Source organism: Lacerta agilis, chromosome Z, assembly GCF_009819535.1.
Source record: "Lacerta agilis isolate rLacAgi1 chromosome Z, rLacAgi1.pri, whole genome shotgun sequence".
Lineage (NCBI taxonomy): Eukaryota > Metazoa > Chordata > Lepidosauria > Squamata > Lacertidae > Lacerta > Lacerta agilis.
Genome location: NC_046331.1, coordinates 381772 through 445084, shown reverse-complemented (window position 1 = coordinate 445084; position 63313 = coordinate 381772). Strand labels below are relative to the sequence as shown.

Here is a 63313-nt window from a genome sequence, read left to right as displayed (position 1 = left end):
CCGGCTGCTCTGGGCGGATTCCAACAAATCTTAAAACGCATTAAAATATCACAGACCAAATACTTCCCTAAACAGGGCTGCCTTCAGGTATTTTCCGAATGTCAGGTCGTCGTTTATCTCCTTGACCTCTGATGGGAGGGCGCCACCACCGAGAAGGCCCTCTGCCCGGTTCCCTATCACTTCCCTATTATTCTCATTAAACGGGGCTGCCTTCAGATGTCTCCTAAAAGTCGGGTCGTTGTTTTTCTCTTGGACATCTGGTGGGAAGGAGTTCCACAGGGCGGGAGCCACCACCGAGAAGGCCCTCTGCCCGGTTCCCTGCAGCTTTGCTTCTCGCAGCGAGGGAACCGCCGGAAGGCCCTCGGCGCTGGATCTCAGTGTCCGGGCAGATCTCTTGGACACCTGGGAGTTGTTTTTCTCTTGGACATCTGGTCAGAGGGCGCCACCACCGAGAAGGCCCTCCGCCCGGTTCCCTGCAGCTTTGCTTCTCGCAGCGAGGGAACCGCCACAAGGCCCTCGGCGCTGGATCTCAGTGTCCGGGCATATCTCTTGGACACCTGGGAGTTGTTGTTTTCTCTTGGACATCTGGTGGGAGGGCATTCCACAGGGCGGGAGCCACCACCGAGAAGGCCCTCTGCCCGGTTCCTTGTAACTCGGCTTCTCGCAGCGAGGGAACCGCCAGAAGGCCCTCGGGAGATGGACCCCGGTGTCCGGGCTGAATGGTGGGGGTGGAGACGTTCCTTCAGGTCTACTGGGCCGTTTAGGGCTTTCAAGGCCAGCACCGACACTTTGAATTGTGCTCGGAAACTCACTGGGAGATCTTTCAATGTACGGTCCCGGCGGCCGCTCCCAGTCGCCGCATTCTGGATTAGTTGCCGTTTCCGGGTCACCTTCAAAGGTAGCCCCACGTCGAGCGCATGGCAGTAGTGCAAGCGGGAGATAACCAGAGACAGTATGCGGGCAGGGAGGGTCTCATCCTGCGTCCCAGATGAACCAAAACGACTCCCAGGCTGCGCACCCGATCCTTCGGGGGGCACAGTCGCCCCGGTTCAGGACCGGGGAGTCCCGCACACCCGCCGGCCCCCTGTCTCCCCAAAATAAGTCCTTCCGTCTTGTCCGGATTCGGCCTCCACCTGTTTGTCGCTATACCGGCCAAATTCAAGCCGGGGACGGCTCCGGAGGTGCCCAGCTGTGGAGCCGGCGAGGCGCGTGTTGCTATGCGCGTCTTAGCAACAAACGAGATGTTATTCAGCGGCCCATAATGAAATTATCGCGGGGGAAACAATGGGCCCCCACTCGAGCTCCTCCGCCGAGATGAGAAAGAGGTGTTCCTTATTGTCTGTGCAAATATGTCGCGGCAAAGGAAGCCGGCACTTTCCACCTCCCCCCACGTAATGGGGCATAATACATATTGACAGACGACCGTGTCTTCGTTAACAGCCAGAAACTCATTAAGATGGGCTTGGGTGCGTTCGGAGATGGGAAACCCTGTGAATGGGGTCCGGGGGCTTTCGAAAGGGCAAGGGGGAGACCGACCGCAGCTTCCCGAATGGAAAATGAATCGTGCCCGTCTCGGTTTGAGAAGCATTAGAAGAAGAAGAATTTATTGCTTGTGCCCAGCCCATCCGAACCCACCTTCAAAGATAGCCGCACGTCACAGAGTCGCTTTCTCCTTGTGCCCTCCATCTTTCCCAACATCAGGGTCTTTTCCATTGAGTCTTCTCTTCTCACGAGGTGGCCATCTCGTCCTCTGCCGTCCCCTTCTCCTTGTGCCCTCCATCTTTCCCACCATCAGGGAGTCTTCTCTTCTCATGAGGTGGCCATCTCGTCCTCTGTCGTCCCCTTCTCCTTGTGCCCTCCATCTTTCCCAACATCAGGGTCTTCTCCAGGGAGTCTTCTCTTCTCATGAGGTGGCCATCTCGTCCTCTGTCGCTCCCTTCTCCTTGCGCCCTCCATCTTTCCCAACATCAGGGTCTTTTCCATTGAGTCTTCTCTTCTCACGAGGTGGCCATCTCGTCCTCTGTCGTCCCCTTCTCCTTGTGCCCTCCATCTTTCCCAACATCAGGGAGTCTTCTCTTCTCATGAGGTGGCCATCTCATCCTCTGTCGTCCCCTTCTCCTTGTGCCCTCCATCTTTCCCAACATCAGGGTCTTTTCCATTGAGTCTTCTCTTCTCACGAGGTGGCCATCTCGTCCTCTGTCGTCCCCTTCTCCTTGTGCCCTCCATCTTTCCCAACATCAGGGAGTCTTCTCTTCTCATGAGGTGGCCATCTCATCCTCTGTCGTCCCCTTCTCCTTGTGCCCTCCATCTTTCCCAACATCAGGGTCTTTTCCATTGAGTCTTCTCTTCTCACGAGGTGGCCATCTCGTCCTCTGTCGTCCCCTTCTCCTTGTGCCCTCCATCTTTCCCAACATCAGGGTCTTCTCCAGGGAGTCTTCTCTACTCATGGACCAGAGCATGCCAGGCCCTCCTGTCTTCACCTGCCTCCCGCAGTTTGGTCAGACTCATGTTAGTACCTTCGAGAACACTGTCCAACCATCTCATCCTCTGTCGTCCCCTTCTCCTTGTGCCCTCCATCTTTCCCAACATCAGGGTCTTTTCCATTGAGTCTTCTCTTCTCACGAGGTGGCCATCTCATCCTCTGTCGTCCCCTTCTCCTTGCGCCCTCCATCTTTCCCAACATCAGGGTCTTTTCCATTGAGTCTTCTCTTCTCACGAGGTGGCCATCTCATCCTCTGTCGTCCCCTTCTCCTTGTGCCCTCCATCTTTCCCAACATCAGGGTCTTTCCCAGGGAGTCTTCTCTTCTCATGAGGTGGCCAAAGTACTGGAGCCTCAACTTCAGGATCTGTCCTTCCAGTGAGCACTCAGGGCTGATTTCTTTGAGAATGGAAAGGTTTGATCTTCTTGCAGTCCATGGGACTCTCAAGAGTCTCCTCCAGCACCATAATTCAAAAGCATCCATTCTTCGGCGATCAGCCTTCTTGATGGCCCAGCTCTCACTTCCGTACATCACTACTGGGAAAACCAGAGCTTGAACTAGACGGACCTTTGTCGGCAAGGTGACGTCTCTGCTTTTGAAGATGTTGTCTAGGTTTGTCATTGCTTTTCTCCTGAGAAGCAGGCGTCTTCTAATTTCGTGACTGCTGTCCCCATCTGCAGTGATCATGGAACCCAAGAAAGTGAAATCTCTCCCTGCCTCCATTTCTTCCCCTTCTATTTGCCAGGAGGTGATGGGACCAGTGGCCATGATCTTAGTTTTTTTTATGTTGAGCTTCAGACCCTATTTTGCGCTCTCTTCTTTCACCCTCATTCAAAGGTTCTTGAATTCCTCCTCACTTTCTGCCATCAAGGTTGTATCATCAGCATATCAGAGGTTGTTGATATTTTTTTCCGGCAATCTTAATTCCGGTTTGGGATTCATCCGGTCCAGCCTTTCGCATGATGAATTCTGCATAGAAGTGAAATAAGCAGGGAGACAATATACAGCCTTGTCGTACTCCTTTCCTAATTTTGAACCAATCAGTTATTCCATATCCAGTTCTAACTGTAGCTTCTTGTCCCACATAGAGATTTCTCAGGAGACGGATGAGGTGATCCGGCACTCCCACTCCTTTAAGCACTTTCCAAGGTAGTCCCACGTAGAGTCCAAGCGAGAGATAACCACTCTGGCGAGACAGTCCGCGGGCAAGGAGGGTTTCATCCTGTGCACCAAATAGAGATGCACTGGATACAGAATTGACCTGTGCCCCCATGGACAGTGGTGAGTCCAAAATGACTCCCAAGCTGCGTACCTGGTCCTTCGTGGGGCACAGGTAGCCCTCATTTTTTCACAGAATTACAAGCCTGGTAGATGAAGGGAACGCTGTGGATATAGCCTATCTTGATTTCAGCAAGGCCTTGGACAAGGTGCCCCATGATATTCTTGTAAAGAAGCTGGTAAAATGCGGGCTAGAAAATGCTACCGTTCCATGGATTTGTAACTGGCTGACTGACCGAACCCAAAGGGTGCTCATGAATGGCTCCTCTTCCTCCTGGAGAGAAGTGACTAGCGGGGTGCCACAGGGTTCTGTCTTGGGCCCAGTCTTCTTCAACATCTTCATCCATGACTTGGATGATGGGCTTGAGGGAATCCTGATCAAGTTTGCAGATGACACCAAATTGGGAGGGGCGGCTAATACCCCAGAGGACAGGATCACAATTCAAAATGACCTTCACAGATTAGAGAACTGGGCAAAAGCAAACAAGATGAATTTTAACAAGGAGAAATGTCAAGTACTACACTTGGGCAAAAAAAATGAAAGGCACAAATACAGGGTGGGTGACACCTGGCTTGAGAGCAGGACATGTGAAAAGGATCGAGGAGTCTTGGTAGACCACAAACTTGACATGAGTCAACAGTGTGATGCAGCGGCTAAAAAAGCCAATGCAATTCTGGGCTGCATCAATAGGAGTATAGCGTCTAGATCAAGGGAGGTAATAGTACCACTATATTCTGCTCTGGTCAGACCTCACCTGGAATACTGTGTACAGTTCTGGGCACCACAGTTCATGAAGGATACTGACAAGCTGGAACGTGTCTAGAGGAGGGAAACCAAAATGGTCCAAGGCCTGGAAACGATGCCTTAGGAGGAACGGCTTAGGGAGCTGGGTATGTTTAGCCTGGAGAAGAGAAGCTTAAGGGGGGATATGATAGCCATGTTCAAATATATCAAAGGATGTCATCTAGAGGAGGGAGAAAGGTTGTTTTCTGCTGCTCCAGAGAAGCGGACACGGGGCAATGGATTCAAACTCCAAGAAAGAAGATTCCACCTAAACATTAGGAAGAACTTCCTGACAGTGGCCCATGATATTCTTGTAAAGAATCTGGTAAAATGTGGGCTGGACAATGCTACCATTCAGTGGATTTGTAACTGGCTGACTGACCAAAGGGTGCTCATGAACGGCTCCTCTTCATCCTGGAGAGAAGGGACTAGTGGGGTGCCACAGGGTTCGGTCTTGGGCCCAGTCTTCTTCAAAATCTTCATGCATGAGTTGGATGATGGGCTTGAGGGCATCCTGATCAAGTTTGCAGATGACACCACATTGGGAGGAGATGTGGAGACTCTCCTTCAGGTATACCGGACCGAGGCCATTTCGGGCTTTTCAAGGTCAGCACCGACACTTTGAATTGTGCTCGGAAATGTCCCAGGAGACAATGTAGGTCTTTCTGTACCGGCGTTATGTGGTCTCGGCGGCCGCTCCCGGTCCCCGGTCCGGCTGCCGCATTCTGGATGAGTTGCCGTTTCCAAGGTCCGATCGAGAGGTAACCAGAGCATGCGCCGCTCCGGCGAGACAGTCCGCCGGCAGGGAGGGTCTCATCCTACGTCCCAGATGGAGCTGTCCTGGATACAGAACTGACCGGCGCCTCCATAGACTGCGGCGAGTCCAAAATGACTCCCGGGCTGCGCAACTGGTCCTTCGGGGGCGCATGTACCCCGTTCAGGACTGCCAGGGCTGAGGGACAGTGCTGAAAACGTTTGCCGACCCCTGCACTCGTGCGTCGGGAGCGTCGGAGGGCCCGATCCTGCAGCCTCCAGGAGCTACGATCCCCGACCCAGCTCCCGTACTGATACATCTCTCTCTTCTCCTTTAGGATTGTGAGTGGATCTCCACCGTCGGATCTTGCCCTCCGCAATCCCAGGAGGTGGAGAACGATGTGTGCAAGCTGGCTGTTTCTTCCTCGACTTTCTTTCTTTTCTTTTTTTTAAATAAATGTTATTAACTTTCATTCAATTTATTTATTGTATTAGCCCTATGGCCATAGCACATCGTAAAAGACCAGGCAGTATTAATTTTATTGCATCGATACAGAAGAAGAAGAAGAAAAAACCATTGTCAGGAAAGGTATGGGTGAAGGTCGATTTTTTAAAGGGGAAAAATAAATAGCTGACCACGAAACTCCGAAACCGGGGGGGGGGGGGGGGGAACGGTGTAAGAAAATTGGAAGAAATGTATAATTATTTGAAAGGATGTGATTAATCAATATTTGAAATTGGAATCAGAAGAGTTTTCGGCTACAGTAACCAGAAGTTCAGTGAAGAGAGGATATAAGGAGTTGGGAGTTGTGTAATGTTTGTTTTATTAGGAATAAGATTTTAGGTATATGATGATTAGGATTTGTGAGATTAAGATTAGTTGTGAGAAGGAAGATTTTACAAGGTTATAAAGTTACTAAAGAAGATTAGAAATGAACGCAGAAGAAAGGACGTGAGGAAGTCCCAAAATAATGTTTATAAAGAGGATAAGCATATATAAATAAGTGTGTGTAAGTTTTCTTCTTTTGTATTGCATTGGTTTTTGTAGTGTTTGTTGTATGTGTGGTTTTATGGTTAAAATTTAATAAATTCTTATAAAAAAAACCATTGGAATAGAAACATGAACTAAAGAAAAATAAAATTTGAAAATGACAGATGGAGTTCTTCCTTAAGTAAAACCTCGAGAGAAATACAATCCAATATACCTAAATATACAATATACAAATAATACAATCCAATATGCCTAAATTAAAAATAATAAAAAACCAACATAATAACATCCGATTCAATATTCATATCAATCGATTCCTACTAACCTTTAGCAATACTTCTTTCTTCCGTTCTTCTGTCCATTCTGATCTATTTCTGTTATATATTCCCTCCTCCTCCCTCATGGCTTCCCTTTGTCGTCATCCCAGGAAATCGATCTATCCTTTTTTGATACTCTGATATTCTTTTACAGGTGGGTAGCCGTGTTGGTCTGCCATAATCAAAACAAAATAAAAAAAATTCTGATCTTCTTTATCATCCATCTATTCATCCATCTTTCCTTCTAGATGCTATACTCCTATTGATGCAGCCCAGAATGCATCAATGTTTGCTGAAATCAAGATAGGCTACATCCGCAGCGTTCCCTTCATCTACCAGGCTTGTCATTCTTTCAAAAAAATGAGGGGTACCTGTGCCCCACAAAGGACCAGGTACGCAGTTTTTATTTGTGTATTTCTTTGATGTTCTTAGCTGTATTAATTTCGTATTGAGAAATGTTTTCCCCCCCTGACTATCAGTCGAATAAGGGATATGCTAATGCTAATGATATATTGTTTGATTAAATCCTAATCCAACTTGTTTTAACAAGTTCCACAATTTAGCAGAGTGACATTCCCCTTTGAAACCTACGCAGCGGAAGCATGCTGGGCCCATAACCCTTCGTGGGAATCTTCAAGGATGCAGGAGAGGAGAGATTGTTTAATAAAATCCTATTCCAACTTGCGTTCACAAGTTCCACAATTTAGCAGAGTAACATTCCCCTTTTTAAACTTATGCAGCGGAAGTGTCCTGGGCCCATAACCCTTCGTGGGAATGTTCAGGGATGCAGGAGAGGAGATATTGTTTGATTATATCCCTTGCCCACACTCTCCTTTTTTACGGCAAGGTTCAGCCTTGCTGGCATCCTCTCGATACGGACAAGCAGAAGAAGCTTTCCTTTGGGGAACCGTAAAAATCACCCATCTCCTACTACCCTTCTGAGAAATGCCCCACCCCACCCCACCCTCCTACTATATATAAGGGTCTGGTGACTTCTGTTTCAGTGTACCCAAAGAAGTGTGCATGCACACAGAAGCTCGTACCGAGAACAAACTGAGTTGGTCTCTAAGGTGCTGCTACTGGACGGATTTTTGTTTGTTTGTTTGTTTCAACTCCGGCAGACCAACATGGCTACTCATCCATTCTGGTTTCCTGCTCTCACGGACTGCGACTCTCGCTGGCTTTTCCGATCGCGAGCTTTGTATGGCCTAGGAATAGCAAACTCGGGAGTTTGTAGTCAAAACTCACCCAATCCCACCCCCCCACCCCACCCCACTTTGCTTTCTGTGTTTTGGGCAAGAGAAGGAAAATTTTTCCAGAGTGACCCCCCCAACCCACACACACACACCCCAACTGGAATCAAGCCAGGGGCCTTATCCCGGCCATCCCATAAACATTTGCTCGTAGCCCGTCCTCTGCGGGGAGGGATTTCTGCGTCTCCCTCCGGTCGAGGCCCTTGCATTGAAAAAAGGTTGGCTCGTTTTTGTTTTTGTTTTTAATATACTTTTATTGAAAAAAAGAAATTTTAAATCCTGAGGATTTAGTGGAGGGTGTTGTGTGTGTGTGTGTGTGCGCCTTTCCGTACAGAGCCGACCCACTGTGCATGTGCAACAATTGTGACACGACTGAACAAACTCCTCTAAACTGCTGCTATTCCCAGACTCGCAAAATGAGGACGCTACCCGAACGGCTTCAGTGGGAGCGTGCATGATTTTTTAAAAACTCGTTTAACGGATTTGTATATTTTAATTTATAATTTCGATAGAGTTTCTTTAAAAAACAAAACAAAAAACGAAAGCTCAAACCAAGAACAAACCTGGTCTCTAAGGTGCTACTGGAAGGATTTTTTTTATTATTTCTTTTGTTTCGACTAGGGCAGACCAACCAGAAGCATGCGCCACTCTGGAGAGACAGTCCGTGGGCAGGGAGGGTCTCATCCTGCGTCCCAGATGGCCCGGGGGTGCCACTTGGCTGTTCTTTAACCTGTTGGGGCGGCTTATCGTGCTTCTGGACCTCCTATATCTCACTCCTAGTTTTTAGAGGAGGAAAGCGGGGGAACCCCGTTTTGGGGGTGACCAGCTCACAGTTGTGCAGCTTCTTTTGCAAAGGGGAAAAGCCCCGTTTTTGAGGATCAGCTCACAGTTGTGCAGCTTCTTTCGCAAAGGGGAAAAGCCCCGGTTTTTGAGGATCAGCTCAGAGTTGTGCAGCTTCTTTCGCAAAGGGGAAAAGCCCCGGTTTTTGAGGATCAGCTCAGAGTTGTGCAGCTTCTTTTGCAAAGGGGAAAAGCCCCATTCTTTGAGGATCAGCTCAGAGTTGTGCAGCTTCTTTTGCAAAGGGAAAAAGCCCTGTTCTTTGAGGATCAGCTCACAGTTGTGCAGCTTCTTTTGCAAAGGGAAAAGGCCCTATTTTTTGAGGATCAGCTCACAGTTGTGCAGCTTCTTTTGCAAAGGGGAAAAGCCCTGTTTTTTTGAGGATCAGCTCACAGTTGTGCAGCTTCTTTTGCAAAGGGGAAAAGCCCTGTTTTTTTGAGGATCAGCTAAAGGTTTTGCAGCTTTTTTGCAAAGGGAAAAGCCCTGTTTATTTTAGGATCAGCTAAACGTTTTGCAGCTTCTGTTTTTTTATGGGGTTCAACTCACAGTTCTACAGCTTCTCTAGGAAAGGAAAGGACGGTTTCCAGACAGGTAATCTAAGCAGCCATTTCCATGTCGCTGGGGGAAACAAACGGCCTCTGTCTGCAGAACCTTCAACAATGGAGGCCGGGGCAAGGGGGCAAAGCCGGAAAGGCAGCCAGCGGCCGACCACACCGTAAGACGCACAGACAGCTCCCCTTACTTTTTAGGAGGAAAACAGTGCGTCTTATGGAGCGAAAAATACGGCATGCAACGAATATAGTTATGGACTCAGTGCTGAGCTGAGGAGGGGAGGGAAATTGAAAAGATCACACGGAGAGCCAGAAGCGAATCGAAAAATTTTATTGGAATGTCTTATTTGGTCAGATAGGTTCGCCGCTAGAAGCGTCTGAGCCAAATGTCGAGAAGGGAGACAATTGGGTAAGAGCACTTTTTCATTTCAGAAGGGGGGGGGGAGAAAACACACATACAAGCAGAGCCGGGCGTTTCCAAACGGCCTCCTCCGACCCTTTCGAACCCGGAGCCGCGCACCAAAGTAGTCCAGGCGTCATACCTGCGGCGGAAAATGCAGGGAAAGCCACGGGGGTTCGGGTTGGGAAGGAAGCGACCGCAGCAGCGTTGTCGCAGCTCCTTCGCCGAAAGCTTTGCAAAGGTCTGGGACGGGCTTCGGCAAACTCCGTAGTTTGGGACTACGATTCCCATCATCCGCTGGCTAACAGGACCGGTGGTCAGGGATGATGGGAATTGTAGTGCCAAAACAGCTGAAGGGATGATGGGAATTGCCAAAAGAGCTGAAGGGCCGGGTTTGGGGATGCCTGCTCTAGCTGTTTGGGGACTACGATTCCCATCATCCGCTGGCTAACAGGACCGGTGGTCAGGGATGATGGGAATGGTAGTGGCAAAACAGCTGAAGGGATGATGGGAATTGCCAAAAGAGCTGAAGGGCCAGGTTTGGGGGTGCCTGCTCCAGCTGTTTTGGGACTACGATTCCCATCATCCGCTGGCTAACAGGACCGGTGGTCAGGGATGATGGGAATTGTAGTGCCAAAACAGCTGAAGGGCCTGCTCTAGCTGTTTTGGGACTACAACTCCCATCACCCCTAGCTAACAGGACTGGTGGTCAGGGATGATGGGATTTGTAGTGCCCAAAACAGCAGAAGGGCCGGTTTTGGGGATGCTTGCTCTAGTTGTTTTGGGACTACACCTCCCATCAAGACTAGCTAACAGGACCGGTGGTCGGGGATGATGGGAATTGTAGTGCCAAAACAGCAGAAGGGCTGGTTTTGGGGGTGCCTGCTCTAGCTGTTTTGGGACTACAACTGCCATCATCCCTAGCTAACAGCACCGGTGGTCAGGGATGATGGGAATTGTAGTGCCAAAACAGCTAGAGCTGGCATCCCCAAACCCGGGACTACAACTCCCATCACCCCTAGCTAACAGGACCAGGGTTTGAGGATGATGGGAGTTGTAGTCCCAGAAGATCTGGAGGGTCAGACTTTGCCTCGTCCTGGTGTGGTGGGAAGGCACGCAACAGCTTCTTAGCCGTCCCTCCGCAGAGCTGCGGCTTAGGCCACGAAATCTGGATCAGAGAGGAGATCCACTCGGTCGCAGGGCAACGAAGGTGACCTGATCCAGCACGCTCTTCTTGGGCTCTTCTACACGGGGACAACCCTACCCTCCAGACGATGACGCTGAAATGGCAGGATTGCTGTGTCTCCTGTTAATCTTTCCTCTTGTTTCAACACACCCGACAGCCGTCCGTCAGGAATGCTTGGATGGCGTTTCCTGCTTGGCAGGGGGTTGGACTGGATGGCCTTTGGGGTCTCTTCCAACTCTAGGATTCTATGATTCTTTGATTGGCAGGGGGTTGGACTGGATGGGTTATTTGTGGGGCCTGCCTGGTGTTTTGACATGAGCAGAATGTGTCCTTATATTTAAAATGCATCTCTGGCTTATTTGTGGGGCCTGCCTGGTGTTTTGACATGAGCAGAATGTGTCCTTTTATTTCAAATGCATCTCTGGCTTATTTGTGGGGCATGCCTGGTGTTTTTACATGAGCAGAATGTGTGCTTTTATTTCAAATGCATCTCTGGCTTATTTGTGGGGCCTGCCTGGTGTTTTTACATGAGCAGAATGTGTCCTTTTATTTCAAATGCATCTCTGGCTTATTTGTGGGGCATGCCTGGTGTTTTTACATGAGCAGAATGTGTCCTTTTATTTCAAATGCATCTCTGGCTTATTTGTGGGGCATGCCTGGTGTTTTTACATGAGCAGAATGTGTGCTTTTATTTCAAATGCATCTCTGGCTTATTTGTGGGGCCTGCCTGGTGTTTTGCCATGAGCAGAATGTGTCCTTTTATTTCAAATGCATCTCTGGCTTATTTGTGGGACCCGCCTGGTGTTTTCACATGAGCAGAATGTGTCCTTTTATTTCAAATGCATCTCTGGCTTATTTGTGGGACCTGCCTGGTGTTCTTACATGTGCAGAATGTCTCCTTTTATTTCAAATGCGTCTCTGGCTTATTTGTGGGGCCTGCCTGGTGTTTTGACATGAGTAGAATGTGTCCTTTTATTTAAAAGTGCATCTCTGGCTTATTTGTGGGGCCTGCATGGTGTTTTGACATGAGTAGAATGTGTGCTTTTATTTAAAATATCTGGCTTATTTGTGGGTCCTGCTTGGTGTTTTTACATGAGCAGAATGTCTCCTTTTATTTCAAATGCATCTCTGGCTTATTTGTGGGGCATAGGAATTAGTTCATTCCCCCCCCCCAAAAGAATATAGTCCGGCCCACCACATGGTCTGCGGGAAAGTGGACCGGCCCACGGCTGAAAAAGGTTGCCGACCACTGCTCTAAAGGGACAGGGAAGAATGAAAACAGGAGCGTCCAGAATACTTTCGGGGTCAGAATTTGAAAAAGCAAAAAAAAAAACCACAGCGACGCATGGCCGGACCAGCTAGTATATATATTTATATATATGAAGGCAACTAACAGATAACCAAAGCAACGGCAGCTGGACTCATATCTGCAAGGCGTCGGAAAAAAGGTCTCCCAAAATGAAGACCCGAGGGGTATCCGAGGCGCAACAAACTCGCTCTCGTGGTGGCACAGAAATGATCCTGCGGCCAACCACTACCTGCAGAGGGACATCTGGGGTGGGTCTCCCTTCCAACGGTCCTTTCTCTCTCCATCTTTTCCCGTCCGCCTAGCTAGAGGACCACACCTGGAGGGCAGGTGGGACGCTCAAGGCAGCTGCCTCCTATCCTCCCGTTCGGCGGATCTCCCTCCGTCCGCACTGTCGGCGAAAGCGGAGGAACGGTTGGATCCGGACATCCCCGGCCCAGGTCTTGGTGCCGGGGTTCGGGGCACTTTGTGGGACAACCACAAGAAGAAGCGAAGAAGGAGAAGGAGAAGGAGAAGGAGAAGGAGAAGGAGAAGGAGAAGGAGAAGAAGAAGTGGAGTTTGGATTTGATATCCCGCTGGATCGCTCCCCGAAGGAGTCCCCAAGCGGCTCACATTCTCCCTTCCCTTCCTCCCCCCAATTCTGCGAGGCGAGCGGGGCTGGGAGACTTCAGAGAAGGGCGACTAGCCCAAGGTCACCCAGCAGCTGCGTGCGGAGGAGCGGGGACGCGGACCCGGTTCACCGGATTACGAGTCCGCCGCTCCGAACCGCTGCACCACACTGGGTTAAGGGACATGAACCCGATTCACCGGATTATGAGTCTGCCACTCTTAACCTCTACAGCACACTGGTTTAAGGGACGTGAACCCGGTTCACCGGATTATGAGTCCACCGCTCTGAACCACTGCACCACAATGGCTTACGGGATGCGAACCCGGTTCACCGGATTATGAGTCTACCACTGTTAAGCTCTACAGCACACTGTCTTAAGGGATGCGAACCCGATTCACCGGATTATGAGTCCGCCGCTCTGAACCACTGCACCACAATGGCTTAAGGGATGTGAACCCGATGCACCAGATTATGAGTCTACCACTCTGAACCACTGCACCACAATGGCTTAAGGGATGTGAACCCGATGCACCAGATTATGAGTCTGCCACTCTTAAACTCTACAGCACACTGGCTTAAGGGATGCGAACCCGGTTCACCGGATTATGAGTCCGCCGCTCTGAACCACTGCACCACACTGGCTTAAGGGACGCGAACCCGGTTCACCGGATTACGAGTCCACCACCCCTCTGAACCACTACACCAGGCATAGGGAACCTTTGGCTCTCCAGATGTTTGGGACTACAATTCCCATCATCCCTGACCACTGGTCCTGTTAGCTAGGGATCATGGGAGTTGTAGGCCAAAACATCTGGAGAGCCGAAGGTTCCCTATGCCTGCACTACACCACCCTGGCTCCCCTAAACTCCTTTCTCGCCCGGTTCGGAAAGCCAACCCCCCCCACCCGAAGCGTCCCCTAGACGGCCTCCGGGGGCCGTCCCCGTGCGGCCGAGCCCCGTGGCTTTCAGAGAGCGAGGCAACGGAACCCGGGAGGAATCGGGCCGAAACGCAGGCGAGGGTCGGGGTTTTGCACTGGGGGAAGCGGGCGCGTGCGAAAGTCAGAACGGGGAGAGGCGGCCTGTGGGGAAGGGACGACGAGACACTCGCCCGACGCACACACACACACCCCAAATCCCGGGACCAGGCACCACCCTCGCCCCTCCGTTGCCGCGAGTCTCTTCCCCGGACGAAAAGGGGGGATTGGGGGGGAAAGCCTTCTTTGGGGCTCTCAAGTCCTCTTGGCGTGGAGCATCTCAATCAGGAGGTTGTTGCAAGGCACGTCGCCGCTCAGGTGTTTGTGATACAGGTATTCTTCCGCCTGCATGCTCAGCGACCGGATGTCGGCCAGCTGCATGAGAAGCTGGCGGAACTTGTCCGTGGCGTGCGGGTAGTTGCAGACGGTGTACTGCATCAGGGCGGCGTTGGCTTTCTCCTGCGCCTCCTTGACCACGCTGGAGTTCTCCACGAATTTCACATCTGCAGCGGGGGAGAGGAAATAAGAGGGGGGGGGGAGCGCGTTGAAATGTCCACCGTTAAATTTTCACATTCATCGGGACGACATACATCTCCCTTCTGGCGGTTCCCTCGCTGCGAGAAGCCAAGTTGCAGGGAACCGGGCAGAGGGCCTTCTCGGTGGTGGCGCCCGCCCTATGGAACTCCCTCCCACCAGATGTCCAAGAGAACAACTAACAGGCTTTTGGAAGACATCTGAAGGCAGCCCTGTTTAGGAAAACCTTTTAATTTTTGATGGATGTTTTGTTGGAAGCTGCCCAGAGTGGCTGGGGAATCCCGGGGGGCGGGTATTTATTATTATTATTATTATTATTATTATTATTATTATTATTAATGATGATGATGATGTACACTCCCACCCCACCCAGGGCACAGTGAATATACCCTTGGGCTCAAGGTAACAAGAAAAATACTGGAATGTCTGATCAATTATTGTGTTTTAATATTGTGTTGGAAGCCGCCCAGAGTGGCTGGGGAAAGCCAGCCAGATGGGCGGGGTATAAATATATTATTATTATTATTATTATTATTATTATTATTATTATTATTAATGATGTACACTCCCACCCCACCCAGGGCACAGTGAATATACCCTTGGGCTCAAGGTAACAAGAAAAATACTGGAATGTCTGATCAATTATTGTGTTTTAATATTGTGTTGGAAGCCGCCCAGAGTGGCTGGGGAATAAATATATTATTATTATTATTATTATTATTATTATTAATGATGGTGTACACTGAAGGCGGCCCTGTTTAGGGAATTTTTTGAACTGTGATATTTTAAATGTATTTTAATATTTGGTGGAAGCCGCCCAGAGTGGCTGGGGAGACCCGGCCAGATGGGTGGGGGTACACAGAATAAATTATGATTAATATTCTCATTATCTGTCCGGATGAACGGGGACTGGCCTTGGGCAGCCTTCTGCTTTGCAGATGTTTAGAAAAGGCAGCTTCACGCGAGATAAATAAACCGAATCTGAGAAGGGGCTCTTGTTCCTCCGTTCGGATGTTCCCTAAACAAACCTTCGCTTCAAAGCCACTCCGTTGTGTTCCTGTGTCTAAACACCGGCTGGGGGGATTGTGGATTAATCCGGCCGGCCTTCCCAGGTGACAGTAAGGCTCAGCCGACATGGAAACCGTGATCCAAGACGCCTGAAGCAGCTTAATCCAAAAGGAAAGGGGTGGGAGGAGGAGAGAAACAGGTGCGAAGGTGCGGCGATAAGCGTGCTCCTCTTAAGCTGGCGGAATTAAGATAGCCGGAAGGAATATGCTGAGGACACAACCTTGACGGCAGAAAGTGAGGAGGAATTAAAGAACCTTTGAATGAGGGCGAAAGAGGAGAGCGGAAAATATGGTATCAAAAAGACTCAGATCGTGGCCACTGGTCCCATCGCCTCCTGGCAAAGAGAAGGGGAAGAAATGGAGGCAGGGAGAGATTTCGCTTTCTCGGGTTCCATGATCACCGCAGATGGTGACAGCAGACGCGAAATTAAAAGACGCCTGCTTCTCGGGAGGAAAGCAATGACAAACCTAGACAGCATCGTAAAAAGCAAAGGCATCACCTTGCCGACAAAGGTCCGTATAGTTAAAGCGATGGTTTTCCCAGGAGTGATGTACGGAAGTGAGAGCTGGACCATCGAGAAGGCTGATCGCCGAAGAATTCATGCTTTTGAATTATGGTGCTGGAGGAGACTCTTGAGAGTCCCATGGACTGCGAGAAGATCCAACCTGTGGCTGCTGTCCCCATCTGCAGTGACCATGGAGCCCAAGAAAGTCAAATCTCTCCCTGCCTCCATTTCTTCCCCTTCTATTTGCTCGGAGGTGATGGGACGTGGCCATGATCTTAGTTTTTTGGATGTTGAGCTTCAGTCCATATTTTCATAGGATCAAAGAATCACAAGAGTTGGAAGAGACCCCAAGGGCCATCCAGTCCAACCCCCTGCCAAGCAGGAAACACCATCCAAGCATTCCTGACAGACGGCTGTCAAGCCTCCGCTTCAAGACCTCCAAAGAAGGAGACTCCACCACACTCCTTGGCAGCAAATCCCAGCTCTTACTGTCAGGAAGTTCTTCCTAATGTTGAGGTGGAATCTTCTTTCTTGGAGTTTGAATCCGTTGCCCCGTGTCCGCTTCTCTGGAGCAGCAGAAAACAACCTTTCTCCCTCCTCTAGATGACATCCTTTGATATATTTGAACATGGCTATCATATCACCCCTTAACCTTCTCTTCTCCAGGCTAAACATACCCAGCTCCCTAAGCCGTTCCTCCTAAGGCATCGTTTCCAGGCCTTGGACCATTTTGGTTGCCCTCCTCTGGACACGTTCCAGCTTGTCAGTATCCTTCTTGAACTGGGGTGCCCAGAACTGGACACAGTCTTCCAGGTGAGGTCTGACCAGAGCGGAATACAGTGGTACTATTACTTCCCTTGATCTAGATGCTATACTCCTATTGACATAGCCCAGAATCGCATTGGCTTTTTTAGCCGCTGCATCACACTGTTGACTCATTTCAAGTCTGTGGTCTACCAAGACTCCTGGATCCTTTTCACATGTACTGCTCTCAAGCCAAGTGTCACCCATTAGGAAGAACTCAATATTAGAAAGAACTTCCTGACAGTAAGAGCTGTTGGACGGTGGGATTTGCTGCCGAGGAGTGTGGCGGAGTCTCCTTCTTTGGAGGTCTTGAAGTGGTCTGTCAGGAATGCTTGGATGGTGTTTCCTGCTTGGCAGGGGGTTGGACTGGATGGCCCTTGGGGTCTCTTCCAACTCTAGGATTCTAGGATTATATGAATGCTTGGATGGTGTTTCCTGCTTGGCAGGGGGTTGGACTGGATGGCCCTTGGGGTCTCTTCCAACTCTAGGATTCTACGGTTCTCTTGGGCTTTGCGGCACCCACACCTCCGCGCGACGCCTCGCCTTCCCCTTTTTGCGCATTGCGTTAAAACGTCCGCCGCCTTTCCCCCTTCGCCGAAGGGAACCGGGAACAAAGGGTCGCGCTCCGCCCGCGCCCCGTGCGCAAAAAAACAACACGAAACCTGGGCTTGTGTGCGTTTGTGTGCGCCCCGTGGCGCAGCTGATCGTGGCGCCCATTCTGCCGCAAACCTCCCGATCTTGGCACCTGTGTGTTTGCGCACACAAACACAGGCGTGCCAGAGAGGGGGTGGGGGGTGGGGAGAGAGAAAGGGCGCCGTTTGAGTCTCAATAGATTTTTTTTCCCCCTTCTTCTTCTTCTTCTCAGGAGCAGGTAAAAAGAGCTTTAATTAAAATTCGGGCCTGCTCCGAAGAGCAATATTTATATGAGCGGCGTCGGCGCGGCGTCGGCTTTGTTCTCCACGAGAGCTTAATAGCGGCTTAATGGATTGACCCCCCTCGCCTTTCCACGCGCGCTCCCTGACTCCCATTCTGCAGCCAGCCACTCGACGGGGAGGCAGCCTTTTGTGTCCCCGCATTCCCTTAAGCGATTGCAATTTATCAGAAGCTCCGGGCGGACAAAAGCGGCGCTGAATGCGAAGCGCACTCGAGGGCATAGAAGAAAAAAAAAAAAACCGTCCCCGCAGAAGCGCTCCCTTGCGCGTGGGGCGGCTATTGTGGCGCCGGGACGGAGCTCTTGGCAGCCGCGCGCGCTCTCTATAGAGATCGCGCCGGCGTTCCTCGGGGCCGACATTCTTCCCTGCCTCGCAGGAATGAAAAGATTATTCAAATATTCCATTAAAAGCGTGAATGGGGTTTCTCCTCCAAACCAGGTGAGTCGATCGAGGCGAGCCCTCCATTGTCGCACCGCCTCAGAGTGTGTGTGTGTGTGTGTGTTGGGTGTGTGTGTGTGTTTGTGTGTGGAGGGTGGTTTCAGCAACCTCTCTCTCTCTCCTGAAAACGAAAATCACGACAATGTTATATGCAGATGGTGGAGAGAGATTCCAGAATGGCGCGTGCCGGATTGTTGCGGCGGAGGCTCAGAAATGGAAGGAGGGATTCGGCTCCTCAGGTGGTGATAACCACAAGGCCCAGGTCAGGGGGACATCCAAAGAGGCATGAGGCAGGATGTGTCCTGTTCTCGCAGTGACCAGTGAGATGCCCCATATGAGGTAGCCGCAAGCAGGGACCAAGGACCGGAGAGTGCCCTCTCCTCCCCTGCTGTTTCCAGCTGTTGCTGTTGAGTAGTGTCCAACTCTTCTTGACCCCATGGACCAGAGCATGCCAGGCCCTCCTGTCTTTCGCTTCCTCCCGCAGTTTGGTCAGGCTCATGTTGGTAGCTTCGAGAACACCGTCCAACCATTTCGTCCTCTGTCGTCCCCTTCTCCTTGTGCCCTCCATCTTTCCCAACATCAGGGTCTTCTCCAGGGAGTCTTCTCTTCACATGAGGTGGCCATCTCATCCTCTGTCATCCTCTTCTCCTTGTGCCCTCCATCTTTCCCAACATCAGGGTCTTCTCCAGGGAGTCTTCTCTTCTCATGGACCAGAGCACGGCAGGCCCTCCTGTCTTCCCCTGCCTCCCACAGTTTGGTCAGGCTCATGTTCGAGGACACCGTCCAACCATCTCGTCCTCTGTCGTCGCCTTCTCCTTGTGCCCTCCATCTTCCCCAACATCAGGGAGTCTTCTCTTCTCATGAGGTGGCCAAAGTCTTGGAGCCTCAGCTTCAGGATCTGTCCTTCCAGTGAGCACTCAGGGCTGATTTCAACCATCTCGTCCTCTGTCGTCCCCTTCTCCTTGTGCCCTCCATCTTTCCCAACATCAGGGTCTTTCCCAGGGAGTCTTCTCTTCTCATGAGGTGGCCATCTCGTCCTCTGTCCTCCCCTTCTCCTTGTGCCCTCCATCTTTCCCAACATCAGGGTCTTTTCCAGGCCGTCTTCTCTTCTCACGAGGCGGCCAAAGTACTGGAGCCTCAGCTTCAGGATTTGCCCTTCCAGTGAGCACTCAACTCAACAGTTACAATAAGTGATTTCTAAAGCAGAACCAGGAAAATAAGAGCAAACCACAGTACGTCAAATTATACAATACAAACTGAGGAGGAGAGACTCGATAAGGAACGGCCCCCCAAACCTCTTGTGGCTTCCACCAGCTGGTTAATCTGGAATATTGCCAGACAGGCCTTTCCAAAACATGGGTGCCGGAGGTCTCCTTGAGGGTGTTGTCGAGATCCGAGTGGGGTGACGGGTGGTCAGTCCATCTGTGTTTGCATCCAGAGGAATTCAGGGACGGCCTCGGATGCGGTCGGCCGTTGGAGATTGCGGGAGATTGCCGGCCTGGCCGTGACCCAGAGAAATTCTTCTGACCTTGACACAATACACGCAGGGAGATGGAGGCAGGGAGAGATTTGACTGCCCTTCCTCGGGCTCCAAGATCACGAAATTAAAAGACACCCGCTTCTCGGGAGAAAAGCTCGGACAAACCTAGACAGCACCTTCCAAAGCAGAGACGTCACCTTGCCGACAAAGGTCCGTTTAGTTAAAGCTATGGTTTTCTCAGTAGTGATGCATGGAAGTGAGAGCTGGACCATCAATATGCAGAATTCATCATGCGACGGGCTGGGCTGGATGAATCCCAAGCCGGAATTCAGATCGCCAGAAGAAATACCAACAACCTCAGATACGCTGAGGACACAACCAAGATGGCAGAAAGGGAGGAGGGCTTGAGGGCATCCTGATCAAGTTTGCACATGACACCAAATGGGGAGGGGTGGCTAATACCCCAGAGGACAGGATCACACTTCAAAATGACCTTAACAGATTAGAGAACTGGGCCAGAGCAAACAAGATGGATTTTAACAGGGAGAAATGCAAAGTACTACACTTGGGCAAAAAAAATGAAAGGCACAAATACAGGATGGGTGACACCTGGCTTGAGAGCAGTACATGGGAAAGGGATCTAGGAGTCTTGGTAGACCACAAACTTGACATGAGTCAACAGTGTGATGCAGCGGCTAAAAAAGCCAATGCAATTCTGGGCTGCATCAATAGGAGTATAGCATCTAGATCAAGGGAAGTAATAGTACCACTATATTCCGCTCTGGTCAGACCTCACCTGGAAGACTGTGTCCAGTTCTGGGCACCCCAGTTCAAGAAGGATACGGACAAGCTGGAACGTGTCCAGAGGAGGGCAACCAAAATGGTCCAAGGCCTGGAAACGATGCCTTAGGAGGAACGGCTTAGGGAGCTGGGTATGTTTAGCCTGGAGAAGAGAAGCTTAAGGGGCGATAGGATAGCCATGTTCAAATATATCAAAGGATGTCATCTAGAGGAGGGAGAAAGGTTGTTTTCTGCTGCTCCGGAGAAGCGGACACGGGGCAATGGATTCAAACTCCAAGAAAGAAGATTCCACCTCAACATTAGGAAGAACTTCCTGAGAGCGAGAGCTGTTCGGCGGTGGGATTTGCTGCCCAGGAGTGTGGTGGAGTCTCCTTCTTTGGAGGTCTTGAAGCGGAGGCTTGACAGCCGTCCATCAGGAATGCTTTGATGGAGTTTCCTGCTTGGCAGGGGGTTGGACTGGATGGCCCTTGGGGTCTCTTCCAACTCTAGGATTCTAGGATTCCTCTTCCCAGGTCCCTATCTGCCCCGTCCCGGCCCCTCCGCACTTACCGAGACTGAAGAGGATGAGGAACTTCAAGCAAACGAATTCTTGCCTGTCCACCTGGAGCGAATGCAAGCGTAGGACCAGCTCATGGGCTCTCAGCACCAAGTTGTTCAGGATGGATCCCGCCTGCATGGCAATGGTCGACATGTCCACCTGGAAGAAAGGGGTGGGTGGGCAGAGGTCAGGACCCCCCCCAAAAAAGTACCGTCTTGTCAGGGCTGTGACCTCCATCCAGAAGACATTTGAGCGGTCAGCTGTGGAGGAGGGTTTGGATTTGATACCCTGCTGGATCGGGCCCCCCAAAGGAGTCTCCGAGCGGCTCACATACTCCTTTTCCCTTCCTCCCCCCAATTCTGTGGGGCTGGAAGACTTCAGAGAAGCGGGACTAGCCCAAGGTCACCCAGAAGAGTGGGGAATCGAACCCGGTTCACCGGATTACCAGTCCGCCGCTCTTAACCACTACACCACACTGGCTCGAATTTTTTTTCAAGTTTCACCTGTTTCACCTGTAGAGGGAGCGCCCCCCCCCAAAAAAAAACCAGGTGCTCAGTGGGCAAAAAAAGGCTGGCCAACTTTTGTGGGTGGGGGAGATTAGACAAGGGGGGTCGGCGTGAGCAAAGGGGGGGGGAAATGGCCAGAATCCTGAGCAACAGTGGCACTTCGCGCTGCAACATTTTGCTGCGGCGTCTCTGCAAAGGGCCACTGTTGAACCCGCGTACCCTAGCGCTCTTACCTCCTGGCCCGTCACCAGCAAGATGCTGTGCTCCTTCCCATAATGCACTTGGCGGAAAATGTGGTCAAAGACCAGCAGCTCACTCCAGCAGTTCTGCAGCAGCTTCATCTGGTCACCCACCTGGGAGGAGGAAGAGGAGGAGAAGAAAACAGCTGAAAATCTTCCTCCAAAGAGGATTCAAAGGCAAATTGGGTCATCGGTGCTAGCTTGCCTCCAATAGAGACACTCTATGCTACCCGAGTTAGGAAAAGAGAGGAGGGAATTGTCGCAGATCCTTAGCATCCCGGTCATTTTTTTTTATTAAAATAATATTTATTTATTTCCAAACATTACAATGTAAAAGACGTAATCATAACCAAAAGAAATTTACATAACCAATACATACAATATGCATTTCAATTACCTCCTCTTCCCTTCCCTCCCACCCCCGCTAATTTCCCTCCCTCCCCCTCCCGTTACTTCTCAGCCTACCTATCACTGCGTTTATATCGTTCCTTAATCCTTATATCTATTCGTATTCCCTTTCATCTCAATTGTTTGGGCCTTTACCATTCTGCCAAGAGATCGGCTTTTCCGACGTATAATTTAAAATAATCCTTAAATAATTTCCAATTATTCTCTCTCTCTCATTCACTTATTCCTTTTATTTCCTCATATTTTAATGCCAGATTATAGTATGTCAACATTTTTAGCTGCCAATCCCCTTTTTCTGGTACTCTTTGTGACTTCCAGTTCTTTTCTATCAGTAGCCTTGCCGAGACCGTGGCATACAAGATTATATGTCTATCTTTTGCCTGGAATTCACTGTCTACCATTCCTAAGAGGAAAGTCTCCACGCTTTTCTTGAAAGGATATTTGATCATTTTTTATGGAAGAGTTAGGAAGAGAGCGGAAGGAATTGTCGCAGATCCTTAGCATCCCGGTCATCATCTGTTTGACTTACTTCCATCGGGACGTGGCTAGAGGGCTTTATATACAAAAAACGGCTCGGCGCAGGAACAGTTCCCCCCCTTGTGCCATTGAATTGTTAAATTCGTAGTTGCATAGCAGAAGGGGAGGCCACTTATGGGTGGGGTTCCTTTGCTGTGTTACTGCGTTGTGAGTGGAATAGGGTTGACATTGCAATGTAGCCGAAGCAAAATTCCAAGTATGTTGGTACTTGGCCAATAAAATTATTCCTATTCGTAAAGGGAGCCCTGACCGTTTTCATCCGCCGATCTGGTTCGCCAGAAGCGGCTCAGTCATGCCGGTCACGTGACCCAGAAGCTGTACGCCGGCTCCCTCGGCCAGTAAAGCGAGATGAGCGCCGCAACCCCAGAGTCGGACACGGCTGGACCTAACGGTCAGGGGTCCCTTGACGTTTACCTTTACAGTTAGGCAAAGAAGGATTGCGTATGTAGAAAGGTACTGTATCTTGAATTACAGACCATTTCGGGACAGCTACGTCGTTAGAATTACAATAGTTGGAATGGACAAAGGAAACGCGAGAAGATGAGAATGGGAAAAAGAAGGCAGGAGAAGGGAGGGAGCGAGGGAGGGAGGGAGGGAGGGAGGAAGGAAGGAAGGAAGGAAGGAAGGAAGGAAAAGAACTAAGGAAGGAAGGAAGAGAACTAAGGAAGGAAGGAAGGAAGAAAAAGAACTAAGGAGGAAAGGAAGGAAGGAAGGAAGGAAGGAAGGAAGGAAGGAAGGGAACTAAGGAGGAAAGGAAGGAAGGAAGGAAGAGAACGAAGGAAGGAAGGAAGAAAAAGAACTAAGGAGGAAAGGAAGGAAGGAAGGAAGGAAGGAAAAGAACTAAGGAGGAAAGGAAGGAAGGAAGGAAGGAAGGAAGGAAGGAAGGAAGGAAGGAAGGAAGGAAACTAAGGAGGAAATGAAGGAAGGAAGGAAGGAAGGCCACATGACCCGGAAGCCGTACGCCGGCTCCCTCGGCCGGTAAAGCGAGATGAGCGCCGCATCCCCAGAGTCGTCCGCGGCTGGACCTAACGGTCAGGGGTCCCTTTGCCCTTACTGAAAGAAACGAACCTTTCCACGATATTCTAATTTTTCGAGTTTCACCTGAATATTGTCGAAAGAGAGAGAGAGAGAGAGAAGAAGAAGAAGAAGAAGAAGAAGAAGAAGAAGAAGAAGAAGAAGAAGAGGAGGAGGAGGAGGAGGAGTTTGGATTTGATATCCCGCTTTATCACTTCCCGAAGGAGTCTCAAAGAGAGAGAGAAGGACATGAAGATTGGAGTCTCAGAGAGAGAGAGAGGGAGGGAGAGAGAGAGGAAGATTTGAGCTCCTTGGAAGGAGGGAGGGAGGAAGCGCAATGGATTCTTCCAGCCTCCCTCCCTTTTCCTCAAGCTCCAGGGGCAGTTTGGGGGGCCAGCTCAGCAAGGCAAACGAAAACCAGCCCCCCCCCCAACAAGAGCACAATGGCACCTGGCTGCCACTCTTATCTGAGAGTCCCTTTCCCGGGCCAGGCAATCTCGGCAAAAGTGTCTCGCCGTCCGCATCCCACCAGGGAAGGAAAAAGCGCCCCGTTGTTTGGACGCACAAAAGGCCAGTGTCTCCCGTTGTGGATACATTTGGCGCTGGATACAGAGTGCGTCCTCCTCCGGCGCGAAGGAATGCAGGGGTGGAAAGAACCGGCTTTTGGGCAAAGCTGCCCGGTGCTAAGACGGGAGTTTCCGCACCTTCACAACCAGGAAGGATGCAGATGGGCGTTGCTAAATCCACAGCTGCTTTGTAGAGGTTTGGGGGAACCTTCAAGGAGAATCATTAATAATAATAATAATAATAATAATAATAATAATCTTACAACACAACATGGCTAGAGCGGACATAGAAAGGGAAATCTAGGCCTGCCAATCGGATCTCGCAGTTTCCCCTAGGCTGGGATAGACTTCCTCTGTGTAACCAGAGATGGGTGTGGTCTCACCTGGGCAGGTAAGACAAAACCACAGGGGCGAGACTCCATCTTTCTCTCTTTCGGACCACGCTCTGAAGGAAGGAGCAGCACCGAGAGACCCCAAAGGAACGGTTTCCCCTTACGGAGCAGTCTCCCGAGGAAATGTGACTTTCGCCAAGTTTAAGTCTGCCGTCCAGTTGCGAACAGATGATTTCTCGCGATCTTTTGTAGACGACGGCGTACTGTTTTATTCCGAGACGGATTAACGGGGGAAACACCGGGGCATTTATTACAGAGGTTTTACCGAACCTGAGCAAGCTATCCGCTGTGTGTGCGTGTGTTTAAAAGGGGGGGCGAGAAATCTGCTAATTTCTGGGACTTGTAAAAGCAGGTTGGAATACAGGTGGAACTCGAAAAATCAGAATATCTGGGGAAAGTCCATTGATGGAAGCAATTGTTTTCATTAGCTACTGGAGATGAATACAGGCAAAACTCGAAAAATTAGAATATCTGGGGAAAGTCCATTGATGGAAGCAATTGTTTTCATTAGCTACTGGAGATGAATACAGGTGAAACTCGAAAAATTAGAATATCTGGGGAAAGTCCATTGATGGAAGCAATTGTTTCATTAGCTACTGGAGATGAATATAAGAGACAGAATCATAGAATCATAGAATCCTAGAGTTGGAAGAGACCCCAAGGGCCATCCAATCCAACCCCCTGCCAAGCAGGAAACACCATCCAAGCATTCCTGACGGACAGCTGTCAAGCCTCCGCTTCAAGACCTCCAAAGAAGGAGACTCCGCGACACTCCTTGGCAGCATATCCAGCTTTTACTGCCAGGAAGTTCTTTCTAATGTTTCGGTGGAATCTTCTTTCTTGGAGTTTGAATCCATTGCCCCATGTCCGCTTCTCCGGAGCAGCAGAAAACAACCTTTCTCCCTCCTCTATATGACATCCTTTGATATATTTGAACATGGCTATCATATCCTCCCTTAACCTTCTCTTCTCCAGGCTAAACATACCCAGCTCCCTAAGCCGTTCCTCATAAGTCATCGTTTCCAGGCCTTGGACCATTTTGGTTGCCCTCTTCTGGACACGTTCCAGCTTGTCCGTATCCTTCTTGAACTGGGGTGCCCAGAACTGGACACAGTCTTCCAGGTGAGGTCTGACCAGAGCGGAATACAGTGGTACTATTACTTCCCTTGATCTAGACGCTATACTCCTATTGATGCAGCCCAGAATTGCGTTGGCTTTTTTAGCCGCTGCATCACACTGTTGACTCATGTCAAGTTTGTGGTCTACCAAGACTCCTCGATCTTTTTCCCATGTCCTGCTCTCAAGCCAGGTGTCACCCATCCTGTATTTGTGCCTTTCCTTTTTTTTTGCCCAAGTGTAGTACTTTGCATTTCTCCCTGTTAAAATTCATCTTGTTTGCTCTGGCCCAGTTCTCTAATCTTCATTTTGAAGTGTGATCCTGTCCTCTGGGGTATCAGCCACCCCTCCGAATTTGGCTAATGTAGTCCTCTGTTTTATGGTAACCTCGGTTCACCAAAGAGTCGGTTAGGAAAGGTGAGGGTTTCTCCACACCTCTGACCCACAAAAAATAATCGACAGCACCCCAAAAGAGGTATAATTCATGTGTGTGCATGTGTGTGCGTGCGCACATGAGCAGGGAAAGGAGAAGGGTTTTTTAATTGTCTTCGGAAACCTTCACAACAGCAGGACTGGCTCGAAGCTGACAATTAATTCCTCGGTAGTTACAGAAAGTGTCTTTTCCGCCGTCAAAGCTTCCCAAGAGGAATTAGGGTGGGGGGGGCCGAGAGAAACACCTACAAGCCCCGTGTCCCTCTGACCGGTGACCTTTGGCGCGCGGCTCTCCGACGCAAAGAGCGCCGGTCCCAAGTCGCTATTTTGAGGTGCGAATTGTTTCCAGGTCTGGCTTTGCGTAACGAGGGTGCGACAAAAATCCTAGAATCCTAGAGTTGGAAGAGACCCCAAGGGCCATCCAGTCCAACCCCCTGCCAAGCAGGAAACCCCATCCAAGCATTCCTGACGGACGGCTGTCAAGCCTCCGCTTCAAGACCTCCAAAGAAGGAGACTCCGCCACACTCCTTGGCAGCAAATCCCAGCTCTTACTCACAGGAAGTTCTTCCTAATGTTTCGGTGGAATCTCCTTTCTTGTAGTTTGAATCCATTGCCCCGTGTCCGCTTCTCTGGAGCAGCAGAAGACAACCTTTCTCCCTCCTCTAGATGACATCCTTTGATATATTTGAACATGGCTATCCTCTCGCCCCTTAACCTTCTCTTCTCCAGGCTAAACATACCCAGCTCCCTAAGCTCATACGGCATCGTTTCCAGGCCTTGGACCATTTTGGTTGCCCTCCTCTGGACACGTTCCAGCTTGTCCGTATCCTTCTTGAACTGGGGTGCCCAGAACTGGACACAGTCTTCCAGGTGAGGTCTGACCAGAGCGGAATACAGTGGTACTATTACTTCGCTTGATCTAGACGCTATACTCCTATTTATGCAGCCCAGAATTGCATTGGCTATTTTAGCCGCTGCATCACACTGTTGACTCATGTCAAGTTTGTGGTCTACCAAGACTCCTCGATCCTTTTCCCATGTCCTGCTCTCAAGCCAGGTGTCCCCCATCCTGTATTTGTGCCTTTCATTTTTTTGCCCAAGTGTAATACATTTTCCCATGTTCAAATTCATCTTGTTTGCTCTGGCCCAGTTCTCTAATCCGTGAAGGTCATTTTGAAGCGTGATCCTGTCCTCTGGGGGTATTAGCCACCCCTCCCAATTTGGTGTCACCTGCAAACTTCACCAGGATGCCCTCAAGCCCATCATCCAAGTCATTGATGAAGATGTTGAATAAGACTGGGCCCAAGACAGAACCTTGTGGCACCCCACTAGTCACTTCTCTCCCCAGCAAGCCTCCCATCACCGGGAGAAACCCATCTCGAGATAATTTATTAAATTATAGGTTGTCACCGGAGGAGGACAGAGCCGCCCAAATCCTGGACGAACCCGGGAGCAATCTATTCCACCTCTCCGGCCCAGACGCTCCATCCCCGCAAATCTTCCTTCCAGCCTTGACACATCTCATCTCGGCTCACTTAAGAGAGGGTATTTATGGGTCTCAGTTCTGACCTCTCCCCCCCACCGGCTCGCCCCACACCTCCTTCCATAAACAAGAAGCCGCCTCTGCCCAAATCTCCCCTGGACTGGCCGGCTATTAGTCTCGCCTCCCGAAGGCCAGCCGGGCCCGTAACTCTCCGTCGACTGACAGGTCAGGAACATCGGGACATTACTCTCTCCGGCAGATTGGCAGGCCAAGCTCTCGTTTGTCAAGAGCCGGACTGACAGAATTACTGGCCCTTAAACGAAACGATATATCTGGGAGGTTGAGTCCGGTTCCAATCTGGCCGCCCTGGGAGCGAGGGGGGGGGGTGGCGAGGGCGAGAGGGGAAGGATATTGCCCCGGGAACCGGTGTCAAGAGGCCAATTAACCCCTGGGAGCGAGAGGGATGTTTGGGAGGGCGGAGGATCCTGACACACTGGCACGGTCGCGGAGGACGGGTGGCGGCTGACGGGTTGAGGTTGAATCCCGACAAGACAGAAGGACGGCTTTTGGGGGGACAGGAGGCGGGCGGCAAACAAGGTGGATTTGAACAGGGGGAAATGTATTACACTTGGGCAAAAAGGCGTCCATTCAGTGGATTTGTAACTGGCTGGCTGACCGAACCCAAAGGGTGCTCATCGATGGCTCCTCTTCATCCTGGAAAGAAGTGACCGGTGGGGTGCCACAGGGTCTTGGGCCCAGTCTTATTCAACATCTTGATCAATGACTTGGATGATGGGCTTGAGGGCATCCTGATCAAGTTTGCAGATGGCACCAAATGGGGAGGGGTGGCTAATACCCCCAGAGGACAGGATCACACTTCAAAATGACCTTCACAGATTAGAGAACTGGGCCAAAAGCAAACAAGATGAATTTGAACGGGGAGAAATGTCAAGTACTACACTAGGGCAAAAAAAAACAGGAAAGGCACAAATACAGGATGGGGGACACCTGGCTTGAGAGCAGGAGATGGGAAAAGGATCGAGGAGTCTTGGTAGACCATCAACTTGACATGAGTCGACAGTGTGATGCAGCAGCTAAAAAAGCCAAGGCAATTCTGGGCTGCATTAATAGGAGTATAGCATCTAGATCAAGGGAAGTAATAGTACCACTGTATTCCTCTATGGTCAGACCTTAGCTGGAAGACTGTGTCCAGTTCTGGGCACCCCAGTTCAAAACGGATACGGACAAGCTGGAACGTGTCCAGAGGAGGGCAACCAAAATGGTCCAAGGCCTGGAAACGATGCCTGATGAGGAACGGCTTAGGGAACTGGGTATGTTTAGCCTGGAGAAGAGAAGCTTAAGGGGCGACAGGATAGCCATGTTCAAATATATCAAAGGATGTCATATGGAGGAGGGAGAAAGGTTGTTTTCTGCTGCTCCGGAGAAGCGGACACGGGGCAATGGATTCAAACTCCAAGAAAGAAGATTCCACCGGAACATTTGGAAGAACTTCCTGTGAGTAAGAGCTGGGATTTGCTGCCCAGGAGTGTGGCGGAGTCTCCTTCTTTGGAGGTCTTGAAGCGGAGGCTTGACAGCCGTCCGTCAGGAATGCTTGGATGGTGTTTCCTGCTTGGCAGGGGGCTGGACTGGATGGCCCTCGGGGTCTCTTCCGACTCTAGGATTCTAGGATTTACCTTTCACGTGGCTAGAGGTCGGCAGGGATGGGCGTTGTAGTCCGAGAACATCTGTAGGGAACGCTGTGCAGGGAGCAAAACTAGCAATTTCTATTTCTTCTTAGGGTTCAACGTCCTGCACACCCAGTTGTCGAAACTGAGGAGGAGGAGGAGAACATTGCCAGCCTGACATCCAGGCAGGCAATTAAACAACATCTTGTTTTCCTGATGGTCTTGGGGGCGGCTGGGGGAAGGGGACCGGTCCGCCGCGGTGACACCTGAAGCTTGTCAACCTCTTATTAACACCTTCAGTTTGCGAAAGCCTTGATTGTCATCTCCTGGGCCGGGTTTGTCCCTTCCCAATTGTCGAGGGGACACATCCAATCTTCACCGAATAATTGTGCCCTCCACAACTCTCCGCGCCAGCCCCACCCCCCCACCCCCGCCTTCCTGCGGTGACCGCATTCGTCTCAGAGGGACATGTGGACATGTTTCATTTGAGTGATCCAACCGATCCATTCTGAAGGAAATCAGCCCCGAGGGCTCACTGGAAGGACAGATCCTGAAGCTGAGGCTCCAAGACTTGGGCCACCTCGTCCTCTGTCGTCCCCTTCTCCTTGCGCCCTCCATCTTTCCCAACATCAGGGAGTCTTCTCTTCTCACGAGGTGGCCAAAGTTTGGGAGCCTCAGCTTCAGGATCTGTCTTTCCAGTGAGCACTCAAGGCCGATTTCAACCATCTTGTCCTCTGTCGTCCCCTTCTCCTTGCGCCCTCCATCTTTCCCAACATCAGGGAGTCTTCTCTTCACATGAGGTGGCCAAAGCCTTGGAGCCTCAGCTTCAGAATCTGTCCTTCCAGTGAGCCCTCAGGGCCGATTTCCTTCAGAATGGATCGGTTGGATCTCCTCGCAGTCCATGGGACTCTCGAGAGTCTCCTCCAGCGCCAGAATTCAATAGCACCCGTTCTTCGGTGATCAACCTTCTTGATGGTCCAGCTCTCAGTTCCATACATCACTACTGGGAAAACCATAGGTTTAAGGTCCATTTAGTTCAAGCTTCTTGCAGTCCATGGGACTCTCGAGAGTCTCCTCCAGCGCCATAATTCAAAAGCATCCATTCTTCGGCCATCAGCCTTCTCGATGGTCCAGCTCTCCCTTCCATGCATGGGATCAGAGATAGGGAAGTTTGTTGAACTACGTAAAGGACCGATTCGCACTTCTTGTTTGCCATATCTTTCTTTGTTATTCTGCATTGTTTGTCTCCTTGTGGCTAGCATTGACGTCCGTTGCGAAGCGCATTCCTGCGCTGGGGAGATTTCATCTCGGCACAAAGTCCAGATCAGGGATCCCGCCGAACGATTCCACCACCAACCCCCAACATGTTCCAGCCCCCGTTTCTGGGGAAGAGGCAGGGTTGTGTCTCCGAAGGCGGAAATTGTGGTGTCTACGTCTCAGTAAAGTCAGATTAGCAAGGGTTGGGAAACGACGTTTGTCCCAGAACGAGATTCGCCTTCCCGTCCATTCCCAGAGGATATGGGACTTGCAGGCAATGGCCGACAGATGCCCCTGGGAAGACCGCAAGCAGGGCATTTGCAGGGCTAGGGGGGGGTATTAGTGGTTAAACCACCGAGCCTGGGGCTGGCCGATTGGAAGGTCGGGGGTTCGAATCCCCGCGATGACGGGGCGAGCTGCCGTCGCTCGGTCCCTGCTCCTGCCCACCAAGCATTTATTCTCCAATTAATCCCCACAGTTAGGCTTGAACACTCTCGTAGGTTAGGGACAGAGAGAGAGAGAGAGAAACTGGCCCAATGTGTGCTTCATAGAATCAAGGAATGGTAGAGTTGGGAGGGACCCCCAGGGGTCATCCAGCCCAACCCCCTGCAATGCAGGAATCTCAACTAGATCATACAGGACAGACGGCCATCCAGCATCCACTTTTAAACTCTCCTAAGTTAGGGAGGGAGGGAGAGAGAGAGGGAGGGAGAGAGGGAGAAAGAAAGAAAGAGAGAGAGAGAGAGAGAGAGATAGGGAGATAGAGAGAGAGAGATGGAGAGAGAGAGAGAGAGAGAGAAAGAAACTGACCCAGTGTGTGCTTCATAGAATCAAGGAATTGTCCAGTTGGGAGGGACAGATGGCCATCCGGCATCCGCTTGAAAACTCTCCTAGGTTAGGGAAATAGAGATAGAGATAGAGATAGAGATAGATAGATAGAGACAGGGATAGGGATAGGGAGAGGGATAGGGAGAGGGAGAGAGAGAGAGAGAAGAGAGAGAGTGAGTAACTGGCCCAGTGTGTGCTTCATAGAATCAAGGAATTGTCCAGTTGGGAGGGACCCCCAGGGGTCATCCAGCCCAACCCCCTGCCATGCAGGAACCTCAACGAGATCAGGCAGATCTATTCAACTCCAGTCGCTAATGACAACCATTGCCGACATCAATGAAATTTCCCATGATGTTCTGATTTTTCGAGTTTCACCTGCAAATGAAAGTTTTTTTAATTGTTCCTACTTGTCGTTATTCCTTTGTAAGAAAATGTGAAATAACCTAAGACCATTTTTGCTCAGAGAGAACAACGCATGCGCACTCGCTGCACGCGCTCCGAGAGAAGCGGCTCTCCGGCTCAGAGAGAACAACGCATGCGCACTCGCTGCACGCGCTCCGAGAGAAGCGGCTCTCCGGCTCAGAGAGAACAACGCATGCGCACTCGCCGCACCTGCCAGCAAGCCGCGCAGTGGCGGCGAACCTACAGCACGCGCGCCTAAGTGGGCACGCGCAGCCCTCGCTGTGGGCGCACGCGCGCCATCGCCCCGCCCTGACCAATCAAAACGCGACCGAACCCCAGGGGGCGGGCTGTTGGAAACGAGCGGTGCAATCGGAACGCGCCTTACCTCAGAGAGCCGTTTCCCCCTCCTCCAATAGAGTCTCGCCTTTCCTCCCGCCGCAGCCAATCAGAGTGCCCCGCCGGGGGGAGGCTCGCTATCCTGTCAGGGAGGTTTAACGCGCGCGCTTTTCCCTCACGGCCTCCTCCTCTTTCCCCTTCCTTCCTTCCTTCCTTCCCACCCGCTTCCCTTTTTTTTTTTTCTTTTTCTCTCTCCGCCATTCGTCCCCGTCGCCCCTTCTCCTCCGCCTCGACAGCCGGTAGGCAAGCCGGGGAAGGAGCGGCCGCCTGGCGGAAGGGACACTCCGTCCCTCCCTTCCAGCCGCACACCAGCCCGGCACCGTGGACGAGAAGACGGTCGAGAAGTGCTGAAAGGCAACTATTTATTTTTGAAAATATTATATACATAAAAGTGCATTATACATAAGTTCCCCCCCCCAAAAAAAAACCCCTCAACGACTCTCCCTCATGATCCCCCCCCCCGGCATTGGCGCTTTCTGACAAACCATTGGGTTTCACAGCTGTCAATTTCGGATAGGGAAAGAAGGGATTGGTCGCATGGCGGTGGTGGGCGGAGCCAGAAGCGAAAGTGGGCGGGGCAGCGAGAAAGGCGGGCGTGGTGCAGTATAATTAATAATAATAATAATTAATAATAATAATAATAATAATAATGATAATAAATAATAATAATTAATTAATTAATAATAATAATAATCATAATAATCATAATAATCATAATAATAATAATAATAATCATAATATTCATAATAATCATAATAAATAATAATAATAATAATAATCATAATAATAAATAAATAAATTATTATTATTATTATTATTATTATTATTATTATTATTATTATTATTATTATTATTTGTACCCCGCCCATCTGGCTGGATTTCCCCAGCCACTCTGGGCGGCTTCCAACAGAAATCAAATACAAAAATATCAAACATTAAAAACTTCCCTAAAAAGGGCTGCCTTTAATAAAAAAATTTATTTATACCCCGCCCTTCCCAGCCGCTAACATCAATTCAAATCACAGCAAAAAAAAACATTAAAACGATCCATTTAAAATGCAAATTTGAAAATTCAATTAAAAGTGCAGGTCTCGATTTGAAAAGAACCCACCAATAAAAGATGAAGCATCGATATTAAAGAGGATATTGAGACTGACAGGGTGCCTGGTTCGGATCCCCGCTCAGTCGTCGAGCTCGCTGCTGGGTGGCCTTCTTGGTAGGAAATGGCGAACGTAGCTTCTCCTTGAGATCCCCAAACACCTTGGGCAAGGAATACCGTTCGCTTCAAATTCGTCCCCGGGGATAAAAGCCTGTGTAAAATCGGCACCTAGTCCACGGGTGGGACACTTTGACCATGTTTTTTGGTATTCACACATGTGTAACAATGTAAATATACATAAAAATTAACAGCCAAAATTTAAGCTATGTTCTTAATAAGATGCTGAACATTTTACTAATGTTTTGTTATTTTTATGGATATTTTTTGACAATTTTATTAAATGTTAAAAGGGTTGTCACGGGTGGGACAAGAAAAGGACGTGGGGCTTGAGATAAGTTTGATTTATGGGAGGTGACTCAATGATAAACTCATTATATCTGTTTAAATCAATGTTCATTGGTTACGGCTATGCAATCAGGAATTAAGTTTAAGAAATTTAATGATACAAAATTAAGGGAAAAATGCTGTCACGGGTGGGACAATCATCAGAAAACGTTTAACTTGAACACTACGTGGGTGGACTTTTGAAAAGAAGGTCCATCAAATAAACTTCTTTTGTCTTTAGCTTTTAAAAAAAATGGTTAGACTGCACGTTTGGAATCTTCCTCACCAAAGTCCAGCGCTCATCTAGCATTGTTATCAGGCTCATTTTTCACGGAATGGCCCACATATAGGGGTTCGTGTAATTCCGCATGCACCTGTAGAGCATAGCTGTCAAGTTTCGGATTTGAAAATAAGGGATCAGCAGTCTCCCCTATCCCGGGGACGGTCACATGTCAGTGGTGGGCGGAGCCAGAAGCGGAAGTGGGCGGGGCAGCAATGTCAACTCCAAGCGGGCTCGGGTTCGGAGCGGAGCAAAGAGGAGGGCGGCCATGTGCTCCGCGCGACGGAGCCCCATCGTCTTCTCGTCCGATCCCATCAAAACAGGACAGGAAGCAGCAGCTGCTCAAAGGCAGCCAGGATCCGCCCGCCGGCTAACCCTATTGGCCGGCTGAGGGGCTCGGCGGCAACGGATAGGGGCTGATGCAGGGGGAGGAATACACCCCCCTGTAAGCGCGGGAAACGGCTCCCACTTGCTTTGAGGGCCGAGGCTTTTCTCTCCAAGTAGGCGAGGTCTTCCCCCCCAGTCCCTGGCCAGCAGGGGAGGAGCTGCTTCCATTAAAAACGGGAAATTTAAGGGAAATAAAAAAATAAGGGAGAGCAGCGGGAAACTGCTTGAAATAAGGGAGAATCCCGGGGGAAACGGGATACTTGACAGCACTGCTGTAGAGAGATCTGGATGCTTTTGCAATTTTCCCCTCCCTTTCTGGCACGGTGCGTGCATGTGTATCTAGTTGCACAAACTAGGGTGCCTCACTATCCGATTCTACAGAGGCGTCGTTGAACCTGTTCTCTGTAATTCTATAACAGCTCGGTACGGTACAGCCTCCAAGAGAGGCAAGGAAAGGCTCCGACGAGCTGTAAGAATTGCAGAAAGGGCAATTGGTGTTAGCTTGCCTTCAGTAGAGACAATTTATGCTACCCGAGTTAGGAAGGAAGCAGAGAGAATTGTAGCAGATCCTTAGCATCCCGGTCATCATCTGCTTGATTGACTTCCATCGGGACGTCGCTACAGGACTTCATATACAAAATCGGCCAGGCACAAGAATAGTTTTTTCCCCTGTGCCATTAAATTGTTAAATTCGTAGTTGTATAGCTTAAGGGGAGGTAAAATATGGGTGGGGTCTCTTTGCTTCTTTGTATTGTGAGAGGAACAGCGTCTGTATGTTTACATTGCAATGTAGCCGAAACAAATTCCAAGTATGTTGGGAAATGTACTTGGCCAAGAATAAATTATTCCTATAATAAATTATTCCTATCCGGCTACGCACCCTCCTCCCGGCCTCCTTCCAGCACCCACCTCATTGCTCCGAAGTCTCCCGAGTGGGAGCAAGAAAGAAGAGGAGGAGGAGGAGGAGGAGGCGGCGGCGGGTGGGGAGCACGGGTGCCCCTTCGGTGCAAAAGATGTGGGGCCAATTTGGCACATGGAGGATGTCCCCTCCGTCTCCCCTCCGTCCCTCCCTCACCCTTGCAAGCTTGCACCGTGCACACACACGCACCTCTCCGCCCCCGAACCCATCTCTGCCCCGGATCTTCGGGGGAGGGGGAATAACAAAGCGGCAGACGTTACCATGGCCGAGCCTCAGATCAGCTGGGCGTGCAGGCGGGCAGCTCAGCCCACCCGGCAGTAAGGGCGGCCGCGATTGAAGGAGGCGGGATGAGGGAGAGGAGGGAGGGAGAGAGAGGGAGGCAGGCACTCTGTCTCTAAAAGGTTCGCCACCACTGGCCCTAGCCGGTTTCGAAGCGGCCGTCGCAAAAACAGAAGTTCCCTTCTGTTTTTCATGTTCCGTTGGACGCGGAGGCCCGGATCCAAGAGCCTTCTGGCGCTTGCCTGGCTGCCGGAAGCCAAGCGACAGGGAACGGGCACAGGGCCTTCTCGGTGGTGGCGCCCTCCCACCAGATGTCCAAGAGGAAAACAACTACCCGGCTTTTAGAAGACATCCGAAGGCAGCCTGGTTGCATTTTAATGTTCTGTTGGAAGACGCCCAGAGTGGCTGGGGAAACCCAGCCAGATGGGCGGGATATTTATAAATAATAATAATAATAATAATAATAATAATAATAATAATAAGTGTTGGTGCTGACCTTGAAAACCCTAAACGGCTTAATAGACTATTGCATTTTAATATTCTGTTGGAAGCTGCCCAGAGTGGCTGGGGAAACCTAGCCAGATGGACAGGATATTTATTATTATTATTAATAATAATAATAATAATAATAATAATAATAATAGTGTTGGTGCTGACCTTGGAAGCCCTAAACGGCTTAATACACTATTGCTTAATAGACTATTGCATTTTAATATTCTGTTGGAAGCTTCCCAGAGTGGCTGGGGAAACCCAGCCAGATGGGCAGGATATTTAATAATAATAATAATAATAATATTCAAAGTGTTGGTGCTGACCTTGAAAGCCTCAATAGTCTTAATAGACTATTGCTTAATAGACTATTGCATTTTAATATTCTGTTGGAGTATAAATTTATTATTATTATTATTATTATTATTATTATTATTATTATTGCCCTGCCCCCCACTCACCTCCAGCTCCTTGAAGAAGACGCAGCCTCGCGCCCACTCCACAATGGCGAAGAGGGTCTGATCCGCCATCTTGCACATGAGGCCGAAGGCGCTGAGCTTGTCGTGCCGGCCCTTGCTCTGCTCCTCCTGCAGGCAGGCCAGGATGCGGCCCTTGACCTGCGCCTCGTCGGGCTCCTGCTGAAGCAGCTTGAGGATCACGTCGGGCATGTCAGCCCCCGGGGCCGGCGAGCTCCCTCCGGCGTAGACCTCCGGGTAGGGGTAGGCCGGCGCCGCCTCGTTGGGATGGGTGGCGTACGGGTCCGGGAACTCGGACTTGATGGCCCGGCTGGTGAATGCCGGATAGTGGTATCCGCCGGGGAGTGGGCCGGGAGCCGAGGGCACCGGGACGGCCAGGGCCCCGTAGGAGCCGCGCTCGTAGTCGACGGGCGTCATGGCGGCCGAGCTGCTGATCCCGCCGCTGATCCCGGGCGGCGCCACTCCCTTCGCCACGCCGGGCTGGTGGTGGTGGTGGTGGCTCAGGCCGTGGAGCGAGGCCGACAGACCGCCATACTCGGCCTGCGCCGGGGACACGATGGCGGGCGGCGTCTCCAGTTTGAAGCTGTTGGCGCGGATCAAGGCCTTCTTCTGCTGCTTCATGGCCCGGTCGCGCTTGTACATGGGGCCAAACTTGTTCCGGCCGCCCCTCATGCGGTCGGCGCGCACAGCTGCAGGGAGGGAGGAGAAGAAGGGGAAAGGCATCAGATAAAATCCGACCAGGTGTGGGAATGCTCAGGGATGCAGGAGAGGAGATATTGTTCGATTATATCCTGTTCCAACTTTTGTTCACAAGTCCCACAATTTAGCAGAGTAACACTCCCCTTTGAAACTTACGCAGAGAAGGGTGCTGGGCCCATAACCCTTCGTGGGAATGTTCAGGGATGCAGGAGAGGGTATATTGTTTGATTACCGGTATATCCTATTCCAACTTGTGTCCACAAATTCCACCATTTAGCAGAGTAACATTCCCCTTTGAAACTAGCAAATCTTCCCCTGGCCGGTGAACCTAGGAGCCAAAGACCCAGCGTGTTCAATGCCAGTTATTTGGAAAGTTGAGGAAGAATCATAGAATCCTAGAGTTGGAAGAGACCCCAAGGGCCATCCAGTCCAACCCCCTGCCAAGCAGGAAACACCATCAAAGCATTCCTGACGGATGGCTGTCAAGCCTCCGCTTCAAGACCTCCAAAGAAGGAGACTCCACCACACTCCTTGGCAGCAAATTCCAGAACTGGACACAGTATTCCAGGTGAGGTCTGACCAGAGCGGAATACAGTGGTACTATTACTTCCCTCGATCTAGATGCTATACTCCTCTTGATGCAGCCCAGAATTGCATTGGCTTTTTTAGCCGCTGCATCACACTGTCGACTCATGTCAAGTTGATGGTCTACCAAGACTCCTCGATCCTTTTCACATGTACTGCTCTCAAGCCAGGTGTCCCCCATCCTGTATTTGTGCCTTTCATTTTTTTATTTTTTTTGCCCAAATGTAGTACTTTACATTTTCCCCTGTTAAAATTCATCTTGTTTGCTTTGGTCCATGGGGTCAAGAAGAGTCGGACACGACTGAACAAGGTGCTACTGGAAGGATTTTAAAAAAAATAAAATTATTTTGTTTGGACTGGGCAGGGCGAGGAAAGCATGATTCGAACCACCCAGTCATCTGCTGCGCAGACCTCCGGGTCGCACAGAGATAGGGCGCACTCCAAGGACCTCCGGAAAGCTAACATCTGAACACGTGCCTCCCTCCTTTTTCAGCCGATTCCAGCTTTTAATAGTAGCTCGGGCTTAGTAGACCCGCAGGGCGCTTTGGCCGAGGCGTTTTTTTTATCCGTGGGCAGAGGCAGCCGACTCCAGAGCCTTCCTTCCTTCCTCCTCGCTCCCGAGGAAATGGGGAGGCGAAGGCGCGTTCTGTGCCAAGAGACCCCGCCGCCGCCGCCGCGCCTCCTCCGACTCCCGGCTTGGTGGGAGTCGCTCTTGGCGGCTGCAAAACCTCTCCCTCTCTCCCCCACCTTCCCCTCTTCTCAGGGACTAGGGCAGGAGGAGGTAGGATCTCGGGCAAAGTTTCCTCTTTGGGAAACGGGGGGGGGGGAGAGGGAGAGCGCTCCCTTTCCAGCAGGGCGCGTTTCCAAGGCAGCTGCGCTTTTGGGAACGGCGACGGCAGCAGCGGCGGCTGGGGGAGGCGGCAGAGAAGCCACCTGCGCCGGCTTCTTTCACACGACCGGGGCGCATTCCTGCGCTCCGCTGGGGGGGGGGGGTGTCGTGGCAAAGAAGAAGAAGAAGAAGAAGAAGAAGAAGAAGAAGAAGAAGAAGAAGAAGAAGAAGAAGAAGAAGAAGAAGAAGAAGAAGAGCTAGCTTGGGGAAAGGGGCCTTTACGCCGACGACGCACACCCTCCCCGTCCCCCACGCTGCAAAACAAAATAAAAAATAAAAAAAATCCTTCCAGTAGCACCTCCGGAAAGGTAACATCTGAGCCAGGCCCTTGCAGAGTACTACACTTGGGCAAAAAAAAATGAAAGGCACAAATACAGGATGGGCGACACCTGGCTTGAGAGCAGAACATGTGAAAAGGATCGAGGAGTCTTGGTAGACCACAGACTTGACGTGAGTCAACAGCGTGGTGCAGCAGCTAAAAAAGCCAATGCAATTCTGGGCTGCGTCAATAGGAGTATAGCATCTAGATCGAGGGAAGTAATAGTACCACTGTATTCCGCTCTGGTCAGACCTCACCTGGAAGACTGTGTCCAGTTCTGGGCACCCCAGTTCAAGAAGGATACGGAGAAGCTGGAAGGTGTCCAGAGGAGGGCAACCAAAATGGTCCAAGGCCTGGAAACGATGCCTTGTGAGGAACGGCTTAGGGAGCTGGGTATGTTTAGCCTGGAGAAGAGAAGCTTAAGGGGTGATATGATAGCCATGTTCAAATATATCAAAGGATGTCATCTAGAGGAGGGAGAATGGTTGTTTTCTGCTGCTCGGGAGAAGCGGACACGGGGCAATGGATTCAAACTCCAAGAAAGAAGATTCCACCTAAACATCAGGAAGAACTTCCTGACAGTAAGAGCTGTTGGACAGTGGGATTTGCTGCCAAGGAGTGTGGTGGAGTCTCCTTCTTTGGAGGTCTTGAAGCGGAGGCTTGACAGCCATCTGTCAGGAATGCTTGGATGGTGTTTCCTGCTTGGCAGGGGGTTGGACTGGATGGCCCTTGGGGTCTCTTCCAACTCCATGATTCTAGGATTCTAGGATTCTAGGATTCTATGTCAAAACAAAATTTAAAATTTAAAAATCCTTCCAGTAGCACCTTAGAGAAAAATCCTTCCAATGCGCACCTCTTCAGATACACTGAAACAGAAGTCACCAAACCCTTATATATAGTGAGAGGGCGGGGTTACTGGTAGGTAGCCGTGTTGGTCTACCATAGTCAAAACAATAAAAAAAATAAAAAAAAATCCTTCCAGTAGCATCTTAGAGACCAACTCAGTTTGTTCTTGGTATGAGCTTTCGTGTGCATGCGCACTTCCCCAGACCAAGAACAAACTTAGTTGGTCTTTAAGGTGCTACTCTCTCTATGGTGCTGGAGGAGACTCTTGAGAGTCCCATGGACTGCAAAAAGATTAAACCTCTCCATTCTGAAGGAAATCAGCCCTGACATCCTGAAGTTGAGTCTGCAGTACTTTGGCCACCTCATGAGAAGAGAAGACTCCCTGGAAAAGACCCTGATGTTGGGAAAGATGGAGGGCACAAGGAGAAGGGGACGACAGAGGACGAGATGGTTGAAATCAGCCCTGAGTGCTCACTGGAAGGACAGATCCTGAAGCTGAGGTTCCAAGACTTGGGCCACCTCATGAGAAGAGAAGACTCTCTGGGAAAGACCCTGATGTTGGGAAAGATGGAGGGCACAAGGAGAAGGGGACGACAGAGGACAAGATGGTTGGACAGGGAGCTGCCAACATGAGTCTGACCAAACTGCGGGAGGCAGGGGAAGACAGGAGAGCCTGGCGTGTTCTGGTCCATGAGAAGAGAAGACTCCCTGGAAAAGACCCTGATGTTGGGAAAGATGGAGGGCACAATGAGAAGGGGGCGACAGAGGACGAGATGGTTGGGCAGGGTTCTCGAAGCTACCAACATGAGTCTGACCCAACTGCGGGAGGCAGGGGAAGACAGGAGGGCCTGGCGCGCTCTGGTCCATGGGGTCACGAAGAGTCGGACGCGACGAAACGACAACAACTCATATGATCTCTCTCTGTGTTCATTTTGATCTTCTTTGAAACCCCACTTGGTTCCCGGAGAGGACACGTGTCCTTTCCGACCTAGACGATGCTGTGGAGCGAGTCTCCCCGCCCTCCCCCCCCCGCCCGACGCTCGCCCAGCGTCTCCTCCTCCTTTCCACCCCACGGAGGAATTTACTTTCGCTTTCTATGTCATTCAAAGCCTCCGGCCCCCATCCTGTGCTCCAGGCTGCTTCAAGCTGCAGGCAGCCCCCCCCCCCCCGCTCTCCGAGAAACAAAATTAAAAAATAATTTTTAAAATCCCTTCCCATAGCACCTCAGAGACCAGCTCAGTTTGTTCTTGGTGCGAACTTCCGTGTGCATGCGCACTTCTTCAGATACACTGAAACAGAAGTCGCCAGACCCTTATATATAGCGAGACAGTGGGGAAGGGTATTACTCAGAAGGGCGGTGGGGATGGGGGACTGGCTGATGGGTGTGGAAAACCTGTTGACGGCCTGTTGCTGTTGTTCAGTCGTTCAGTCGTGTCCGACTCTTCGTGACCCCATGCACCAGAGCACGCCAGGCACCCCCATCCTCCACTGCCTCCCGCAGTTTGGCCAAACTCATGCCAGTCGCTTCGAGAACCCTCATACCAAGGACAAACTGAGTCGGTCTCTGAAGAAGTGCGCATGCACACGAAAGCTCCTACCAAGAACAAACTGAGTTGCTACTGGAAGGGTTTTTTTAATTTTTAATTTTGTTTTGACTATGGCTGACCAACACGGCTCCCTACCTGTAACTGTACCGTTATGTATAGCCTAGCTAATAGTATGGTGATTTTGAGGCATGTTATCACTAAAGCTCTGACTGAATGACTTTTTGCAACCTATTCGATGTCCCTAGGTGAATGTATGACTATAAAGCAGGGGTCAGCAACCTTTTTCAGCCGGGGGCCGGTCCACTGTCCCTCAAACCATGTGGTAGGCCGGACTATATTTTGAAGGGGGGGGGGGAGAACGAATTCCTATGCCCCGCAAATAACCCAGAGATGCATTTGAAATAAAAGCACACATTCTGCTCATGTCAAAACACCAGGCAGGCCCCGCAAATAAGCCAGAGATGCATTTGAAACAAAATCACACATTCTGCTCATGTGAAAACACCAGGCAGGCCCTGCAAATAACCCAGAGATGCATTTGAAATAAAAGGACACTTTCTACTCATGTAAAAACACCAGGCAGGCCCCACAAATAACCCAGAGATGCATTTGAAATAAAAGGACACGTTCTACTCATGTCAAAACACCAGGCAGGCCCCGCAAATAACCCAGAGATGCATTTGAAATGAAAGCACACGTTCTACTCATGTCGAAACACGCTGATTCCCGGGATGTCCGCGGGCCAGATTGAGAAGGCGGTTGGGCCACATCTGGCACAAGGGCCTTAGGTTGCCTACCCCTGCTATAAAGAATGTTAATTTATTTATTAAAAAAGGATCCCACCCTCTTGGAAGAAGGCACTTTCTCGTCAGCGCCTACCTTCTGCGTTGCAAAGTCTCACCCCCCCCAACCACCCGCCAAGACCGTTCCCACGTGCGTCACCTTCAAGTTTCATCCCCACCGCGAGGCACTTCTGGAACCGGCAGTAGGGGCACCTCTTTCGCTGCGTCTTGTCGATCTTACAATTCTGGCTCTCCGTACAGGTGTAGTGTTTGTTGTTCTGAACCGTTCTCTTGAAGAAGCCCTAAGGGAAAGAAGCGTGAGATTTTTTGATATTTTTTTTTTAAACCCAAACTTTGTTAATTTTCACGCAGTTACAAAGAGCCAATAAAGAAGGCTTAGAAAACGTATCGGATAAATCCAACAAATCAGATACAAATAAAATCAGCATTCAGAATAAATTCTACAATTCCCCGTTATCCCTTTGCCCACTCCCTTCCCCCATCCCCTTGCTTCTCAAGCTGGATTTTGAAGGGGCAGAGGAACCAGAGAGCAAATTGCGAACATGCGCTGGATTCAGGGCCAGTGCTAGGGTTTTTTGCGCCCGAGGCGAGGTCACCTTCTGGTGCCCCCCCCCTCACCCAGGAAGGGTGAGAGAGAGAGAAGGAAGGAAGGAAGAAGGAAGGAAGGAAGGAAGGAAGGAAGGAAGGAAGGAAGGAAGGAAGGAAGGAAGGAGGGTGATAGAGAGAGAGAAGGAAGGAAGGGAGAGAGAGAGGGAGGGAGGGAGAAGGAAGGAAGGAAGGAAGGAAGGAAGGAAGGAAGGAAGGAAGGAAGGAAGGGGTGAGTGAGAGAGAGAGAGAAGGAAGGAAGGAAGGGTGAGAGAGAGAGAGAGAAGGAAGGAAGGAAGGGTGATGAGAGAGAGAGAGAGAGAAGGAAGGAAGGGAGAGAGAGAGAGAGAGTGAGTGAGAGAGAGAAGGAAGGAAGGGGGAGAGGGAGAGAGAGAAGGAAGGAAGGAAGGAAGGAAGGAAGGAAGGAAGGAAGGAAGGAAGGAAGGGGGAGAGAGAGGCTTGACAGCAGTCCGTCAGGAATGCTTTGATGGTGTTTCCTGCTTGGCAGGGGGTTGGATTGGATGGCCCTTGGGGTCTCTTCCAACTCTAGTAAAAGACCCTGATGTTGGGAAAGATGGTGGGCACAAGGTCCCTGGAAAAGACCCTGATGTCGGGAAAGATGGAGGGCACAAGGAGAAGAGGAAGACAGAGGACAAGATGGCCTCCTCATGAGAAGAGAAGACTCCCTGGAAAAGACCCTGATGTCGGGAAAGATGGAGGGCACAAGGAGAAGAGGAAGACAGAGGACAAGATGGTTGGACAGTGTTCTCGAAGCGACTGGCATGAGTTTGGCCAAACTGCAGGAGGCAGTGAAGGATAGGCGTGCCTGGCGTGCTCTGGTCCATGGGGTCACGAAAAGTCGGACACGACTGAACGACTGAACAACAACAACCACTCTTCTTTGTTTATCTGCATACCTGTACATGTAATTTTCCTCCTCCTTTCCTTCTCATTTATTTGAGCCATTAAATATCTGCAAAGAGACCAGCTTTTCCTACAGTATAATCTTTGAACCAAGCTCAAAGCGGGACAGTTTCAAGGAGTCCGGAAGGGCGAAGAATTCCCCACAATCCTCGCCTCGAAAGCCCAAAGCAGCTGTCACTTGCGAGTAATAATAATAATAATAATAATAATAATAATAATAATAATAATAATAATAATAATAATTTATTTATACCCTGCCCAAGGACGCGGGTGGCGCTATGGGCTCCACAAATAACCCAGAGATGCATTTGAAATAAAAGGACACATTCTACTTATATAAAAACACGCTGATTCCCGGACCGTCTGCGGGCCAGAATCAGAAGGCGATTGGGCCGCATCCGGCCCCCAGGGCCTTAGTTTGGGGACCCCTGGGCTAGAGTCTCTCACAGGACCTAACTGGCACCCTCCCCCCGCAAAGCACTCAGGGCCTTCTCGGTGGTGGCACCCGCCCTGCGGAACGCCCTCCCACCAGATGTCCAAGAGAAAAACAACTACCCGGTTTTCAGAAGACATCTGAAGGCAGCCCTGTTTCGGGAAGCTTTGAATGTTGAATAGATTCTTGTATTTTCACATTCTGTTGGAAGCCGCCCTGAGTGGCTGGGAAAAGCCAGCCAGATGGGCAGAGTATAAAAAATTATTATTATTATTATTATTATTATTATTATTATTATTATTAGGGCCTCACCACAAATGTGACCCACATACCCCAGTAGAGACATGCTGGTAAACTGAGGCTTCATTCTCTGGGCCTCTCTCTCTCTCCCCCCCCCACCTTCCTCCGTTCCCCCCCCCCCATTAAGGTGGGAATCTCAAAACAACCGTCTCCAAACCAGCAAGCAAGCAAGCAAAAACCCCTTTAGAGAAAGGGTGGAAGGAAAACAGAAAGAAGGAAAACAGAGGAATGTTCCCCCCACCCCACCCCGGCAAATAAAACAATCCACCAAGCGGGAAAAAATGACTATATATAAGGGTCTGGCGGCTTCTGTTTCAGTGTACCTGAAGAAGTGCGCACGCACACGAAAGCTCATTCCAAGGACAAACTGAGTTGGTCTGCTAAGATGCTACTGGAAGGATTTATTTTATTTTATTTTATTATTTTGTTTAGACATTTCTGAAGGCAGTCGTGTTTAGGGAAGCTTTTCATGTTCGACGGATCATTGTGATTTAATGTTTTGTTGGAAGCGGCCCGGAGTGGCTGGTGAAGCCCAGCCAGATGGGCGGGGTATAAATATATTATTATTATTATTATTATTATTATTATTATTATTATTATTATTATTATTATTATTATTTTCCACTGCGGCAGGCAGTGGAAGACAGGAGGGCCTGGCGTGCTCTGGTCCATCGGGTCATGAAGATTCGGATGCGACTAAACAACAACAACATTATTATTATTATTATTATTATTATTATTATTATTTAAAGGGATGCCGATGCTGGGTGTTATCATCCGGCCGCAGGGGGGTTGGAGGGCGATATTCAATATTCGCCTCACCCCGCCCCCGCCCCACCCTAATTTCTCCCTAACCCTTCTCGCACCCTCCACTCGCAAAGCCGTTCCTGGAGAGGAGGGACGGAGCGGGCCGCCACTGGGTCTGATCCTGAGCTTCACCAGGCCTTTTTTCACAGAGCGGCCGATCCGAGGGCAGAACTCCGGGTCTCCCTTCGGTTCGATTCCCCTCGATTAACAGGGGGGGGGGAAGGCGCGCAGGATCTTCGCGCGTCTTCGGCGCAGCCATATATTTCCCCGCGCGTAAAAATCTACAAGGCGCTTTCTTGGGAAATCGTGGCCATCGCATCCACGCGCTGGCTGCTCACCGGAAAACGTCCCCAGATCCCCAACCGATCCCCTCGGCTCAGTTCCCCGTAGGCTCTAGAGAATATTAACTGCGAAGACTTGCGCTTCCCCCCAAAGAAAGAATCTTCTCCTTTGAATCGGAAACCCAGAAAAGGGATGCGTTTTCCGGGACGCATTTCCCGACGCACTCGCCCTCAGAATCGGTCGGTTTCATTTATCCCGGAAGCGTTTTATTCAGTCTCAGATCCGATTTCCAAACGATTCCTACCGAAAAGAGATTTAGGGACGGGAAAAGGCCCCGGGACAGACTTTGGGAACCTGAAGGGAAGTCGGCATCAAATCGGCGTTACGCGCGATTTTGGGGCGACGGGTCAACGGACTCCTCCAAAACTCGCCGCCACCCGTAAAATCGGGGTTCGAGGAGAAGGGGTAAACATTCGCAATCCGCCCTCTAAAATATCACAAATGATCGACAACCAAAAAAAAAAAAACCCCAAAAGAACTGAGGGCCGTATTGTGGCTTGTTCCCTGTTTAGGAAAGCTTTTAATGTTCGATGGATTATTGTCTTTTAAAATTTGTTGGAAGCCGCCCGGAGTGCCTGGGGAAGCCCAGCCAGATAGGCGGGGTATCAATAAATTATTATTATTATTATTATTATTATTATTATTATTATTATTATTCAGGGCAACCGTTGAGATGTGCCCGAGAAAATTAAGATGAGTGAAGCTTCTACAGGTCGAAATATGTACCGGGGTTTTCAACAGAATATGGGAAAGGTTCTGGAACTACTGTTCTGAAGCGCCGCTGGCTAATCCAGAGTTGGCGTTTAAGAAAAATACGTTTAACAATAATTTTGGAGCTATTTTAACCAACATAATCATTTGCGTTTATGTTGCTGATATGGCTTCATTTTAAGGATTAATTTTAATCATAATACGACTGAAGCAGTCGTCGCTATTTCATAGAACAACGAAGCAGTGATAGCGAGAATAATTCAAATTTTGTTTGCATTCTTTTCTTTTCGATCCCGTTCTCACCGTTTCGCTCTGCAAATATCTGTCAACCCCATTCCCTAGCCGGGAGGTGAACCTCTTTTAAATACGCACGTCCACCAGCGTCACGTATTAAAATACGCCACCATAATTTTCTGCGCCGACGGCTGTTTTAGCGCGCTGCAGTTAAGACGCCCAGGGCGAGATCCAATTTTCGATGCGGTATTTATTTATGATGATTAGTTATCCCAGTAGTGAGAGCTGGACCATCAAGAAGACTGATCGCCCAAGAATGGATGCTGGAGGAGACTCTTGAGAGTCCCACGGACTGCGAGAAGATCAAACCTCTCCATTCTGAAGGAAATCAGCCCTGAGGGCTCACTGGAAGGACAGATCCTGAAGCTGAGGCTCCAAGACTTGGGCCACCTCAGGAGAAGAGAAGACTCCCTGGAAAGGACCCCGCCCGATGTTGGGAAAGATGGAGGGCACAAGGAGAAGGGGACGACGGAGGACGAGATGGCCACCTCATGAGAAGAGAAAATTCCCTGGAAAGGACCCTGATGTCGGGAAAGATGGAGGGCACAAGGAGAAGGGGACCATAGAGGAGATGGCCACCTCATGAGAAGAGAAGACTCCCTGGAAAGGACCCTGATGTCGCGAAAGATGGAGGGCACAAGGAGAAGGGGACGATAGAGGAGGAGATGGCCACCTCATGAGAAGAGAAGACTCCCTGGAAAAGACCCTGATGTTGGGAAAGATGGAGGGCACAAGGAGAAGGGGACTACAGAGGACGAGATGGTTGGACAGGGTTCTGGAAGCTACCAACATGAGTCTGACCCATCTGCGGGAGGCAGAGGAAGACAGGAGGGCCTGGCGCGCTCTGGTCCATGGGGTCACGGAAGAGTGGGACACCACTAAACAACAAGAAGAAAAAGGAGCAATCGATTCGAATCTAAAAAGCCAGCGCTTCCTTTTTCTCGATCTCGATTAAGAAGTTCGATATTCAGGCCTTAGGAAATGACTGGAAGAATGAATGGGAACTTTCACTATTACGCCGACCGTGGGGAATCGTGTTTTCGCCTCGATGGACCTTAAATGAAGAAGTGTGCACGCACGCACGCGAAAGAACAAACCGCGCTTGCCTCTAAGGTGCTACTGGAAGGAATTATTTCATTTTTATTTTGTTTCCATCCGGGATTATTATTCAGGCGGCGGCCGGAGCGGAGAGCTAGGCAGTTCATTGGGGGACGGTGTTGCGTTTTGATGCTCTGCTTCGTATTCCATAGTCAAAACAAAATAATTTTTTTTAAAAAAAATTCCAAAACTATTCCATACTTCCTCATAGTAATCCCACACGACCACCACAGAAGGGGGAACCTAATTTTTATTTTAGGAGGCTGCCGCCCTGAAACATTTTATTTGGGGGGAGGTCCACATTTGGGGACCCCTGCTCTCCAACCTCTGCCCTCTCTCCTCCCTAAAACCGCTAAGCCCTTTTCTCGGCTGCGCAAGGCTCCCTCGACGGACGGACAGACAGACGGACGGAGGGCCTCTTTACCTTGCAACTTTCGCAGGTCAGCAGCCCGTAATGGTAGCCGGAGACTTTATCCCCGCAGACCGGGCACAGCTCGTCCAAATCGTCGTCGTAGGAGTAATCCATCGCCTCCTCTGGAGAAAGGAGGAGAGGCGTCGCGGGCAGCGTCGGAGCCTTTAATCGGCGGCGATGGCGGCACCGACGGGCAAGGGATGGAAGGCCGTTTTTTATAGCTCCGGGTGGAGGCTGCGCCCGCCCGGTCTCCTCCGCCGCCTCTTGAGGTGTGTGGGGGGGACCTGGGGGGGGGGCGCGGGAGTCAGAAGCGCCCAGCCGGGGAAAGGAGAGCGCCGGTGAGGAGTGAGTGGAGAGTTAAGAGTGGAGACTTGAGGCTCCGTTATCCCCGCGGGGTGGGGCGACGCGTGTCAGAACCCCCCCCCCAGCCACCCGCCCAACGGGGGGTGGGGGGGGGCGGGCAGCGCTCCTCCCCACCGCTGATCTCCGCTGGCCCCACCTCCTCGCCCAGCCCCAAAGCGACACGTCCCGCCGTCCTTCACCGGACTGGCTTTTTCCAGCGACTTGCGGCTCCGACGGGGCGCAAGCAACTGCGACGCAGGAGGGAATGGAGGAGGACTGGGACAAGGGGACTTGGGGGGCTGGTTTCCCCCCCCAAAAAAAAACCCCGCCACGGGACTCCCCAATCCCCCCCCCTTCCCTAGCAAAGCTCTCCCCCCCCCCCACAGCTAGGGCGCCGGTCCTGCGCCGTTTCCACCGCCCCACTCCAGATTGGAGCGACCGAAAAACTCGGGAAAACATGGGGCGGGGGGGGGGAGGCAATGGGGTGGGGGGGGCATTCAGCGGCCTTCTCCTCTTGGGGTTTGTTTTCTCTCTCCCTGGGTGGGTGGGTGCGCGCGCGTGACGTCGGCCGGGCCTCCCCAGAGGCGCGCTTGGCAATCCTCACGCGGACAGCCCCGGGGAGGGCTTGGGCAGCGGCGCAAAGCGCAAAGCGCGCAGCCCGATGCGCAGCCGGGCCGCTTTTCGCCTGCGCCTGGGAGACTTCCTGGATTTCAAGGGAGTCCGGGAAGCGAGGGGAAAGGACACCAAGTTAGTCACTGCTGCTTAATTTGAGAGGAGGGGAGATTACACACACACACACACCTCTCCAAAAACTGTAATTCATTCTTTCGGAGGGAATTGATAAAACGTTTCGGGGGGGACAAACAAGACTCGAGAACACACCCGGAGACTTCATGGAAATAAAGGGGTATTTTAAAGGGTATAAAAGGGTATTTATTAACAAATAAAAGGTGTTTGGTTTACCATCGCCTCCTGTGCCGTTTTTATGTTCTTCCACGCGCTCAGCAAACCGCGCTCCAAATTATTAGAGATCTGGGGAACTCGGATGGCGGGGAGAAATATCCGTGTTCCTGTTATACCGTAACATTATATACTTTAAATAGAATATATTGTAATTGTAATTTAAATATATTTATATTGTAATAAATTCTATAATCTATTTATATTGTAATTGTAATTTAAATATATTTATATTGTAATTGTAATTTAAATATATTTATATTGTAATTGTAATTTAAATATATTTATATTGTAATTGTAATAAATTCTATTCAAAGTATATAATGTTATAGTATAACAGGAACACTGATATTTCTCCCGCCTTCCGAATTCCTCAAATCTCTAATAATTTGGAGCGCGGTTTGCGCTCCAAATTATTACACACTTTAAATATTATATACTTTAACATTATACACTTTAAATATTATATACTTTAACATTATATACTTTAAATATATTACAATAGCATGCTTTGTAATACATTATCAAGTATAATGTTAATATAAAGTATAATGTATGATAATTATGTAATAATATATTGAGGGCAGAAGACATAAATATTTTAGTTGCTATACAGTATTGCGTTACATATTATAAATTATAACACACGTTGTAAGATACCATAGTCATGTTAATATAATAAAATATGATAAAATATTATTATTATATATTCAAGGGGTAGATTAATATTATTGTTGTTATACCATGTTTGTATCAGATACATTTTACATAATATTATAATTTATACTTTGTAACCTATTATAATTCATACTTTCTCCACGGGGTCACGAGGAGTCGGACACAACTAAACGACGAAACAACCGCAACAAACATATTATAAACGGTAATTATGACAAAATATTGTACTGGATTCATTTTTTATTGCGTCATGACAATATCGTAAGCCACCAGCGCGTTATGCTCTCGGGCAGCGCACAAGTATCGCCAATAAATACATTAAACATGATCATGTACATAAAGAACCGTGGGAAGAAGGAGGGGCGGCGCGTCAGGGGCGGAGGAACGTGCCAAACAAACAAACGTCCCATGGCAAGCATGAGAAAGCATTTCGAAGCACCTTCAGACGAGGTGATGAGCAATTTAAAATAACGTGTTTCATGCACACGGAAGCTCATACCAAGAACAAATTTAGTTGGTCTCTAAGGTGCTACTGGAAGGGATTTTTAATTTTTTTTTTTAATTTTGCATTCCTAGTATTTTGTCTTTCTTAACGCGGTGATGGGGAAACCCATGCGACAAAAGAGAGCGGCCAGCGCAGCCCCTCTTTCTGCAGCGGTTCTCCCTTTTACACAAGAGTATTCCTCTATATGTGGGACAAGAAGCTACAGTTAGAACTGGATATGGAATAACTGATTGGTTCAAAATTGGGAAAGGAGTAAGGCAGGGCTGTATATTGTCCCCCTGCTTATTTAACTTATATGCAGAATTCATCATGCGAAAGGCTGGGCTGGATGAGTCCCAAGCCTGAATTCAGATTGCCGGAAGAAACATCAACAACCTCAGATATGCTGATGACACAACCTTGATGGCAGAAAGTCAAGAGGAATTAAAGAACCTTTTAATGAGGGTGAAAGAGGAGAGCGCAAAATATGGTCTGAAGCTCAACATCCAAAAAACTAAGATCATGGCCACTGGTCCCATCACCTCCTGGCAAAGAGAAGGGGAAGAAATGGAGGCAGGGAGAGATTTGTCTTTCTTGGGCTCCACGATCACTGCAGATGGTGACAGCAGTCACGAAATTAAAAGACACCTTCTTCTTGGGAGGAAAGCAATGACAAACCTAGACTGCATCTTCAAAAACAGAGACATCACCTTGCCGACTAAGGTCCGTCTAGTTCAAGCTATGGTTTTCCCAGTAGTGATGTACGGGAGTGAGAGCTGGAGCATCAAGAAGGCTGATCGCCGAAGAATGGATGCTTTTGAATTCTGGTGCTGGAGGAGACTCTTGAGAGTCCCATGGACTGCGAGACGATCCAACCTATCCATTCTGAAGGAAATCAGCCCTGAGTGCTCACTGGAAGGACAGAACCTGAAGTTGGCCACCTCATGAGAAGAGAAGACTCCCTGGAAAAGACCCTGATGTTGGGAAAGATGGAGGGCACAAGGAGAAGGGGACGACGGAGGACGAGATGGCCACCTCGTGAGAAGAGAAGACTCTCTGGTATACCCTGATGTTGGGAAAGATGGAGGGCACAAGGAGAAGGGGACGACAGAGGATGAGATAGTTGGGACAGTGTTTTCGAAGCTACTAACATGAGTTTGGCCAAACTGCGGGAGGCAGTGAAAGATAGGCGTGCCTGGCGTGTCCATGGGGTCACGGAGAGCCGGACACGACTGAACGACTGAACAACAACAAAAGGATTTTGTCATTCTTAGCGCGGTGGTGGAGCGGCCAGCGCAGCCCCTCTTTCTGCAGCGGTTCTCCCTTTTACACAAGAGTATTCCCCCCCCCCAACCTGGTCCCATCATCACCTCCTGGGCAGATAGAAGGGGAAGAAACAGAGGCAGGGAGAGATTTGACTTTCTTCGGCTCCGTGATCACCGCAGATGGGGACAGCAGTCGCGAAATTAAAGGACGCCTGCTTCTCGGGAGAAAAGCAAAGGCAAACCTAGACAGCATCAAATCTGAATTTAAAAAACTGCGCCTCTCAGGGGCCCCTCTGAGGTCTGCGCCCTAGCGGCTTCCTAGATGGCCTGGTGCGCGCGTTTTTGCGCGTGTGAACGCGGGGAGGCTGCACCGAGCGCCTTCAGGGGTTCCTTCCCGGCCCCTGGCGAGGATCCCATGGCCCTTTATGCCTGGTGGTGTGGGACTCCAACTCCCATCAGCCCAAGGAAGCAGGGTCAACGGCCAGGGACGTTGCGATTTGGACGCGCAGCAACCAGGCTCGCACCTTGAGCGAGAGCGCACGGGAAGAGCGCAGCGCTTCAGTCCGTCGGTAGGTGTTTCCGGGGATGCCTGGAGGCCTGCGGGACCCGAACCAAACCCCTGGATCCGTCTTGCTCGGCGCCTCAGAGGCTCGCCAAGGATTTCGGGAGAGGAGGGTCTCTCTCAGCCCTGCTGGGAGACGCTGAGCGGGATAAACCCAAGGAGGGCAAGGCGGACGCTCTGCCACCGAACCGCGTCGGTCTTTCGCCTCTGTGCCCCATAAGCAGATCAAGAGCACCCAGAGGAGACCTGGTTGGGGGGGGGAGTTGTTGTTGAGTCGTTTAGTCGTGTCTGACTCTCCGTGACCCCATGGAAAAGGCCCTCCTGTCTTCCCCTGCCTCGACTACATTCGGGTAGTGATAAAGCGGGATATCAAATGCAAACCTTTGGCGCGCCCCACAAATTGTGTGCCCCACCCTCACCCCAAGTGCCTCCTCGGTGTCCAGGTTGCTGCGCCCCCAAAACCGACCCCCTTTCCCACTGGCTAACTGACTGAACCCAAAGGGTGCTCATGAATGGCTCCTCTTCATCCTGGAGAGAAGTGACTAGTGGGGTGCGTGCCACAGGGTTCTGTCTTGGGCCCAGTCTTATTCAACATCTTCAGCAATGACTTGGATGATGGGCTGGAGGGCATCCTGATCAAGTTTGCAGGTGACACCAAATTGGGAGGGGTGGCTAATACCCCAGAGGACAGGATCACACTTCAAAATGACCTTCACAGATTAGAGAACTGAGCCAAAGCAAACAAGATGAATTTTAACAGGGAGAAATGTCATGTACTACACTTGGGCAAAAAAGGGAAAGGCACAAATACAGGATAGGTGACACCTGGCTTGAGAGCAGTACACGTGAAAAGGATCGAGGAGTCTTGGTAGACCATCAACTTGACATGAGTCAACAGTGTGATGCAGCAGCTAAAAAAGCCAATGCAATTCTGGGCTGCATCAATAAGAGTAAAGACGATCTGTGCAGGATAGATAGACAATTTATTACGGTCGGAGACCAGCATAAAAAAACACATTTGGAGGTACAATCCCAAGCAAAAAACCAAACATGTAATAATACATTATACAAAATTAACATTTATAAACGCGATGAGCATAAAGCGACTTATAAAACTTTAAGATAAGCTACCGCAGAGAATGGGGACGTGTATGGCACTGTGGATTAAACCACAGAGCCTAGGGCTTGCCGGTCGGAAGGTCGGCGGTTCGAATCCCCGCGACGACGGGGCGAGCTCCCGCCGCTCGGTCCCAGCTCCTGCCCACCTAGCAGTTCGAAAGCACGTCAAAAGTGCAAGTAGATCAATAGGTCCGGCTCCGGCGGGAAGGTCAACGGCGTTTCCGTGTGCTGCTCTGGTTCGCCAGAAGCGGCTTCGTCCTGCTGGCCGCATGACCCAGAAGCTGGACGCCGGTTCTCTCGGCCAATAAAGTGAGATGAGCGCTGCATCCCCAGAGTCGGACACGACTGGACCTAATGGTCAGGGGTCCCTTTAGCTTTACCGTTGCCGCAGAGAACTGACCCTGGGTCGCCTGCGGAGCAAGCGGGGTGGAGTGGGTGGGCCGCCCCGGGTACCGCCCTGGGTGTGGGGTGACACTTGTCACTTTTTCGAGTTTCACCTGTACATAAATGGACTTTTCCACGATATTCTAATTTTTCGAGTTTCACCTGTCATGGGGCACCTTAGAATCATAGAGTTGGAAGAGACCACAAGGGCCATCCGGTCCAACCCCCTGGCAAACATGGTTAAGAGCGGTAGACTCGTAATCTGGGGAACCGGGTTCGCATCTCCGCTCCTCCACATGCAGCTGCTGGGTGACCTTGGGCTAGTCACACTTCTCTGAAGTCTCTCAGCCCCACTCACCTCACAGAGTGTTTGTTGTGGGGGAGGAAGGGAAAGGAGAATGTGAGCCGCTTTGAGACTCCTTCGGGTAGTGATAAAGCGGGATATCAAATCCAAACTCTTCTTCTCTTCTAACAGGAAGAGGGTTTCCAACCTTGTCCGAGGCCTTGCTGAAATCAAGATCGGCTACATCCACAGCGTTCCCTCTTGCGGTTGACTATACATTGCTCCCTCCAAAGAAGGATAGGGGCCAGTTGTTTCCTCTCATCCAAGCTACGAATCGATCGCTGCGTTATGACTTTGCATGAAAAGGTGCGTATTAAAGTCCTTCGGAAAAAAAGGGGGGGGGGTCAAATGAATCCTTCCAGCAGCACCTTAGCGACCAACAAAGTTTGTCCTAAGTTTGCCCTGTGGTACCTATATCTGCCGGCCGTCCATGGCTCCTTGCGCAAGGGTTTCCCAAGGAAATGATTGATGGCGAGCAGTGCCAAGGCCATCTGCAGCAGCTGCAAGTCCTCCACTCCCGAAACGATCCCTCTCGCCTGTGTCATGGGTTGAGGTGGGCTGAAACATCTCCGTCCTGTGCTATCCGTGCGCCGTTCGCTTGGAAGATTGAAAAACCCCGGGTACCAGAACCGGGTTTCTACATTAGCTTCTGGCTGACATCACCACGGAGACAGAATAGAAACAGGTGAAACTCGGAAAATGAGAATATGGTGGAAAGGTTTGTTTCTTTCTGTAATTCCGCTTAAAAGGTGAAACTAATAGATGAGAGAGACTCCTGACATGCAGAGCGAGAGATGTCCAGCCTTTATTGGTTATAATTGTGATGGTTATGGCGTACGGCTGATGAGAACCCCAAATTCACCATCTCAACTTGGGGGTTCTCATCAGCTGGACGCCAAAATCATCACAATTATAACAAGCAAAGGCTGGACATATCTCCCTTTGCATGTCATGAGTCTATCTCATACATTCAACTCCAGTAGCTAATGAAAACAATTGCTTACATAAATGGACTTTTCCACGATATTCTAATTTTTCGAGTTTCACCTGTATATAGAATCATAGAATCATAGAGTTGGAGGAGACCCCAAGGGCCATCCAGTCCAGCCCCCTGCCAAGCAGGAAACACCATCAAAGCATTCCTGACAGATGGCTGTCAAGCCTCTGCTTAAAGACCTCCAAAGAAGGAGACTCCACCACACTCCTTGGCAGCAAATACCAGCTCTTACTCACAGGAAGTTCTTCCTAATGTTTAGGTGGAATCTTCTTTCTTGTAGTTTGAATCCATTGCTCCGTGTCCGCTTCTCTGGAGCAGCAGAAAACAAGCTTTCTCCCTCCTCTTTACGACATCCTTTGATATATTTGAACATGGCTATCATATCGCCCCTTAACCTTCTCTTCTCCAGGCTAAACATACCCAGCTCCCTAAGCCGTTCCTCCTAAGGCATCGTTTCCAGGCCTTTGACCATTTTGGTTGCCCTCCTCTGGACACGTTCCAGCTTGTCCGTATCCTTCTTGAACTGGGGTGCCCAGAACTGGACACAGTCTTCCAGGTGAGGTCTGACCAGAGCAGAATACAGTGGTACTATTACTTCCCTTGATCTAGATGTTATACTCCTATTGATGCAGCCCAGAATTGCATTGGCTTTTTTAGCCGCTGCATCACACTGTTGACTCATGTCAAGTTGATGGTCTACCAAGACTCCTAGATCCTTTTCCCATATACTGCTCTCAAGCCAGGTGTCACCCATCCTGTATTTGTGCCTTTCATTTTTTTTTTGCCCAAGTGTAGTACTTGACATTTCTCCCCGTTAAAATTCATCTTGTTTGCTTTGGCCCTGTTCTCTCATCTGTGAAGGTCATTTTGAAGTGTGATCCTGTCCCCTGGGGTATTAGCCACCCCTCCCAATTTGGTGCCATCTGCAAACTTGATCAGGATGCCCTCAAGCCCATCATCCAAGTCATTGATGAAGATGTTGAAGAAGACTGGGCCCAAGACCGAACCCTGTGGCACCCCACTAGTCACAAAGCCTATTGCAAAGTATATAAAGCTTTGTTTTGAAGTCGGCATAATAAATCCGAGCCCAGTTTCTATTGGTGCATAAAGTATGTTTTAAAAAATAATAATAATAAAATAAACCAGCGTCAGAATGTGGCAGCGAGGAAGATAAAAAGGGACCTTTGCCCTAGCTCAGGCAGGAGTGGAAAGGAAGTTGCTAAAGGATGCTTGTGGGGGTCTTGCATGGCCAGAGAAGAAGCTCATTAAAAAAATGAGGGAGGGAGAGGAACTCAGCCAGATTTATTGCTGAGATGGAGGCTGGTGCCATGAGAACATAAGGAGAGCCCGCAGGATCAGGCCGAAGGAGCCCGTTGACCCCGGTGGTCAACCACATGCCTCATGTGAGTGCCTGGAGGCGGTCGGAGGATGGATGGTGTCTAACAGATTGAGGTTGAATCCTGACAAGGCAGAAGGACTGTTTTGGGGGGACAGGGGGCGGGCGGGTGTGGGGGACTCCCTGGTCCTGAATGGGGCAACTGTGCCCCCGAAGGACCAGGTGTGCAGCCTGGGAGTCATTTTGGAGTCGCAGCTGTCCATGGAGGCGCAGGTCCATTCTCTGTCCCATCTGGGACGCAGGATGAAACCCTACCTGCCCGCGGACTGTCTCGCCAGAGTGGTGCATGCTCCGGTTATCTCCCGCTTGGACTACTAGTGGGGTACCACAGGGTTCTGTCTTGGGCCCAGTCTTCTTCAACATCTTCATCAATGACTTGGATGATGGGCTTGAGGGTATCCTGATCAAGTTGGCAGATGGCACCAAATTGGGAGGGGTGGCTAATACCCCCAGCGGAAAGGATCACACTTCAAAATGACCTTAACAGATTAGAGAACTGGGCCAAAGCAAACAAGATGAATTTTAACAGGGAAAAATGTAAAGTACTACACTTGGTCAAAAAAACAACCTTTCTCCCTCCTCTAGATGACATCCTTTTATATATTTGAACATGGCTATCATATCGGCCCTTAAGCTTCTCTTCTCCAGGCTAAACACACCCAGCTCCCTAAGCCGTTCCTCTTAAGGCATCGTTTCCAGGCCTTAGACCATTTTGGTTGCCCTCCTCTGGACACGTTCCAGCTTGTCAGTATCCTCCTTGAACTGGAGTGCCCAGAACTGGACACAGTCTTCAAGGTGAGGTCTGACCAGAGCGGAATACAGTGGTACTATTACTTCCCTTGATCTAGACGCTATACTCCTCTTGATGCAGCCCAGAATTGCATTGGCTTTTTTAGCCGCTGCATCACACTGTTGACTCATGTCAAGTTTGTGGTCTACCGAGACTCCTCGATCCTTTTCACGTGTACTGCTCTCAAGCCAGGTGTCACCCATCCTGTCTTTGTGCCTTTCATTCCCCCCCCCCCCAAGTGTAGTAGTTTACATTTCTCCCCGTTAAAATTCGCCTTGTTTGCTTTGGCCCAGTTTTCTAACCTGTGAAGGTCATTTTGAAGTGTCATCCTGTCCTCTGGGGTATTAGCCACCCCTCCCAATTGGGTGTCACCTGCAAACTTGATCAGGACACCCTCAAGCCCATCACCCAAGTCATTGATGAAGATGTTGAATAAGACTGGGCCCAAGGCAGAACCCTGTGGCACCCCACTAGTCACTTCTGTCCAGGATGAAGAGGAGCCATTCATGAGCACCCTTTTGCAAACTTGATCAGGATGCCCTCAAACCCATCATCCAAGTCATTGATCAAGATGTTGAATAAGACTGGGCCCAAGACAGAACCCTGTGGCACCCCGCTAGTCACTTCTCTCCAGGATGAAGAGGAGCCGTTGATGAGCACCCTTTGGGTTCGGTCAGCCAGCCAGTTACAAATCCACTGAACGGTAGCATTGTCTAGCCCTAAAAATTTGGTTTCCGTGCTGAAATGTCACAACCTTAACGACCATGGCTTGCCCTCCCCCTCTAGTTTTGATCCTGGGTACGCCCCTGGTTGGGAGCCACTCTCCCAGAGACAGGCTGGAGCCCCCGCATCGAATATTCCCCCTCTTTGTCCCAGTAGGCACAAACCCAAGAGCCCAAACCCTGTGGGCAGTAGGGACTTTCCCCCTATATCTTCATCGCCAGCCACAAGTCCTTCGGAAGAGGAGAAAGCGCTGAAGGATGTAGATACCCCCCCGCTTGCTGCAAAATCCCCTCCTTGCCCAAAATAGCTACCCAAGGAAATTGCCACTTTCTCCAGGAACAGCGCTGCTTGCAGGCTCTCCGCTCCGCAGCAGAGGCAGCCCGGCCGAGGCCTTGAACTTGCCGGAGATTTATTTCCCATGACATTGGCACCGGCTCCGAACATCTGGCATTCGACTGATAATTGCCTGCGGGGCGGCCGGATGCAAACACTCTCCCTTTTCTGCGCGCTCCTCTCGGCGGGGGCAGCAGCGAGAGAGAAGGAAAAGAAAAGAAAAATTAAAAAAAGAAAATCTCAGCTTTGCTCTGGCTGAAAGCGCTCTGCACGCCCTCAGAGGCAGCCGGCACGGAGATTCAAAGAAAGCGTTAAAACACACAAAAGCAGGGACGTGGCCTTGCCGACAAAGGTCCGTCTAGTTCAAGCGATGGTTTTTGTAATTCTGGCGCCGCAGGAGACTCTTGAGAGTCCTCGCGGACTGCGAGAAGATCAAACCGATTATACTGTATAAAACGAAGATCGTGGCCGCTGGAGATGTGGAGAAGACCTCAGACCTCACCTGGAATACTGTGTCCAGTTCTGGGCACCCCAGTTCAAGAAGGATACAGACAAGCTGGAACGTGTCCAGAGCAGGGCAACCAAAATGGTCCAAGGCCTGGAAACGATGCCTTTTGAGGAACGGCTTAGGGAGCTGGGTATGTTTAGCCTGGAGAAGAGAAGCTTAAGGGGGGATATGATAGCCATGTTCAAATATATCAAAGGATGTCATCTAGAGGAGGGAGAAAGGTTGTTTTCTGCTGCTCCAGAGAAGCGGACACGGGGCAATGGATTCAAACTACAAAAAATAAGATTCCACCTAAACATTAGGAAGAAATTCCTGACAGTAAGAGCTGTTGGACAGTGGGATTTGCTGCCAAGGAGTGTGGCGGAGTCTCCTTCTTTGGAGGTCTTGAAGTGGAGGCTTGACAGCCGTCCGTCAGGAATGCTTTGATGGTTTTTCCTGTTTGACAGGGGGTTGGACTGGATGGCCCTTGGGGTATCTTCCAACTCTAGGATTCTATGATTCTATGGTCCCATCACCTCCTGGCAAAGAGAAGGGGAAGAAATGGAGGCAGGGAGAGATTTAACTTTCTTGGGCTCAACGATTGCCGCAGATGGGGACAGCAGTCACGAAATTAAAAGACACCTGCTTCTCGGGAGAAAAGCAATGACAAACCTAGACAGCATCTTCAAAAGCAGAGATGTCACCTTGCCGACAAAGGTCCGTCTAGTTCAAGCGATGGTTTTCCCAGTCGTGATGTATGGAAGTGAGAGCTGGACCATCAAGAAGGCTGATCGCCCAAGAATGGATGCTTTTGAACTGTGGTGCTGGAGGAGACTCTTGAGAGTCCCATGGACTGCGAGAAGATGCAACCGATCCATTCTAAAGGAAATCAGCCCTGAGGGCTCAACGGAAGGACAGATCCCGAAGCTGAGGCTCCAAGACTTTGGACACCTCGTGAGAAGAGAAGACTGCCTGGGAAACACCCTGATGTTGGGAAAGATGGAGGGCACAAGGAGAAGGGGACGACAGAGGACGAGATGGCCACCTCATGAGAAGAGAAGACTCCCTGGGAAAGACCCTGATGTTGGGAAAGATGGAGGGCACAAGGAGAAGGGGATGAAAGAGGACGAGATGGTTGGATGGAGGGCCTGGCGTGCCAAAGAACAAAACACGCACACAAAAACTCCAGGCCAAAGTGTTCGTATATCTTCGATTCTTGTAAAATGGGAAAGTGCAGCCCCAAGGTTCCCCAATGAAATCCTGCAGGAGAAGCATGTTCGCAAAATCCTGACCAAATCGTCAACTGCTGCTGGGTTTTTTTGGCTGGGTGGTGTGTCCCGGGTATACAGTTATGGCACCACAATGCAAAAGGGACTGTTGTTATTATTATTATTATTATTATTATTATTATTATTATTATTATTATTATTATTAGCATCTAGGTGAGTGGCCGTCCCTGCCTCCAGTGGGAGGGAGTTCCATAGTTCATTAGAGATAAGAATACCGCTCCATCGAAAGCTCGGAAAGCAAGAGGCTGGCTTCGGGCGGCTTTTTGCCAAAAGAGGTTGAGCCCCAGCTGGCCCCCAAGAGGAAGAAGACCACCAGGACCTGCCGGCCGAAATCTCTGAGACCTCATGCAACGTTTGCATTATCGCCGGGAGGCCACGTGTTCAAGGACCTGGGCTTTGGCAGCCGAGGGGGGAGAGGTTTTCCAGCCGCTGGCGGAGGCCACACCTGCAGGCACCGCGTTCCAGGAACGTGGCGGAGAAAGCGGCTCAGCGAGGCCGCTGATAACCGAGAGAGAGGATGGAGGCCCGCCAGATTTTTATGTCCCTCCTGGGATAGGGATGGAGAAGGACAGGATCACACTTCAAAATGACCTTAACAGATTAGGGAACTGGGCCAAAGCAAACAAGATGAATTTGAACACGGAGAAATGTCAAGTACTACACTTGGGCAAAAAAAAGGAAAGGCACAAATACAGGATGGGTGACACCTGGTTTGAGAGCAGTACATGGGAAAAGGATCTAGGTGTCTTGGTAGACCACAAACTTGACATGAGTCAACAGTGTGATGCAGCGGCTAAAAAAGCCAATGCAATTCTGGGTTGCATCAATAGGAGTAGTAGGGTTGCATCAATAGGGAAGTAATAGTACCACTGTATTCCGCTCTGGTCAGACCTCACCTGGAATACTGTGTCCAGTTCTGGGCACCCCAGTTCAAGAAGGATACTGACAAGCTGGAACGTGTCCAGAGGAGGGCAACCAAAATGGTCCTAGGCCTGGAAACGATGCCTTAGGAGGAACGGCTTAGGGAGCTGGGTATGTTTAGCCTGGAGAAGAGAAGGTTAAGGGGCGATAGGATAGCCATGTTCAAATATATCAAAGGATGTCATCTAGAGGAGGGAGAAAGGTTGTTTTCTGCTGCTCAGGAGAAGCGGACACGGGGCAATGGATTCAAACTCCCAGAAAGAAGATTCCACCTAAACATTAGGAACAACTTCCTGACAGTAAGAGCTGCCGGGCGGTGGGATTTGTGCCAAGGAGTGTGGTGGAGTCTCCTTCTTTGGAGGTCTTGAAGCGGAGGCTTGACAGCCGTCCGTCAGGAATGCTTGGGTGGTGTTTCCTGCTTGGCAGGGGTTTTTATTTTTTATTTATTTTTTGCCCAAGTGTAGTACTTGACATTTCTCCTTGTTAAAATTCATCTTGTTTGCTTTGGCCCAGTTCTCTAATCTGTGAAGGTCATTTTGAAGCGTGATCCTGTCCTCTGGGGTATTAGCCGCCCCTCCCGATTTGGTGTCATCTGCAAACATGATCAGGATGCCCTCAAGCCTATCATCCAAGTCATTGATGAAGATGTTGAAGAAGACCGGGCCCAAGACAGAACCCTGTGGCACCCCACTAGTCACTTCTTTCCAGGATGAAGAGGAGCCATTGATGAGCACCCTTTGGGTTCGGTCAGTCAACCAGTTACAAATCCACTGAATTGTCTAGCCCACATTGTTGTCATTGTCATTTTGTCATTGTGTGTTATCCAGCCGACACGGTGCAGGGCGCTAGCTAGAAACAGGGCCTGAATGCGAACAGATACGGCCAGGCTGTGCGCGGGTTGTGGGGCCAGGATAGTGGACGAACGCCGCCACCCCCCACCCCCCGGTGGGGCTGCCTTTCCTCCTGCGAAGGTCAGCGCCGGTGACAAAACGTCTTCTGCCGAGTCCTTGGGCCCGGTAATAGATGTTCCGAGCAATGTTGACATTTGGTGATCTACCAAAGATCGGGCTAATGGGGCTGACGCTGGTGACAGAGTGATTTGTTCCCCGGCCGAATCGCCGACCGGGCGGCCTTCAGCAGTAAAACATCGCGCCAGCTCCCTCCGCTATAACAGCTGCTGTCACCGGCTAGATCGTTGGGGGGGGGGTAGCCGACCTACGGCCCGGGGGCCGGATGCGGCCCAATCGCCTTCTCAATCCGCCCAGCGGACGGTCCGGGAACCGGCGTGTTTTGACACGAGTAGAACGTGTCTAGGGTTGCCAGGTGTCCACTATTTGAGTGGACGGCCCACTTTTTTCACGTCGTGTTCACTATTCCCTCCCCCCCCCCACGAAAGAGTGGACCTTTTTTATTATTATTCAAAAGCTTTATGACGAAATGGTATTTTAATACGTGTTAAAAGGGAAGGGCAATTCGTGAAGCTAGCGGAGATCTCTAAAAGACCCCCAGGTTAGTTAAAGATAGCCCCCTCCCAATCCCCATACTCAGTTACAGATTGAGGTTGAATCCTGACAAGACGGAAGGATTGTTTTTGGGGGGACAGGAGGCGGGCGGGTGTGGTCCTGAACGGCGAACCTGTGCCCCCGAAGGACCAGGTGCGCAGCCTGGGAGTCATTTTGGTCCGTGGAGGCGCAGGTCCATTTTGTGTCCCATCTGGGATGCAGGATGAGACCCTCCCTGCCCGCGGACCGTCTGGCCAGAGCGGCGAACGCTCTGGTTATCTCCCGCTTGGACTACCGCCATGCGCTCTATACGTGGGGCTACCTTCGAAGGAGACCCGGAAACTGCAACTAATCCAGAAATTAGATAGTTTAAGATAGGAGATAAGAATCAGACAATAGAGGGAGTTTGGAAAATTTAATCATGTATTGTGATTTGGTTTAAATTGGAAATCTTTCAATAAATATTGTTTTAGAAAAAGAATTAGACAATAGTATTTTATTTTTATATGGAAGAAGATTGGAAGAGAACGGTGATCGTACAGGGTTACGAAATTACGAGAGAGGATCTGCAATGAACGCAGAAAGAGAGGGTGCGAGGAGTTCCCCTCATAATGTTGGGCAATATAATCAGGTTAATTAAATAAGTGTTAGTGCTTTTGTTGAGATTTTTAGTTTTTTTATATTTGCATTT

The 63313-nt window shown here is 50.1% G+C and overlaps 1 protein-coding gene across 1 annotated transcript; it reads right to left on the bottom strand.

Annotated features, from left to right (window-relative positions):
* Positions 1-13974: 13974 nt before the first annotated feature.
* NR5A1 (nuclear receptor subfamily 5 group A member 1) lies at positions 13975-48260 on the bottom strand. Its single transcript, XM_033137691.1, has 7 exons — positions 48239-48260; positions 48060-48169; positions 42281-42422; positions 36439-37142; positions 21559-21678; positions 20831-20978; positions 13975-14222 (listed from the first exon to the last, which is right to left on the bottom strand). Exons 2-7 carry the CDS (start codon positions 48159-48161, stop codon positions 13975-13977), a joined length of 1464 nt encoding a protein of 487 aa, XP_032993582.1. The 5' UTR covers positions 48162-48169; positions 48239-48260.
* Positions 48261-63313: the final 15053 nt, after the last annotated feature.

Coding starts and splice junctions, on each gene's coding strand:
- NR5A1 (XM_033137691.1), bottom strand. CDS start 48,161: ATGGATTACTCCTACGACGACGATTTGGACGAGCTGTGCCCGGTCTGC. Junction 21,679..36,438: donor TCTTCTTCAAGGAGCTGGAG/GTGAGTGGGGGG, acceptor TCCTCCTCCCAG/GTGGGTGACCAGATGAAGCT. Junction 14,223..20,830: donor CCTCATCCTCTTCAGTCTCG/GTAAGTGCGGAG, acceptor CCCCCGCTGCAG/ATGTGAAATTCGTGGAGAAC.